The following is a 66,284-nucleotide window of genomic DNA, read 5'->3' on the forward strand; positions in this document are numbered from 1 at the left end:
ATGATTTGTAGTCAGATTTAATCAAGTTCAAAATTTTCCCCGATTCACTGAGCATTCCGTGGGCGCCCAGCCCTCAAAACTCTGACGGGAACGCTTCAGTCTCTTGCTTCTTAAGCCTCACATGTGTGCTCAAAGTGTATAAAAGAGAGGAGGAGTACAAACATGTTCAATGTGCCCTTCAGCCTCCAGTCAGAGGCAGAGATGGAGGCTTTTGCCACTCAGGCTCCGTCAGGAGGATGTGCTAAAGGAGAGGACTGAAAGGTCGACCCTGCACACTCTGGCTTCTCCCTCCTCACTCATGTCACACAAGTTATTTATTCACACAAAGCTAAGCTGTCACAACACACAAACACATTTATACCCTTCCATTAAAAATGATGGAGCCTGTTGGCCCCCCGCAGCGTGAGTAAAATCCGCAAGTGGACCAAAAAAAACCAAAACACACGCGTGGTGTTGAATACCGGCAACATTTGTGCGTCAGAGCTGCAAACTGTCTGCAGGAAGTGTATCAGTAACAGGGCAGAGAGAGGGAGGCCTGGGCTGACACTGATCCAGCAATCAGCATGTGTTGGTGTCATTTATCAGAATAATTGGCAGCACGCAGCGTCATGCCGTATATCCCAACAGCTCTGGAGGAAAGGAAGGAAACTGCTCACTTTATACGGTATAAGTAATTAGCCTTATTTCAATATCATCGATGTTCATTTTAAAAGCAGCTGAAATGATCAAGGACAGAGCCGCTCTGCTCTTTCTTTGCCAAAACACAAAGGCACGCAGACACAAGAGCCTGAGCTTTACTCTGACCCTGTTCATGTGGCAGCTTTTGCACAATATTAAGATTATTTGAGAAGGGGATTACGATCTCTTAGTTGTGTTAACTCCAACACAACTAACTAATGTTTATAGGTGAGATGCGCTTATTTGCGTCGCCATGCGCGCAAAAATGAAGCGTCTCCAAAGACCTGAACCGAGCGACTGATTGTCTGGCTGTGGAACCTCCTGCCCGTCCTTTCCCCCGATCCCCCTCTCTCTCCCTCTCTCCCTTTCGCCCTCCCTCTCTCTCTCTCTCGCTCTCCCTCTCTCTCTGCGCTCAATCGCAGCGCTGCGCTCCACGACTCGACACCGCCAACAGGGATGCAGCGAGGGCGCAGCGCAGCCTGAAAATGGCACCACGCGTTTTGTGGATCTATCCGTCCCCTTCCCTTCTTTCCTTCCTGCTCCTTTTTTACGCGCCGTGGCCGTGCCGAGCCTTACGGAATTACCCGGAGAATGAAGGTTGGTATCCCGGCTCTGGGGAGGGTGGGGGGGGGGGGGGGGGGGGGGGGGGGGGGGGTGCGGTTGATGCCTCTGTGGACGGGGAGTCTTCGCGGCGGGGACAGAGTGACGGAGACTCCCGCTAAGTGCTCCGCTCGGTTCTAAATTTTACATGAAGAGAAAGAAAACTGTTGGTCACGTTTTTCGTCTTTTCCTGTCACGGTGGCATTAAATTTGTATGGCATAAACGCACGGGCAGCCGCGTCACACTAAAGATAGACGCGGCTGCTGTGGATTTGCACTTTCTGACTTCAGAAAAGCTTCCAGATTAAAAGGCGCAACGATCTTTCTGGCTTTACTGGCAACTTGTATAAATCACACACCATTAAACACCATCGACATCTGCGACAAAGTGCCTTAATTATGTTTCTTTTTATGAGAAGAAGCCCGACCGACCGTTTTCTTGCGCCTTCTCTCTGCAAACGCGCAGCAGTGATTTCATTGAATTTGTCACACGCTGCTGCGGACTCCCTCCTAGTTATTGTATTAACATCGATGCTTGGTCCCAAATTAGCCTCTTCATTTACTTATCAACTACTCCTGGTGGCTGAAACGCTGGAGAGGGCTTGTTTAATGGAGAAACTGGCAGCAAAAGGGAGAAAATAGCCCAGGAAGAGAGATGCACAGCATTTAGGAGAGGTTGCATGTTACTAAATTGACGTCTGCTTGTTGCTGGAAGGTGCACAGCTTCAGTTGGACTGGTCACTCTTCTGCTCGCTCCCGAAAATATCCCCAAAAGGTCCAGCCAGGTCTTGGTCACTCAATCTGTGGCCTTGTTCTGCGGGAGCTTTTCCACTTGTTCCCGTCTTTTTTTTTTGGCACCTCAATCAAAATGAAGCATAGAAAAGATTGGGGGAGGGGGGGCTACCATTAATGCCCGACTTAACTGTATACGGTGTATGAATGTATGTCACAGCCCCCAGGAGTTCGCTTGGAACAAAGGCTCTGGAGACGAGGAGCGAGAGTGAGGAGCAGCAGAGACAATGAGACACTAACATCCTGTTTAAATATTCATCCAAATCACAGCCAATGATTCAGCTAATTGGGAGGAAAGGAACTGTTGGTTTTGATAATTGTGCACGTGTGTGTGTGTGTGTGCGTGTGTGTGTGTGTGTGTGTGTGTGTGTGTGTGTGTGTGAGCCAGGGGATGACAAAGACAACCTCTTTCCCCATCCTGATGTGTCAAACATACCTGTCTATGTGTGAGGAGGGTGTGTGCCCCCACTGGGACCCCCTCCACTCTTCTATTTTCAGCAGAGCCACATCTGCGCGCGTGTGTGTGTGTGCCGTGAGCTTGTGCGCTCGCACCCACACCGTCGGTGCTGTTCCAGGAAACCTTTCCCCTTGAGTGTGTCTGTAGATACACACTTCCCAAGGCTCAATTAAGGGCACGGTCCCTTCGCCGGAGCTGATTGCGAAAGGGTCAACGAGCCGGGTTCGCCGCCGGAGCCATCGATCCCCGCCGAAACTGCTGACCTTTGCAAGAACACAGCTTGTGTGGGCGAGATCAGCGGGATGGCCAGAAAGGCCCGAAACTGCAGATCTGGGAATATGAGACGGTGCTGAAATACACAAGTTTTTTTTTTTTCTTCTTTTGGAGGAGTGCTGGCTTCTGCCAGCAGAGGGCGCTCCACATCCTGCGAGCCTGGACCCAGAGGCTGCCCAGCAGGGGCGGCAGGGCTCGTTTTTGTCACGTCGTCCTGCCTTCGTGCACTCACGGTGTGAGGAAAGGGAGCAGACTCCCTCTTTTCTCTCTGGCCTCCTCCCTCTCTCCTGTGGGAGATCTGTGGGATCGTCAGCACCGTGCTGTGATTGCACACTTCATATGGGGAATTTTTCACTTCCCTCCCAGTCCCCCCCCCCATGAGCTGGACGTAACGCTCCAGATTTAGGAGAGAGCGGCCGTCACGGGAATATTATGACTCAGCTCTGACATATGTGATGAGGTTTACAGTAATCTGTAATTGGTCTCTGGGACTCCGCTACACTTTTCATTAAATTGGCCTCAGGGTGTTGCGGGTGGATCGGCGGCGTTGCCTGGTCGGGTTAATGTGAGGGCGAGCAGTTAGTGCATAGGCAAGCGAATGTAAAGCGCGCCCCCTCCTTGTGATTCACACGAGACCCCGGCTGCGGTATAATGTTAGGTCAAAGGTCCCCTCCGCTTTAATTGCTTTAATCCATAACGGTTGCTTGTAGTTATCGGCAGAGCCATACCTCATTACGCGTGCGTCTCCCTCGCGCGTGTGTGTCCGAGAGATTGCTGCGCTCCCATGTCGCAGCCGTGACCTTGGATTGAGGTGGATATAGATCTCTGTTCACATCAAAGACAGGAAGCGACGTTCTCCCCCACTTTTTAACCTCTTCCCCACCAATCTAACACACTTACATCTTTATACCATGAAGCAGGTAAAGCAGGGGGGCCCTATATGTTTCCGGCTGTGAGCCTCAGCACCTATACAGCAGCTGCTTAACATAGGTCCTTCGACACACACACATGCACACACACGACCCTGCCTGCAGTCATCTCCCTCTAATGTATGGCCGGGGGTGTAGTTTGGTGGTCTTGGTCCAGAGAATGGTGTCATGTAGTCCCGAGGCTGGCTGATAGATGGAGGTTATAAATACAGCTCAGTGACAGAGAATGATTCTGCTGTGAGGGCTTCACCTGCTGGATCTAGTGTGTGTGTGTGTGTGTGTGTGTGTATGTATGTGTGGAAGGGATTAAATGGGCAGTTTACAAGCACTCGTGAGAAGAAAAGCAGTAAGAAAAGTGACTTTTTCTTCATATGTTCACGGTGTTTGTATCAGGATACACAGGCTCTCATTTTTAAGTGTTCCTGTTTCCCACCACATCATGTAAAAATGATTCCACAGTTCTATGCACACACACACACACACACACACACACATTCTAGTACCGGTGTCTTTGTGAGGCCCAGACATCCCATTCCCGATGCCTAACCCAAGTCATCCCATCCATATGCTTAACCATAACCCTAATCCTTACACCAACCTTCACTTAAACACAATCCTAAGGTGAATCAAAAACTTTGAAGCAGTGGAAATTGACTTTTTTTCCAATATTGAATGCACGCATCCTCACCAGGAAGGTTTGTTTGTGGTTTTACCGGCGATTACTTTCAAATTTGCAGCCTTTCCCACCGCTTTCCTGCGGCTGAAAAGTAATAAATGGTCACTCAATGAAGCCATAAATAACCACAAACCAAACTAACCCCAAGTATCGACATGCACAGCGTGGTTCTTTGAAGGTTTCCTCTAAAACCAACAAGCTACTAGCGAAGCTTTAGACACAAATACGGACGCCGCGGTGAATCCATATGATCTCAGCCTCCCGTGCGTGCGTGTCGTGCACATATGGAGCTGCACTTGTCTCATCTTTTTGCATGAGTGCTTCACTTGACCCCCGAATTCATTAAAGCCAGAGACTTTTCTTTGGTGCGTGCTGTCTAATAGCTGGGGGGGGTTGCTGTAAGTGGTCGCCGCCACGTCTCCTGACACCTCTCCTCAAACAAGCCCGCTAACTGTTGGTCCAATGACCAGCCGGCCTTGACCGCCTTCTGCCCACTACTATCACAACTCTTCCTCTCCCCGTGTTAACTCTTACAGCCCCTCCTTTGGCGAGCACGTGACACGTGCGCCGCGCCCCTCTTCCTGACCTTTAATATGGCTAAATTGAATTTTGTTGTTTTTCTTCCGGCTTTCTCTCCTCGTTCCGTCTCGCTCTGGTTGTTTACTCTGTGGGCTCGGATCGTGCCGTTTCTGCGAAGGGCTGCCTCAAACAGTTTTGCAAACACACACACACACACACACAGAGGATTTGGGTCAGCCTGCAGATGTGTTTGCTGAGCTCGACCCTCTGACGAATGGCGCCGTTGATCTGCGGCATCACAACAGAGAAAATATCCCAGATCAATGGCGCAGAGTTTGATGCCATGTGTATTCTCGCATGTGTGTGTGCGTAAAGGTGGTTGAAAAAGTTTCCCATTATAGAGAAATGCAACTTTTTGCTCTGCACACCGCTGCAGACATTAAAGAGAGGACTTTAGCTTGTGTGTCTAGCGCTCATAGAAGCTCTCTAAGTGTAAATTGGTTTAAGTTTGACAGAGGCAGCGGACAGACTGGCTGCTGGAGAGACAATCAGCAGGGGTGTGTGTGGGGGTGTGTGTGATGAAGAGAGCAATAGAGAGCAAGAGCACATGTTCTTTTTTTGTACCAACCATAGCAACCTGTCAAAGCACACGTTTATGTGACATGTGACTATTTGCTGTGTCTCTGCTGCTCTAGTTGGGCCAATTTAATGTCCTTCAGCGAACCAGTGTGTGACAGCCCCGCGCATCTGTCAGATACTTGGTCACGTGATTTTGCGAGACCATTCAATTCAAGGGCTGTCTAGCGGTCATGTGACAGTCTGTGACACTTTTGTAGCTCGTGTTATACAGAAGGGAACTGAATTAACATGGTATGTAGCCGTTGTTGGGGGCTACATGGGTAAAATCAAGGAGAAGTGCACGTAGAGATGGAACTAAAGCAGAGACCAACATGTTAGCCTGTCGCTAAGGATGCTAATGTAGCAAACATTAAAACTTGTCCCGTTGTGTCAGATATGACAGTGGAGCTACTGACTTTTGAGATGATGTTTTTTTTAAAAGCGCTGGTGCAAATGCACTTGAAATGCGAGCGAGCCCGAGAGGTTTTATGGCTCCCTCTGAAACTAGGATTTGAAACTTCTGAAACCAGAGCGCAGCACATCAATCTTTTATTCCTGTAATGAAGTTGAGCGTGGATGAATATATGATGAGTGCGCCATTGTTCTGGATCGTCCTTCGGTAGCAGAGACGAGCAGCACAAGATGCAAATCATGGTGTAAATATATACATCTCCCAGCGTTTGCTGACAATTGATGGTGATTAAGTCACCGCCACGCTGCCATCAAAAGTAGTGTATACAACAGGTGGTTCAGTGTCTTCTGCAAGGTCTTCGTCGGTTCTGAAGGGATTGTACTGTACATGCATCAGCTCAGTGTGTGTGTGTGTGTGTGTGTGTGTGTGTGCATGTGCTGCTCTCTGCCCCTTGATGGGATCTTAGTGTACTAGGGAAGGAAGCTTATTAAATAAAAACAAGTGTCTGGAGCTGACTCTGTCACAGCTCAACACTGTGAGCACTCAGGTGGCACACACACACACACATGCACACATGCACACAGAACACACACTCCAGGGCCTCTTCTAGCAACAAAGTGGGGCAGCGCTCCTGTCGCATCCTGTCAGAGCGGCACCTTTTGTGTCCCGCCAGTGCCGATGAAATCACACGCTGGGCTAATGTGCCCCAGCAGAAAGGTCGGCCAGGTTTAAAATTTGCGAGCCTAAACAGCTACACAACATCCACTCCGAGGATTTCATTATGCGCTACTGTTTTGGTCCTCCCTCGAGGCTTGTGTGGGGAGACGCCCCCTTCATCGACCATATCGAGGGTTGCTCCGTTTGAGCCCTTTCACCTCCTGTGGTTTCCTCATGTCTGCCGTTCATTAGCGTGGCTACGGTGCAAAATCAATACAATCCAGCACATCTGCAAGCAAAATACCATTAAATATCTGTCCAAATGGATCTATGCGGAATTGGACTAAAAACTGGTGTCCGGCTGATGCAAAAGTCTGTCAGGCTGGTTCCCGAACACGTCTGCTGGGGAGAAAGTGACTAATGTGACTACAGCGACCAAGAGAGGCTTGATGTGACGCCAGCGTGCTCCTCAAGTTCAGAGCTAAACTCTTCCCAGCATGCTCTCTGTCAGCCTGTTTGTTGCCCTGACAACGCTGTCTGTCTTTGAAGTACACTCTCAATGATGAGGGGGAGGGTGATCTTTACGTGCACTCATACTTTGATATCGGCCGCATGAGTGCATGTGCACAGGTCCCACATGTTTTTTTTGCTGTTAAGATTTATCGCATTTTGTATTCCAGCGTCCATTTTCTAGCAAGTTGATGTTAATAGAGCTCAAAGTTGTGTATTTTCCCCATTTTGGTTGTTTGACATTGTTACTTTCAGAGAGAAAAAGTATTTAGTTAAAGTTTTTCATCACCTGAGGCTTTAATGTTGCTTTAAATGCATAAAAACAACCATGAATGCATTTCTGATACACAAAAGGCTTTATGAGAAACCCGTGTGTTATAATTGCTCCACAAGCTAACTTCAGATAATTAGCATTTAAGTTTTAGAGATTTTTTCTCTTTATTCGGAATGTTTTGCTCTACACGAGGTGCTGATTTCCTATAAATGCTAATGACTGCGGCATCAGCAGAAACGTTTGAATCTCTACGTGCGTGAAAAAAAGCTGATTAACACATGCAAAATAAAAAAAATCTGGGCGTTAGAAGCGAAAAATTAAAAGAGCGGTGGTTCTGTGGCCCATTATCGCCATCTCTGCAGGTTTACTGTGAATTGTGTTTACAGATCCCAGCGTAATGCCCTATATTCAGCCCATATTGTTGTCTGTGTGCTGGTGGTTTTATTGAGCAGTCTCCTAGTGGCAACACCACCATCCGTGTGTGTGTGTGTGTGTGTGTGTCTCTGTGTGTGTATAAGCATCCTGGCAGCTTTGTGTGCCAGTCAGCCTGTTGGCAGCCCTGTTTGAATCTTGGCAGGTGGATTACAGCTTGCTGAAGCCCAGTGGAAGTGGTGGATGCTCCGAAGAAGGAGACAGAGAGAGAGACAGAGAGGGAGAGAGGGAGGAAAGCGGGCATCCCAGACAGCGAAGGGCACCCTTGAGGAATCAAAGAGGAATGAGAAGAAGACAGACGTGATTAGAAGCAGAGACTGGAACCCTGTTCGCCTCTGATCTATAAGCGCCTATTTGAGCGTTTATCTGCCCACATAAAGAAATGTCTGATCATCATTGAGCCTCGTGAGAATCAATAGAGTGTCCCTGCGAAGAATGTTGTACAGTTTCCATTCTGGCCCTGTCAGCACGCAGGAAGCAGCGGCGGATACATAATGGATGAGCCATTGATTACCAGTGAGAAGCGGCGTTGACTGGAGGAGCTAAAGTGTCCGCGCGCAGGTGTCTGGAAACGTGTCGCTGTGTTTTTGGCAAAAGTGGCTCTGGACTCCTGACGCGTTTAGGAAGAAGCTGGTTTGGATGCGTGCCGTAAAAACGCCAAAGGCGTCGGTCAAATCACAGGAAGTCCCGCCTCCCGACAGGAAACAGAGCGCAGCAACGCCACGAAGGACAGATCAAAGCGTGATGTTTGACTGCGCGAGCCTCTTTGATCTCACGGGGGCGGTTAAAGAGAAGGACGGCGGTTTGATTCCCGGGTCTTCGGAGGGTACGCCTCGAATTAAAGCTGCCGTTTGATCAGCTTCTCTGACAGAGACGAAGGCGATACAAATGTAGTCCATTACTGCCCTGAAATCACACATCATTATGTTATTATGTCCAATTTCTCTGCGCCGCACAAACGCCCGTGAACCGAGGAGAAACCGCCTAAACGCTCTTTAGCCTCTGCCAACACACACAAGCGCTGGAGGCTGCCGCTGACCTTTTCCCGCGCGGCAGCTCTCCGCCGCCGTTCCTGTCTCAGCCCTCGTTTCTTCTCTCCCTCCGCCTCATTATGGGGCCGACACGTAGATCCTCCCGCCGCCCGCTCGGCCGGGAAAGTACGAAATGCCAGCGAAGTGTGCGAAGAGCTATAGCGTGGCAGGGAGAGGAAGACAACCCGGTCAATGTTTAACGCCGACGGGAGGTAACGGGCTCCTAAACGGGCCCTCGGATGGAGAAATTAGGCTGATCGTCCTCATCCGCAGAGGCTTTTATTCTAACGGGGTTTCAGGCGAGTTCTAATCCGTGTTGATGCGACTCTGATGGAAATCCAGAGACCTTGATGGACAGAAGAAAGAGAAAAGCAGCAGTCACCACAGATGGATGCCGATTAATTATTGATGATCAGAGCTGAAGGCTTGTGTTGAACCTGAAGGAGTCACACACACACACACACACACACACACACACACGGGTGGAGAGCAGCGCCCTGAGCTTGGGCAGGTTCTCATTATACCTCCTGCTGGTCAGCGCGCCACCTTCCTCCTCTATCCTCCTCAGCCTCACCTGTCTGCGTCCGCCCTTCATTTCCTGCCGCCGCAGAACGAGCGCACACAGGAAATGACACACTCAATTCAGTCAAGAGCACACTTCCCCGCAGTGATGAATGACATGTTTTTATTGAAGTTCTCCCCAAAGAATTGCTTTGATATGATTGAATCCTTATGATAATCCTCATGGTTCCTCAGTTGGGGGGGGGAAAAGTCGACTTTATGCTTATTTTGGCTGCTTAAACCTCCAAAAACAGATGTATAACATGCAAAGGCTATTAAAACATCAACCTCAGATGTCGACCAAACCTTTTTTATCTGGTTTGATGGTGTCATTGAAGCGACATTTCACTCTCGATGCTCTTAAAGTTGGAAATTGTTTTAGAAACGAAATCCCTCATTTTCAACCGAATGATTCCGTGTGTGTCGTTGCAGTGACGTTGCTGGACTCCATGTCTGCGTTAGCAGACCTGGGATGGGAGGCATACCCTAATGAGGGGGTGAGTATGTCACACGCACACACACACACACACACACACACACACACACACACACACACACGGACACAAATCATTAACACAGAAGGAAAATGTCTGATCACTGCTAGCATGTTATATTTGAGGAAGATGCGCACTGGCTCAGAAAATGCAGTCATTGTGTGTGTGTGTGTGTGTGTGTGTGTGTGTGTGTGTGTGTGTGTGTGTGTGTGTGTTTGAGCGCTTTTTGCTAAATCAGGCATCAGCAGGGGGGACATACAAATTATTTCTGCTCTGCTGCAGAAGCCGTGATACTGGAGGCTCCATTTATTACGTGTTTGGGAAGGAGATAAGGGCAGGGAGGCGGAGGAGTGACAAACCCTTCGGTAATTGAAGGGTGGATGGCGTGCTCTCGCAGCGCTTTGTGCCGCCAGGTGTAGGGACCGAGGAAGTCTGGAGCGCCGCCACCGTGCCCCAGAACACGACAGCAAGCCTTAAGAGCGGAGAAAGATGTGGAGAGCGTGAAGGACGGAGGGCATTCAGCGACGGAACAAGAGCGTGATCTGTACGTCACTTCGGTGCCGAAGGGCTCTGAATGAGGCCCGTTTCCTTCGGAGAGCCGCTTCCCCTCGTTCCCCTATTCAGCGTCGGCGTGTTAAATTGCGGGATGCCACACGCAGTTTCATGGTTGTGCACAGCTGAGAGGCGGCTGAAGTGAGCGGAGCTGAGCACGCTTGTTTTCTCGAGCAAACAGAGCAGGCGGGGGGGGGTCGGGTTCACTGTATAGGAGAGCGGGGCCGGATCACTGCGCGTCTCCTTCCACGTTAGGCTCAACATTTGCTGGAATTTTGGAGCGGGAGTTACAGTTCTTGACCGTCTTTACTGGTTAGCATTGTCCTGCAGTATGAACCCACATGGTGTTAGCCGCAGCTCTGTCCGCCGCCTCTGTCGGACCACGATTCAATTAGCTGGAGGCAGCTCAGCGGTGCATGTCTAACGTCTGGACTCTCGCTGGTCGCCGCAGCTTTCTCCCAGGGTCCAGAACATACAAAAATAGCTAGCATAATTACCCCTAATAGCTGTGAGCGTGTCTGGATGGTGATCTGGACAACATTCCCGAAGTCTCCCCGGCAAACCTGCCACCGATGACTGGATGTTCAAAGCCTAATCTCCAGAACAACTACTGATATAACGGGTAATGGGCAACAGAAGAACCCATTACTGTTTGTTACAGAGCCAGATAAAAGAGGACGGAGCAGGAATTTTAATTCAAAGCGAGAGTTGGACCTCAGCTCTTCTGCTCAGGCACTAGAATAGCTAACAAGGCTACTTTTGATGGAACGAAACGTTCTCAAAACGAAGTGAAAGGATCGGGTGGGGGCGGAAAGGTGCCGTGGCTGTTAGAAGATCTTGTGTTTCATATCAGAGGGATTATCTCTTTGACCTTTGGACATCAAAACCTTCAGACTGGCCTCAGTGAGCAGCAGTTCCCACCGACTGCAAACCGCCGTCTGCACGAATTAGTCCAAAATCACACTTGACCCCCCGCAGGTCAAACATAATCCAAGTCGTGCAGGGCCGGATGTACCCGAGACCGCGTGGAGTGACCCATTTCTGTCACCGGGCAGAGCGGGGAGACCCTGCAGTGGGGGGGGGGGGGGGGGTCCTTGTGAAGGATCCAAAACAGATGCGTCCTAATGATGTCGTTTGAGGCCCCACAGCATCACTCCTCCTCAGATCCTGGCTCACCAGCGACACCACCCCCACCCACTCACTCTGTGCCCCCCCCACACACACACACACACTATGTTTGGAAGCCAATTACGTGCTCGTAGGTGTGCCCGTCACATGATTGCGGTGATGTTATGTTAAGCCGGCGAACGGCTGGAACTCTGAAACGTCTCTGCTTCACTTCAAAGCAATCAGGCGGGCCCGCGTGCTGATTGGCTGCGCTGATTGAGGGTTGGGGGGGGGGGGGGGGGGCATGATAACTGGTCTTCAGCCTGCATCAACACAAGCAACTCCTTATGTGCGTGTTAGCAAAGCTGCATAAACATTTTCTCAGGCCTGTTTTTGGCAGCCTCTCGTCCTCCTGCAGGGGAAGTATCGCTCCCAAACACGGAGGCGAGCCGCGCCGCACCGGTACGGGCACCTGCGAGCGGCGCCTGGCGAACGTGACGGAGAACAGACTCACCAGCAGGGGAAATAAGTCACTCACCAGGAAGTGGCATTAATCCGCCCACTCTAAACTTTGTCCACAAAGAAATAAACAGAGACATGATAAAGCTCTCTTTATCCCTCAATGTCTATTCCCATAAATGCGTTAATCACCCCTCCCTGAGGACTCAGCTCTGTGTGTGCGTGCGTGTGTGTGTGTGTGTGTGTGGGTGGGTGTGTGTGACCGTCCTGTGATATCCGACTGCTCTCAGCTCTGCACAGATGGGACTGTTTAGCTGCCAGTCCGGCCTGTAATTTACCAACATTTTCTTTCCCTCTCTTGTCTCTTTTACTTTCTTTTTTTTCTTTTAATTGAGCCGCGAACTGTTGATCTCGGGGACTCTCGGCAGCGTCCGCCCGCGTCCGACCCCTCTGCTCCCGCCTCTCTCTCACGCTCTTCTGAGAGCGTGATCTCCGTGCGGTTACGCAACAGAGTTTTCTGTGAGCATCTGAGTGTGTGTTGAGAGCAAAAGTGTGTGTTTTCACTGTGACGTCGGTGCTCAGGACATGGAGATGATACCCAGCAGGCTTCATCAGGCTGTCACATCCGATCGACCTCTAGCGTCCGCGCTAAGCCCGGGCAGAATTTTCCTCTGCTCTCTCTCGTCACCTCTCACTTCTTCTACTCTCATTTGAACGATGTGACACATTAGCGATGACAAGCTAGCCACTTTTGTGCGCCAGGTGTGTTTCCAAGAACAAGAACCCAAGACAGGAGCTAATTCCCCCACCTAACCTACTTTTGTCGGCCATTAAAACTAGTTAGCGTGCGCTAAGTGAAAGGATTTTCCCCCTTCTTTGAAAAACAGTCCTTTCTCTGTGACTCAGATGCTTGCGTTGCTGTCTGTGAGCACGTGTGCAGATAGAAATGTTTTCCTACTCATGCGAGAAGTGGTCTCAATTACAGCCTCGCTCAGAAGTGGAAACAGATGGCGGCAGACAAAGTAACTCTGTCCTACCTCCTCGTCTCACTCTTTCACTCTCCGCGCTCCTCCGGAGCTAAATCGGGTGCTCGCTCCAGACAAAGGCTGCCCTTCAGTCATCCTGACGCAGATCATCCCTCACGCTCACCCAGACACGCTAGCAGAACACGCAGCCTCGACTATCGGGTTCGCTTGGAACCGCAGCTCATTGAACTCGGGCCCAGTTTTCCCAGAAAGCAAAAACGGTGGTGCTGAGACGGTTTTTTGAGTGGCGGTGGAATGAAACGAGTCCACCAGCAGAGTGGGGGCTGTTGTCAGCTCGGCCATCCGCTGCCAGGTCCAAATTTAGTCTTCCATTCGAATATTAATATCTTGTTTGAGAGCACTTTCCCCCGCACCAAGGAAAACTGTTGTCTCTTCCCTGGGTTGGCCAGGCTCCTTGCCACCCTTCCACAGGTCCCTCATCTCTGTTTATTTCCAAATTCCTTTGATTTCCCCCATAAATCTCCTCCTCAAATCTAAACTTTCTTCCTGTTTTTACTGCTTCCGCAGTGGGAGGAGATCAGTGTGATGGACGAGAGGAACACGCCCATGAGGACCTACCAGGTGTGCAACGTCATGGAGGCCAACCAGAACAACTGGCTGAGGACGCGCCATATCAGCCGGGAAGGAGCGCAACGCGTCTACATCGAGATCAAGTTCACGCTGAGGGACTGCAACAGCCTCCCCGGCGTCCCTGGCACCTGCAAAGAGGTCTGAGGTCTTCGGTCTCCTCCTGTTGTCCACTTCTGTTGATGGCGAGAAAAGTTGGGGGCGATTATTGTAAACGAGCCAGTGCATGAAGCGCGTTTACTCCGCGATTCGGCTTTTTTCACCCGACACAAAGATAGCATATTTTGTTTTTCGGTTGGCGCAGCTTATTTATTCCTGCAGAAGTGACATTTTTGAAACATCTGATGATTAGAATTAGCCAGACGCCATTTGGTGTTTTCATTTAAAAAGATTTGTTTGCAAAGCGCAGTGAAACAAATGAGATAATTACCCCCTGAATGGAAAGAATAAATGTCGGTGGCTGAATATCGGAGGATTTGCCACCGAAGGTCAAACTGCTGGCTTGATTAACAGCAACAACAGCGAGTAAAAGCCCACAAATGGTGTCCCGCCAGTCCGGTTCCACTGCTCTTTATTCGGGCTCTGAAACGAGGAGAGGACGCGAGGCTGTGAGACAGCGCAGAGCTGCACTTTCATGGAAATGCAGATGGTGCTGCTGACTGGCCGTCAAGACAGATGGAGCGAGATTTGAAGAGAAGCAGCAGAGGAGCTGCAGAGCTTCAGGGGCCTTGTTAAAATTTCACAGTGGATGGAGACTCGCTTTTGCTGCATGATAATCTGCTGCGGCCCCTGATTTCCTCTCCCTGCTCCTCACCAGGACGATCTTTTATTTTCCAGACCTTTAACATGTACTACTACGAGTCCAACAACGCTAACCTGTGGTTCATCAAGGAGAGCCAGTACGTCAAGATTGACACAATAGCCGCGGACGAGAGTTTCACACAGGTAAAAATACAAATGAGGGCTTAAAGGGTGGCGGCGGCGTCAAGTCTCACGTGTGTGAAACGCCCCCTGCAGGTGGATGTTGGAGACCGCGTGATGAAGCTCAACACGGAGGTGCGAGACATCAGCAACCTGAGCAAAAAGGGTTTCTACTTAGCCTTCCAGGACCTCGGCGCCTGCATCGCTCTGGTCTCGGTGCGCGTTTTCTACAAGAAGTGCTCCCTCACCGTGCGGAACCTGGCCCAGTTTCCCGACACCATCACCGGCGGGGAAACGGCGCTGGTGGAGGTCCACGGCCTGTGTGTCAACGCCTCCGAGGAGTTCGAGGTGCCCAAGATGTACTGCAGCGCGGACGGAGGCTGGCTGGTGCCGATCGGGAGGTGCGTGTGCAAGCCGGGCTTCGAGGAGAACAAGGACTTCTGCCAGCGTAAGTGTGTGTGTGTGTCTGTGTGTGTGTGTGTGGGGGGGGCAAAAAGCTAACGCTAACGGCGCTCGTGTTTGGCAGCCCGCACGAGTGAGTTCTGAGGCGTCACGTGTCCATCCCCCGGGCTTGTTTTCCAAAAAAGTAAAAATAAAAAAATCCATTTCTGCAAACGTGGAACTCGGCTAACGTGGTGCTAGCGTGGTGCAGTTCCACTTGTTTTGGAGTCGCGGCGGCCAAGACGAGCAGAAAACCTGGCAGCTCGGAGACAGAAGCCGCCCCGCGCAGACCGCGGGCCGGTGGCGTGCACAGATTGTGCGAGAACCCTGGCCGCGTGTCGAGCGCCGTGCGCCGACTGTCGAGCGTGTCTGTCCTGTCAGATTACATGCTGTCAGAGTTGTCTGACAGGTGATCTCGCCCGACGGGCTCTCTGAGTGATTTCATACTCCCTGATTTGAAACTTTATAAAAAAATCAATCCGGCGTGTTTGACCTCCCTGATTGCTGTGACCTCATCCCTCTGCCCCCCCCCCCCCAACTTTACCGCTCTAAAGAGATTAAATAGAGCGATATAAACGTGCTTAACGAGCCAGATTCAACTCGGTAACAGCGTTTCTCGTGCGCTGTGTGGGCGGAGTTAATGATGGACACGTATCGACTGTTTGAGGTCGGGGGTCATGGGCTTTATATCCCCCCCCCCCCGTTGTGTGTGCAGGTGTCTACAGCAGAAAGGTGCCACGCTTAATTTGTTTCTCTGTTCTGGAAACAACCTCCCCCATTTTTTAAAATAGATCCAAATAGCTTTTGGCAAAGCCACATTCCTGTGCCACCATCATGTGGGGGGGGGGGGTCCTGGTGGTTTCCTCCCTGATCCGCAGGACCCGGCCTGTGTAATAATGTCGGATTCCTCCCTGGAAACCGGTTTTCCTCCTCTCAAGCCTCCAGGATGATTCCTTTTCCTTCACCCATCCAGCTGATATCCAGTCAGAGGAAATGTAATCAGCCTGCTTTTAGGGAAGATGCGAGGGGACAGAGCGGAGCGCAGCAACCCGCTTTAATGCATGTTGGAGAGAGCGCCGGGTCGGGCTTTTAGGAGGCCTCTCAGAGCCCCAAACAAAAGCTCCCTGCACTGACGCAGCGCGCTAGTCTTCAGGGAAAACACTCGGCTAATGCGTTTAAATCAATCTGTGGTTTGTCGTGACACAAAGAGATGACGGGGCTGGAGGACTGGAAGGGCGTTTGCGATTATCACCATTGTGCAGGCGAGCCGGCCTTTCAGCCAACCTGGAATCGGCTCCGCAGACGTCTCCTTTGCTTCGCTTCACGCGCTAATGCAGGTGGTGCGAGCGGTCTTACACCGTCTCTGCCTTTCTGTCCTGTTTCGCTGGCAATATGTCACTCACCTTCCTTCCGTTGCTCTCTCTCCCTCCCTCTCTTCTCTCTCTCCCTCAGTGTGAGGTGCTAATGGAATCATTACTAGCCTCTCTGATAGACAAACACCAGACACCTCCAATTACGGCCCTTTTCCCCCCTCAAACTCCGACGCTCCCGTCCTCTGTGCTATTTTCTGCTCCTATAATGGGAGTGTTCTCCACCACCGCCACCACCAGCCCCCCCGATCCCGCTACTGACCCATCCTTTCTGCTCCTCGTACTCATTCACCTCGCCATTTTTCTTGCCGCCTGAACTCCTCCGGCTGCACTCGTTAAACATTTATAGAGCGCGAGTTCATCTTTCTCTTCTCCTGTTTTGCCCACGCTGGGCCGGCGTTCCCTGGAGTGAGACACGGAGTGTGTTTGTGTTCAGTGACACTCTTTCTTCTTTTCCGTGGGTGCCGTCCTTAGTTTGAGAGGTGTGAATAATATATAAGATGAAATGCAGTGATTTGCAGGGAAGTAGCTTCCAAACGCTGCATTCATGAATCAAGCCCGGGTCCCGCTGCTGTGTTTGGCTACGGCGTCTTAAACCTCCTCGGCTCAGGCTGTTGACACCGGAAAAACATGCAAGCGGCCCAAAATGTCGCCCTCTGGACTGGCCGGAACATTAACCGTGAGGTCACCGTTTCTGTTTGGAGCTCTGAGGCTGCAGAGAACTCCCGGTTAGCTCGACGGGCTCCTACATTTCTCATTATTGAACGCCGCCGCCGCCACGCGAAGATCCCGCTCGTCGCTGGTCCCGGCCGGGGTTACGTAATCCGTCTCTGTCAGAGTTCCACTTGTCTCCTCCATCTCTCTGGACCCCACACTGAGGCCTCTGTCCGCACGCCTTGTTTTGCCCGTTTTATTTGGTGCTTTTGTCTCCGTGGGTCTGCATCATTTCCACCTCACACTCGCCTCCGTCTGTCTCAGCTGGCAGGAAATGCTGTGAATCCGCCTCCTCAACCTCACCTGCCTTCAACTGTATCCTCAGAGTGCAAGGGCAGAGTGTGTGTGTGTGTGTGTGTGTGTGTGTGTGTGTTCTGTCCTTCACTGGATGTCTGACAGCACCAATTACTGCCTCAGATGACTGTGAGATGGAGGAGACGGATGGAGGAGGACAGACACTTGTCACCTCAACACAAGTTCTTGTGTGCACATCACCCCCCCCCCCCCCTCTGTCAGCCTCTCTCTCTCTCTCTCTCTCTCTCGCTCTCTCGCTCTCATTGAGCAAATGTAATATAGGTCAGCGCGACACGTCCGCCCGTCTGTCTGTGCTTTCTGTCCACCACGTCTTGTCTTTTTTGAGTGACTTTTCAAAGTCACAAAACAACGCGTGAGGGTTTGAATCCACCCGGCTCACCGGCTGCTCCCCGTACTCCTACAAACAGCACCAAGGTGAAAGTAACGAGGACGAGCAAGTCCAGCGTGCATCCGATTTGGTGTAAATTGTCTCATCAGCATTGTAGATGAAGCCCTGTGGAGGAGTTTCTTGGCTGCTTCCTGAATTTTGAATTTTAAAGGAGGCGAACTTGTATTTAGCTTTATTTTTAAATAATGAATTGATCCTGTGTTGGATTTTTGCATTTTTATCTATGTGGCTGATAATCTCTTCTTTCTGTGGACATGCTCCGAAAATAGCAAAATTACTGTGATCTTAGGTTTGGATTGCAACAATTTGCTGTGGTCATTTGTTTCAGGAAGGTTGCAAATGTGTTTTTATTAGCTCGGACACTATAGGAGCAATGAATTACCCAGAATGCCGTGTGCTCTTGATGACCCCCCCATCTCCCTGTGTATTAAATCGGCCTCTCGGTCTCTCCTGTTGTAGACAGTCTTTGTTTAAGTGTCCAGCTTGTTCCTCATCTCTTGTTAGCTTGCTTGTGTTTGGGTTTGAGTTTGTCTTACGATTTTGGCTTGTTTGCTGTTTTAGACTCACAGCAGCCATAAATCTTCAAATGTCTGTTGTTATTCCGCGTTAATCCTGTTTAACTTGGCCCTTGAGGCGTACACCTTTCAAGCTATGGTGTAAAGCTATTACTTAATTAATGCTAATGAGACACATCAGAACATAATCAATGGGCTCAACAATTAGCTGCTGTGTTAGCAATTTTTCAAGAGCTTTTACCAAGATAGAGATGAGAAAAAACAAGATAAAACCGCCATATTGCACCTGATAACTGATCCAGAACACGTGCCACGTGACTGAATCTGGAGTCTCTCAACAGCAATGTTGCAAAAACACGTTTCTTTAAAGCGGAGCGGCGTAACACCGAGAGAGCACAACTGTGCAGAGCGCAGCAGTGCTAGCTTTTTGTGGAAAAAGAAGAAGCCCAAAAAAATGTATTTTTCATTACAAAAACATTGTCCGCTCTGTTAGGTGGGAATTTAGCTCTTTGTCCTCAGCATAGTGCCGTTCGGGTCATCAGACAGCAGAGAAGACTATCAGCCAATGCTCAGCGGGAAGTTACCTGGCAGGTATTTTCTTCCCATCCATCCCCACGCAGAGGCATTCATATGTAAAACGCGCTCACAATACAGGCATAAATGTGATATCTCGTAGGAGGATTGAAGCCTCTGTGGGTAATGAAAGGCCGGAACTGGGAACAGATGTAGCAAAAGCTAATCTTGACACCTGTGAAAAAGATTTAGCTCATTTACTGAAGCCTTTGTGTCCACTCTTAGTGTGTGTTGAAAGCTTAACAGGAATCCTGCTATTCTTTATTGCCAGAGCTCGATCTCTGATCGTCCCCCTCTGTGTGTGTGTGTGTGTGTGTGTGTGTGTGTGTGTCTGAAGTTGAAGCAGTCAGTGCAAGCAGCATTCTTATGTTGAGCACATACAGAGTTTTGAAGGTCAAGGGTTCCCTGCTGCATTCACACGCACACACACACACACACACACACGGAGATGCACACACACACAGAGTTTTATTTCTTTGCCAGTGGCAGCTCAGGGAGCTTGAGAGCATGAAGGTGTGGGTAGGAAGCGAATGGGCGGCTAACAGGAGGATTTGGACAAGTCGAGTGTTTCTTGTGTGTGTGTGTGTGTGTGTGCGTGTGTGTGTGTGCACTGGGGGGGCGTAAGGCCGCTGAAGTGTCAAGCATCTTGTGTTATTACTCACCTGATGTTCTTGAAAGACGGACAGATGAATGTGCCAGATGAAGGCCAGTCATCCGTCTTGCTGCCTGTCTGTAAAAGAGTCCGTCTTGACCTCTGACCTCAATTTTCCTTCATTTGTATAATGAAGCTGACCTTTACCTGTTTGCTTTTATCTCCTCTCTCCATTCCCTGTCTTTCCTAATCTCTCTCGCCCCCCCCCTCTTTTGTGTTTGAATAAACCGCCCACGCCTTCCACAAAGGCTCTCTCCGTCTTTATCCTCTACCCAGCGCCGGTCCCGGTCTCCGCAACAGCCGGCGCTGACCCAGATAAACTATTCAAGCGGAGCCTCGGATCGCAGCTCTCCAGGCGTGAGCCGCGTTGCCAAAAGCTGCTCGGGTGTGTTTTTGCAAACGTGGAGACACGAGAGGTCGAACTGAGGATCAAACCTGAGGAGTCCAACAAAAGCTCCGGGAGTCCAGTGACAGAAACTGTCGGTGCACGTTTCCTCATCAATCCCTGTGGATGGGAAACAGTTGCCGTAAAGCGTTTTCCATCTGGCGTGGGTCTCCGGAGAGGAATAAACGCGCGCGCACTCTTGGGAAAAGCACTTATTCCCGTTTCTTTCATTCCTGTAGTGTTGAGTTTGCTTCAGTTAAGATCTGATGGCTTCACGATGGGGCCGTCCGGCAGAAAGGGAAACGCAGCAGGAAGTCGGCCATTGACCCTTTCCCCCTCCTCCCTTTTCCCTCCCTCCTTTTTGAGCTCCGAGATGGCTTCCAGATGTGCGATCATCCCCGTCCGACTGCACAGGCGCTCCTGCTCTGCTGCAAACATGGCGCGCAGATGTACTCGCGGTCAAAGACCAATTTGTTGCTGCTTTCTTTTCTTTTCTTTTCTTTTTTTTGAAGCTGCTCTGGCGTTTTGGCAGCCACAGGGAACCATTCAGGAACTACAAAGTATTTCAGCTCCACTGTCAGCCAGAAGAGAGAACGGCTCCGGAGAGCCTCGTGAGATATGCGACAAGTTATATTTCATTTAGACACGACGACTCAAATGTATATTTTGCAATCGTGGAGGAATATACCATATAACTCTCCCCGAAAGCCCTTGTTTAAGCACCTATATATAGCTGGGCATGAGGATTTGGCCTCTTGTCAACTGTGCGAGTGGCTCGAGCCGCCTGATGACTGATGCAATCTGCAGGTCGACGATGAAGTCACCCAGATACGACGCATCAGCAATGTATAGATACTGCGTGATCAGCGTCTGGGAGAAGCAGTAAAAGTCCCAGCTTGTTCCACGCGCTAAGGCCCTCCTCCCGTAAGGATTTGTCACACAAAGCCAGTCATTGTTTGCTAAAGTCGAGCGCAAATCCCGCCGTTGCTAGCTTTAATTGGTTAGCCGATAGCTGTTTGTCGGAGGGAGAGAAACCTGTATGGAGTAAACAAAAGACAGGGGGACAAAAGAGACGCACTTAACAACATGTGTGACGCCCTCTGACTTCCTGTTCAGGGAGCAGGTGTTAAATCTGAGCTAAGGTCAGCGTCTTTCCAACAGGGTAACAAGGTTTAGGTCGACTCGGACATACCTTAACGACGATAAAAGGCGAGTCCGAAGGTATCAAGTCAGCGTAACGGACCTCTGCCCAGTCGCCGCGACTCCCCGTGTGACATTACGTTTAAATGTGTGAGCAACGCGGAGCTCCGCTTTCCCGGTCGGCCCCGAGGGGAAGAATTATTGAGCGCGACAGACCGAAAATAAAGCGGCGCTGCGAATACTTTGATCGCGGGGGGCGTCATGACTGCCGAGGTTACAGAGGAAGTGACGAGTGCGCGCGTTTGGGTGTTAAAGCCCTCGTGAGCTGGGCTTTATTGCCGTATTGTTAGAGCTCCGTTCACCACCGGGAGAGCAAAAGTGTTGCGTTGAAGGTTGTGGCGGGCGAGCGTTCGTCCTCGGGAGGAGAGAGGGGAGGAGAATAACTTATTCAGAGGGTGAACCCAACTCCCGACAGACTGGTTCTATAGGCCCGTCATGCTCCCTTCCTCTCCTCCTTGTTCTCTGTCTCGCCCCTGACCCCTGTCACACACACGCTAACACCTGGAAGCTATTTCAGCCTGTTTTTAGCATGCAGGGTAATCATCCCAGCGCCAAATTGGTGAGCCACCAGCTTGAGTTACCACTGGAAAAGTGTGCTTTAATTGCCCCAAAATTGAGCTCCCCCCCTCTTGTTTCTGTGTGTGTGCATGTGCACGTGGATTCATCTGTCAGCCAGAGAGTAAATATTTGCACAGGAGCTCTGGGAAAGGTCAGGGTCAACGCATGACAGACAGCCTACTGGGAAATAAGACGCACACACACACAAACAAATCGACGGGATAAAATAGATGACAGAGAGGAAGGAAAAAAAGGAACAACCGGGACGAGAGAGGACGGACGGAGATATATGGGAGATGGGCGGAATGAGGAAGAGGGGAATCCTTCATCTCATGGTTCCTCTTGGGCGCCCCCAGTAATTGGCTGGTATCCAGAGGACAGAAGAGACGGCGGACTGGGCTTCACGTGGTGGACATGACAACCTTTGCTTCCATGCTGCCTAAACCTTTCCGCTCAGACGTTCTTTACTGTATGCAAACAGGTCAAATCACCCAGAACCGCATTCCTTGAGGCGTGCGCACGTCGACGTGCACACAAACAAACGCGCGCCTGCCCCCTCCCCCTCGGCTGTAAAAGCTGTCAGGTCCCATCTCGTCAGAACGCTCCGCTGACGCTTGATGTATCAATTTTTAAGCAGCGGGCCTCGGCTAATGCCCGCCCGGCTCCCGGGCCCACTCGGAGAGACGGAGCCGTGCGCTCCAGGAGCTGTGGCACTCACGGGGCACTGGAAGGGCTCCATCTTGAAAGCCCGTTGCCATAGTGACAATTATGGAGCACATCAGCCATAGGCCAGCAGCAAGCTTCTCTCTCAAAAGAATGCACATGCACGCACACACACACACACACACACACACACACACACACACACACACACACACACACGTCTATACTCATGCGTGTACCACACACTGAGTTCCTTTGCTTTCTGCCAGTGGGAAACCAGTGTTTGACTGGAAGCCAGTGTGACAGAAAGCAAAAGAAGAGAGCAATTAGCAGGTAAGCTAGTGAGGGAACCTCCCCTCACACGCACGGATAAATGCGACTCTTCTATAGGGATGAATCCAGTGGATCTGAGCGGAGGGAAAGCTCCCCTCAGCGTGGTGATGGAGGGTGGATCTGGAGCGGCAGTACTAGATCATATCTAAGAGCTATCGATTGGCAGAAATACACAAAGTCTCTCTGGTGACGACATGAATTTTTAATGAGACACTGGATCTGAAGTCACTCTGTTTTAGAAGAGACGCACACATGCACAAACGAATGTTCTCAGCCTGCGTTTTTCAACCGTTACCTTGAGAAAATCGAGGTCCCTCGTCCTAAAAATACTTTTCTGAGCTCTCCAGGCAGGGAAGGTTCCTCCAAGAACCACCTTACTGCATCAGCTTTCTTTTTTATATCTCTGTTAAATCATTAATCATGAGGGAACCAAGTCAAGTGACACGTTTCCCATGAGGAATGTGCACGGAGAAGAGGAAGCAGGAGAGCGAGAACAAACAAAGAGGAGCGAGAACAAGGTGGTAAAGAGGAGAAGATGAAATCAGGAGAACGCTCAAAGTGGCCAAGACGCTATTCTTGGAGGAAGTTTTCGATCGGGCTTTTGTTCGGACGCCAGGCCTGGCATGGGGGAGCCCCGTCTGTCCCCCAGGGCCGGGGTCCTTTGTACTTGTGTGTCTGGCCACTGCCCAGAGCCTGGACTCTCCGGATGAAAAGTCCCCAAAGAAAAGCTGCTTTTCTGGCCCGCTCCCACAACTTCGCCAAGGAAAACACAAGCGCACTATTACAGCCACGGTCGCCAGCTCAGAACACGGGCACCCGTTTCTGAAGGAGCTGACAGGAGGGGAGAAAGAAGGCAGAGTCCCTCTGGGAATCATCACTCCCTCCCCTTCATTCGCTCACTTCCACACCTATACGCAGACATCCCTCTTCCAGTTCTCCCAGCTCCGGTGGGAATTGTGCTACTGGACTTTGCTCCCATTTGATGAATGATTTGCCTAAAAATACTGTCTGGATGCGAGCGAGCGAGCGCAGCGACCAGGTGGAGGAACTTACCTCCGATCTGACGAATCACATTACTTTCAGGCCACTTTCCTAATCTGTGTGTGTGTGAGTGTTCATTTACAGCCTATTTGGGCCATGTGACGTGGCTGGATTGAGTTTTAAGCACGAGCAATCAACAAGCAAATACACACACACACACACAAACAAACACAAACACAAGGCATATTTCACTGTCCTGCATACATCAAACATGCGGTCAGCGCCTGGCGTGGGCGCGGCGCCATCGCCGTGCGCACGAGCACACGTGTAGCATCGCACTCTGTCCGCCTGTGAATGTATAAATAAATGCATGCGTAATCTTTATTCAGCTACCAGAGTAAAAGTCAGGATTTCCATTTTTCGCTCCGTTGCAGGAGGAGAAACCTCAGCTCTGGCATCGATCTCCTCGGGCTGTTCCTCTCGAGAGCCGCCGCACTTTTACGACGGCGCATAATGACTAATATGCAGCCATCGCGACAGTGGCGGCGGCAGTCGTATTATGTTATTGTGATTATTGCTGCCACTGTGCTCCTGCACCCCCCCCCCCCCCCCACCCCCCGCCTCCAGTTGCCTGTAGATGCAGCACTTGTGTAACAGCGATGACAGTTGATCCGGTGTTGAGTTGTGACTTCCACTGTAGGACCGTTTGGGTCCTCGGGCCTTCAGCCGGCCGCGAGAGGATCTCACGTAGACCCCCGTGTCACAACATATCGCGTCAGGCTTTGTTTACATGTTCTTTGCCATGGGTGCTGCACGGAACATCTCATGACCTGTCAGTAGCGATCCTGTACCACGAGTGGAACCAAACAAGTAAATCCTTCCGCACAAACTCGTTTTTTATCTTCAAGTCTTCCAAGTGGGAGGGAGGGAAATTAGCTGAAGCGGTCAGAGCCCAGCAGTGCTCAATGGTGGCCGAGTGAGAGCAGAGTGTGTGTAGCGTGCTCGCTAACCTGGTGTTTACGCCTCTTCTCCCTCCAGCGTGCAGACCCGGGACCTACAAAGCTTCAGCCACGGACGCCTACTGCAACAAATGCCCCGCCCACAGCTCGTCGCCGCAGGAACAGGCCGTCGAGTGCACTTGCGAGAAAGGCTTCTACCGCGCCGAGGCGGACCCGCGCGCCATGGCCTGCACGCGTGAGTCATGCAAACGCACGCTCCCGCTTCAGGCGAAATTTCAACATTCGCTTGTTTAAATCTGGGTGTTTGTGTATTTACGTCATGAGAATACAGCGTAAGTAGCCGCCATCTTTGAGAGTCAGGCCTGGAACACCGCTGACGCTTATGCTAACTCCTCTAATGGCCTCTGCTAGCAGACAACAGCGCACAAACTCGCTGGCTGTTGTTTATTTTTTCCCCTTTCTGTGCACATAAGCACAGAGGCTCTGGGAAAGAGCGCCTCCCTGGTGAGGAGGGATGGAGGGAATCAGAAGGGCTGAGGTGGATAGAGAGAGCCAGACAGAAAGAGGAACGCTAATATGCTATCATCACCAGGTTACGGTTGATTACACACATAAATCCCCTCAGCAGGTAGGATCTGTGACGGTCAGTGCCGATTCCCGTAAACACGGAACACACGTGTCAGGGAAGATCGGCGGGTGTGAAAATGAGAATAAAGGGGGCGAAAGGTGAGAGGTTTCGTGTCGGAGAGACCCTGACAATGGATTAAGGACAAAGAGACGACTAGAAAAACGTGGGGAAAAGTGAGACTGCCTGGCGCATATAATCTAAATGTCATAAAAGGCTAATCAGCGGGAGGATGATGGACAGTAAGTATGGCCTCGGGGAGGAGGGACGAGAGGAAAAAAAGAAATTCTGAATTAGCGAGATCAGCCAACACACCCTTTCAGGGGATCGTGACCGACAGCTGCAATTATCACCAACATGCTTTCATCCCCCCCCCCCCCCCCCGAACCCTGCTGTAATTCAGAGGGGCCCGCTACTGTGAAGTCTAATCAGCCTATCCGATGCTCCGCTGGTGGTCCCCCGGGACTCACTGCTCAGCCACAACCTGACGAGACGTCAAGCCCAATGGACATTTACTGCCAGACTCAGGCAGCGGAGATACCTCCACCATGTTGAGGCCTGCACGGACCTTTGGATCATCTTCACACGAGGCTAATTAGAGGCTAAATTAAGATATGCATGAAATATATAACTGATGATATAAGTGTGGAGAGAAAACAGGTTTTATTAGAAAGCGTTGCTCAAGGGCTTGGCGGCCGATAAGTCTTCAGACTAATGAATCTTATCTGAACACCTACGCCGTCTGCAAACGAACCCTCGCCGAGCAGGTCCGTCTGGAATGTTTAACGTACACTTTTTCTGCAAACAACAGCTCTAACGAGGACAAAAGCAGGGGAAATAGCAAAGAGGAGAAGAGAAAAAACACCACCATCGCTCCAGGAAGGGACTCGTAGAGAGGAAACAGAAATAAAAATGGGTGATAGGTGACAAAAGAGGGTAAAATAACACGAGGGAGGTTGGTTTTAGAGAGGAAAGTTATTAGAATATAAAGTGTTGTGAATCCTTTTATTTCTTTTGTGATTGCTCTTTTATTGTCCAAGCAAACAGGGAGTGTTTTGTTGGGGGGTCTTTGATATTTTCTCATCAGCGGTAAAAGCACAAGAGCCCGTGCGCGTATTCAGAGATTCAAAAGTGGAGCAAAATAATGAAGCGGCCTCTTTGTTTTTATGCACACCGATCCAGAGGCTTTGATCCGCGTTTTAAAAGCGGCGCGGCTCGTTTGAGTCTTCGTAAAGAGGAATGTCCGTGAATTCAGGCGGCGGTGCTGCGCTCGGCGTCGGAATTGATGATTTTAGCTAAAGCCCAAAGTAATATTAACCAACCTCCATCATAAAATGTTGAAACAAATGACCGCGGGCACTTACACATTATCATCCCCTCGCTAGCTAGTCCGAGCGCACATTAATTCCATATGGTAAATCAATGCCAAGCTATTTAATATTGTGTGGATTCTGTTTAAAATCTTGATTTAGAACTGATAAATGTTCTTCCGTTTCCAGGTTTAATCACTGTTAGCTGTTCTTCGGTGTCAGTGTATTAAAGGGCTTATCTCAGGATCAGAGCTCTTTAAATCCTGCACGTATAAATTTAAAGGCTTTCGGCACCTCGGAGAAAGGTGGTGTCACTTGAGTCAGAAGCGGAAGCCAACCGAGAGTTTTAAAGTGTATTAAATGAAGTCGGGGGTGACCTTTGCAGCCTATTGCTCATCTCTGATTCAGTAATGATTCAGAGAGTTCAGACGTGGTCCTGATATATATGTGGAGGACTGAGAAGATGCCTTTTCCACCAGTGTGTTATTTTACACTAACGTCCTGATTTTTCTCTTACGTCCGCCCCCATTTTCCATCAGGTCCCCCGTCTGCGCCAGAGAACCCCATTTCAACGGTGAACGAGACCTGCGTCACCCTGGAGTGGTCCCCGCCCAGGGACACGGGGGGCCGAGGAGACATCACCTACAGCATTCACTGCAGGAAGTGCTCCGGGGAAGGCCGCAAGTGCGCCCCCTGTGGCAGCAGCGTTCATTACATCCCCAGACAGTACGGCCTCTCGTCGACGACGGTGCAGGTCACGGATCTGCAGCCGGACTCCAACTACAGCTTCACCGTAGAGAGCCAGAACGGGGTCTCGGATTTGAGTCCCACCCCGAGAGGGACCGTCGCGGTCAACGTTACCACGTCGCAGACAGGTGAGGGAGGCGTCCTGGAACTCCCGAAGCCTTAAATAATGGCAGCCGACAGGCTTCAAGGGTCAGGTTTTGACACGGGGGGCCATAACACATTCGCCATAACTCGTAATTACATCACATATTGTGAGAGCATCAAAAAAAAACTATTAAAATTACGAAACAAGGTTGTAATCACACATGCATGTCTGGCGAGTAATGACTCACGGACCTGTGTGTGAGTGTGTGTATGAGGAATAAGTGTTAAGGGGGAACTGGGTGTAGATTTTCACACCACGTGTGCTATCTAGTGTCCTCAGCGTCACACACACCCATCACACACTGCGATCATGCACGGTTAATACACTTTCCATATTAGAAAAGCGCTAGAGGTTTATTTTCCTCATTTCCGCCTCCCCTCACCCCGATGACCCTTGTTTTTGCAACGCTGACCCCTGCACACCCCCTGACGCTGTTGTTTTGGTCTCCTCCGCCGCAGTGAGCGTGGTGCTGAAGGAGAGGCGCAGCAAGGACAGCGTGACTTTGGCCTGGCAGGGTCCGGAGAGACCCAACGGAGTGATAGTGGAGTATGAGGTCATCTATTATGAGAAGGTGAGCGGGACTGACGCACGAGCACACCCGCACTCATTTTTAAAGGAGAAGAATCAAGCCGGATGGAGAACAGGTCCACCTTCGTGCCTGTATGGGAAACAGGCAGGTGCGTCGGCGTGAAAGGAGGTTTAGGGCCAAAGGTCTTTTTTTTTTTGGAGATGGCTTTTATCAGTCGGAGTGGTTGTTAGCACGCTGATGGGATTTTGGAGTGTTGTGCTGCTGCATTGTTCATTTGATCAGATCCATGGCAATTAGCTATTTTAATTAGCCGAATACGAGCAGAATATAATTGGCAGAATATGAGCGGAATATCCGTAAACGGCGTTTCTGACGGTCACGGGGGCGTTAGAATAGACATCCAGAACCTCCGGGATGTCCCTTTGTGCCAGTCAAAGTTACTGTTATTGCACGAACCCCCCATCTGCATGGGTGGACAGAAGCTGTTTTGGTTTAATGACAGGCTACAGTCATGTAAAATGTCTTCTTCTATCCTTTTTACCTGTGGTCCAGGCGCCACATGAGCTGAGCCCGGCGGCACAGCCGTGATGACTTGATCATGGCTAATCTCCCTCTCTCTCTCTCCCTCTCTCTCTCTCCCTCGTCCTCATCCTCACATCTACCCTCCCTGAGCCAATTAAACACGCGCCTGTCGAACAAACCTCGTAAAAAGCGGACAAGGTGTTGAAATGAAGCCCCTGTGAGCGCCTGTGCAAGTGCAGGCATTAGCAGTAAAACAGCGCTAATCCGGCCCGCCGAGCGTCCTCCATTAGGGAGAGCAGCCGCCTTTAAGCAGGGCACCACGTGAGCCAGTATAAGGCGATATACGCATCGTATACACGGCTCTGGCCATTAGGTGTCTCCCATCTCATGTTGTGTTTTCAGCGTCCACCAGCGTTTATATAAATCAATACCGGCGAGCACGGGTGCATTAAGCGCAGTCATAATTTCCACTTCAGTTTATTTCTTAACAGCACTGATGGAGACCAAAGTGCTCACGACGTCGGGGGGGTGAGAACAAATGAATTGTGTGGGGAGTTTGGAGTGTTTACTTTTTGATGAATTAAGCTGCTGCTGCTGTAGCTGCTGCTGCTGCTGCTGCTGCTGCTGCTGTAGCTGCTGCTGCTGCTGTAGCTGCTGCTGTAGCTGTAGCTGCTGCTGTAGCTGCTGCTGCTGCTGCTGCTGCTGCTGCTGCTGCTGCTGCTGCTGTAGCTGCTGCTGCTGCTGTAGCTGCTGCTGTAGCTGTAGCTGCTGCTGTAGCTGCTGCTGCTGCTGCTGCTGCTGCTGTAGCTGCTGCTGCTGCTGTAGCTGCTGCTGTAGCTGCTGCTGTAGCTGCTGCTGCTGCTGCTGCTGTAGCTGCTGCTGCTGTAGCTGCTGCTGCTGCTGTAGCTGCTGCTGCTGCTGTAGCTGCTGCTGCTGTAGCTGCTGCTGCTGTAGCTGCTGCTGTAGCTGTAGCTGCTGCTGCTGCTGTAGCTGCTGCTGCTGTAGCTGCTGCTGCTGCTGTAGCTGCTGCTGCTGTAGCTGCTGCTGCTGTAGCTGCTGCTGCTGCTGTAGCTGCTGCTGTAGCTGCTGCTGTAGCTGCTGCTGCTGTAGCTGCTGCTGCTGTAGCTGCTGCTGCTGTAGCTGCTGTAGCTGCTGCTGCTGTAGCTGCTGCTGCTGCTGTAGCTGCTGCTGCTGTAGCTGCTGCTGCTGTAGCTGCTGCTGTAGCTGCTTCTGCAGGGTCGACAGCAGCTTTACAAGCTGCGGCTTTGCGCTAGTTGATGCTTTTATAAAACTGAAGCTATTTGAATTCTTAGTTTGATCGTCCTAGTCCTGATGTTTGAGAAGAAGTGAAGCTTCCTAGATAAACAGGGAAAACATGGGAAGCGTTCAGGGAACACAGTGCACGCCGACAGCAGGGGGGTGGAAACGGTCAAGTCTCGTACTTCACAGATCATATCGTTGGCATTAATCCTCTCGGCTGTCGTCTCCACTTCAGAATCAGCGGGAGCAGAACTACACGGTTTTAAAGACCCGCTCCAACATGATGACGGTGGAGGGGCTGAAGCCGGGGACCACCTACGTGTTCAGGGTCAGGGCGCGGACCGACGGGGGCTACGGGAGCTACGGCGGAGAGATTGAACTGGAAACCAGCCACGAAGGTAAAAGAAGCGTGAATTGCTCAGCAGAAATGACGCCTTCTTTCACTTCCATCCCTCCATCACTCCCATGTGCACGCACATAAAAAAAAGGCGGGCAAATCCAAATTGATTTTAGTACAACCAACTTGATCCCAGTTTTAGCCGGAATCTGCACGGTGAAGATGTAAGATGGTATCAAAAGCCAAGGAACTGCAGAGCTGCTTTGTTTCTAGAGCCTTCCAGTGAAGTGTTACAAAGCCGGCCTGACGTCTTATTATCTGGACAACTTTCCTCGGCCTGACTTGGTTCCTCCCACCATTGATCAGTGCAAACTGCCTTTGATTCAGGCGGAATGAGAACAAGGATTTAATCCCATAACGGGATTTTAGATGCAAAACCTGCGCTGCTTCTCTGCCCCCCGAGGTTTTCAGGTCATTTGTCCTTTTTCTCCTTTGTTTTGCCGCCGTTTGCTTTCATTATCTCTTCATTATGTCCTCCAGAAGCCTCGGCTCTCTGCGGCCTGCGATGGGCGCTCAGAAGTGAATATTGATTATCAGGGAGGCTCGCGCGGGTGATAAATTGGCTAACGCTCGGTACACAGATTGTTTTGTAGCATATGACAGGCGCGCATTAGCCCTACTAATCATTCCATCATCGACAAATATCATCGGGTGGGTTTTTTACGGCGGTTCCCTATAGTAAAACCTCGGATGGGATTTTATTTATATTGCGGCGTCCTGGTTATCAATCACCGCGGCGGCTAGCTTTCAAGTTCATCTTTGCCTAATACGGATGCTTCAGATTGAATGGACACGTGTGAAATGCGAAAAATGCTATTGATTTTTAAATGCAGCACTAAATGACCAGTGCGTTAATGTACAGCATGTATACGTTTTCACCCCCCCCCTCCATGTGCGCGTGCTTTCGCGTGGATAGGCAAGACAAATGGGGCGTCGGGTTTTGAGTAATGGCTCGATCTGCACACTGCAAAAATCGACAGATTTTAAAAAGGTTTGCACTAAAGCCTTGTTGCCTCATCTGCAGATGATACCGAGAGGACAGTTTTTCATCATGGGCCTTGTCTTTCTTTTGTTACTATCACTATTGATTCGGTCCTCCCACTCGCCTGACTGTCCTCGCTCCCCCAGGGAGCATCGGCAGCCCTCCTTCACCTTCACCATGCTGTGGGTTATTTATCTGCTTTGACGCTTTGTTCTTTCTTGTCGCCTCCATTAGACGTCTTTGCTATCGGGGACCCCAACCAGTCCACCCTCCTGGCCGTGTCCGTCGCCGGGGGCATCGTCCTCCTCGTCTTCCTGGTGATGTGCTTCATCGTCAGTGGAAGGTACGGACAGATTCTGCATGTTTTCACAAGGGTCGACGTTGTTGGGTACCTTACAGGAACACAGAGGTCAGAACAGGAAGCACAGGGAGCTCGGGCTACGTCTTTGATTAACAAAGACAGCTGGGTAGAACACGCACGTGCACAAACGTGCGGGATCAGTATCGCTTCCGATCTCTGTTCGCTGGGGGATCACGGGTAGGCGTGTCGGAGCAAGTACTCGATGATTGACATTTACGTAACTGAAGCTTGTGTTTCTCTGTGTGTGAGGAGCGCGGTCCCTTCCTTTTGAAGGCTAGCCTGCTATTACGGTCGCGTCTCGGAGAAGATCGGGAGCATGTAAGAGAAGAGGGAAGCTAAAAGAGGTCGCGATGATAAAAGGCTAGCAAAGACAAGGCTGCCGGGAGGAAGGGAGCGACAGAGCTGTAATTTACTGTGTCTGTGGCTAAATGACTGTCCTGTATGAGCGTGGACTAGATTAGCCACATGTTATATACGACACACACACACACACAGGAGCAGGCACACGCTAATGTACATGCACTAAAAACATTAGCATTGATTCAGGTGATTGCTTATCAGGGTGAGTGCTCTATTCACTATTGACTTGGAGGGGTCTAATCAGTAGAGACTGTCCTGTCACACACACACACACACACACAGACACACATAAAAAGAACACATAAACTTTTTTAATCAGAGGGAAATCACAAGGTTTCATCTGTATGCAGCCACACAGGCCCTTAAACATGCGCTGTGAACATACACACACACACACACACACACACACACACACACACTCAACTAATCATGTTTCACGAGCTGAGGAGGCGTTAACTAGGTTTTACACGGGGGTCGATGCTCTGCCATCAATTTCAGATCCTCTTCCTCTCCCCCTCTTACTCGTCTCTATCTGTCTCTCCTGTCTTCAGAGGTGGGGACACATGGGAGGATGTATGGTTGATTACTGCTTTCTCTTAAACAGCATCTGTCACTGCCTCCGTGTGTGTGCGGAGGCGTAACTGCATCAATGGAGACAAGAGCGAGTTGGAAAGATGAGGAATTAGAGGATGAGATGAGAACATATTACAGCAGAGGCGAAGGGGGGGGGGGGGGGGGGGGGGGTGACAGACTGCAGCGGGGAAAGTGCGACCGCACCACCAAAGAGGCACATTTGGAGATGGTGTAAATGATGGAGAGAGGAGGCCGCGGAGAGATGAAGAGAGAGAACAGGGGGATTGATGGGGAGACAGGAAGAGAGGCGAGGAGGCGGAGATCAAAAAGGTGCATTAAAGTGTGTTAAGAGAGATCGGAGTGGACGAGAGGTGGGGAACAGCAGCAGCGTCGCTGAGCTGCTGCTAGAGAACTGTAAAACATGACCATCCGGCTGCTGAACCCCCGGCTCATCTCCTCTCTGGGTTTTCAACCCCGTTCCTCCTTTATCAAGATGTGTTGTTTTCCATGAGAATTCAGGAAACTGAGGCGGCGTGGAAAGAAATCGCTCACATTTGTACCACCAATTGATTTTTTAAGATACTTTTGATGAGCGACCCCTCTGGATTCCACTATTATATCTATTGGATACATTTGTGACACATTTTAAACGATAGACTCGGAATTTTTAAACCCCGAACCCCCGAAATTGTCGTATTACAACATATTTTACCCCAGCTGGGAATTGTAGTCCATGAGAGGTTTGGTTAGGCAGCCCATCCTGCTCTACTGTTGTGCTATTGTTGGAAAACCACAAGTAAAATCAAGCCGGCGCTCCTCAGACCCGCCACACAACGCCGATCAATCACAGCGGCGAGTAAAGGCTCCGCAGCTGCTTGAGTGTTTGTGTAAAGTTGGCGCTTTCGGGGAATTTGGCGGGCTGGCGGGTGAGAGCGATGGCGGACGAGCGAGCGGCTGGCGCAGCTACGGCTTCAGCAGATGGTTAAAATGCATTCAAGATCCAGTCCTGCGTCTCGCTCCTGCTTTGTTAAACACACCGCAGCCTCTGCCTCCCAGCATCTGTGCACGTGTGCGCATGTGTGTGTGTGTGTGTGTGTGTGTGTGTCTTCCTCTATTTGCTTGCGAGCTAATGATTCTCCAGCTTTATGCTAACTTCTGAATAGCCGCAGGTCACGGTTACGTAGCAGGTTCCCATATGCTTTTCTATTTAGGAGGTTCGATCGAGCAGTCAATTTAAAATAGTTACAGTTGTTTTGTGTGTGTGTGTGTGTGTGTGTGTGGGGGGGGGGGGGGGGGTCAGCAGGGATTTGGGGCTGAAAGATAAGGCGTGAAAACTTGAAGGTGTCATCTCAAAGATGCTACAAGGCTGAATTTGCAAGAACAAAGTGTTGTTTTTTTTGGTTTTGTTTTCCAAAATAACAACATCGCGTCTGAGAAATCGACAAAGCAGGTCATGTGACCAACCCCCTGTTTTACGATCAGAGAGTGGCGTCGCTTCAGCGTTCCTCCTCGCCGGCTCAGCCGCAGCTGTCGCGCAGCCCGGGGTTATTCCTAAAACCTTAATGGAACAAAAGAGGAGAGGAAGGATGATGGAAACAGGCCGTTAGGAGGTGGAGGTGGGACAAAAGCTGCTAACCAAGCGCGGAGCAGCGGAATATTCATTCGCTTCCATTTGGATTTGAAGCGCGGTTGGAAAGCTAACAGCTACATCATCTTGTTCTCTGTTTGGTTCTTTTGCTCAGATAAATAATTGCTTTTTTTTTTTAAACTTTTAACTAAGACACAAATACCACAATCACCAACATGGCGAGTTAGCGCCGGTGCGTTCCTTCGCCTGTGGGTGGTGTCGCTCCGTTTTTCTTGATAATCACGCTAATAATAATTTGGCAGCCGGGATGGCGATTGTTTGCACGCGGCTGCGATGATGATGATAATGTGCGTAATATCATTAGGCGGATTCGCGAGTGCTGCTCCGACGCCGGCGCTTTCAATTAATGCCGCTGAGCTGGAGGGCGTCGCTGCGTAGCTGCGCGGCGCTGCGTCTGCAGAAAGGCTGGAAAGTGGCCTGCAAACGTGGCAGGAACAGTAGGCCGCCGCCGCAGGTGCGAGGCTGTTTCACACGGGCTTTATGGAAATGAGCAGATGTTGCAGCAGTCCCATAAATATCAGGCAATTTCAATTTTACTGCACATTTGAATACATTTGTCCTACAAACGGTGCGGTGCTTTATGGCCAAATAGACCCTGGTCGGTCCACAGATGTGAAAAACCAAGTCACATGACTGTGTCTGCGCTCCCTTCCTCTGTCCCTAATGAGCGAAGCTCTTCCCAAACACGCCTTTAATGAAACAGACATATTTATTGCCTGGAACTCCTCTTCTAATCATTTCCCTTCTAATAATTAGCCGAGGGTGAGCTAATCTTTTTACACTGTGGACACTGTTGAATCTGTGCCAAATACAATCACACACTCACACACACACACGCACGTGCACACACACATAAACAGTCTTTGTCACCCGGGCTTTTTTTTTTCTGTTTTACCACTTAATTAATTACACATGTTCATATTTATGACCAGAATTTTTTATTAGCACCCGCCCAGTAAAGGTGTATGTGTGTGTGTGTGTGTGTGTGTGTGGGGGGGGGGGTGTTCCTATAAAGGAGCTTTAATTTCACTCTGAGACGAGTAAATTCAATTCATTGATTTCACTCCATCTAATTATTTTCCTTTCAGCAGCTTGATATTGAATGGAATCGCCGACATCGTGAGCAGTGGTGGGAGAACACGGTGGTGTGTGTGTGTGTGTGTGTGTGTAAAGAATAGTTGTGTCATTACTTTGTGTCATGCTGGAGGGGTGACTAATGACTTAATGATTTTGCTTTTCGAGTTATTCTGATTAGCGGCGTGAAAATAATGCAGAGGGACAGGAAATGAAAGGAGGGAGGAAGGACGAGTGCGAAAGGAAGGAGAGGAAGACCGGACGGGTCCCTCCGACTCCGCCTTGTCACAGAGCGGATCATTTTCCGCTCCCGTCTCCCGGCTGGCAGCCAGGACTCTAATCCCATAAAAGGTGACCGGTCATATAAAGCAGACGGGAGCAGGTGCTAACGTACGCGGCTCTGTTCATTATCTGGCTCTACATGCGTGAGGTGATTCACTCGGGTCCTCCACAGCTCCTCCACCTCCACCTGTGACCGCTCTCCTCCCTAAAATGACCATCCTGGTTCCAGCTAAACCAGCACCGGGGTCCATACCGAAGCTGTCCATCAACGGCGTCCGATTAGCAAAAGCACCGGGGGTAGCGCTGGCGCCGCGGCGCGTTGTGTACACCATTAAGGGGATTGTACGGTCGGCCTGATCTACAGCGTGTTTACGCTCCCAACACAAATCACTCTATCGAGGGGAAACAAGGCAAATCTGTCAGCGCGCGACTCCGGCTGCATCTCAAAAAAAGTAGCTTGGCTGGCAGCTCCTTTCCTGGGTGGTTTACATTGTTTTTTTGTGTTACTGCGGGGACTTGAGAGGCTGAAATTAGCGATTAGCAAGTAGCATTTGTGGCGGTACGAGCCCCCCCCGACTCACATCCTTTTCCTCGGAGTGGATTGGACTCCCAATCGGTGACGTAGCGCTGAAAACGACGTGATTAAAGCAAGCGCCACGCAGAGAACCTCCGTCAGAACTCTCACATTTGCAGGTTTGCACGAACGACGCCTCCAATAAAAGCGCGTGGAAGTGCGATGATTCATGGAGAAGACGGAGGCCAATTAAACTGGTTCATTATCCTAATGGCCTCAGGTGGGACATTAATATTTGGAGCACATTTGCATTTGGAGGCGGGGCTTTGGAGCCCAGTGGACATGTGGCGTCTGGACGTTAAGTCCTCCTTCTGGCTCACATCAAACACACCCCACAGCCCGGCGCCCTGGACCTTCACGTCTCCATGGCTGCCTCCTCCACCCCCCGTGAGCTTCCCCTACATCTGATTGCTTGTTAGTTGGTATGCAGGCTCGGACCCCCTATTGTGCCTTCCTGCCTGTCAGCACTCTCTTTCCTTCCATCACTCTGCCTCGCTCTGCCTTTTCTTTACAGCTCAGGGTGTCAAAAAAGGACGGGGCCTGCTGGGGATGGGTAAATGCTGCGAGGGGGGGCGCATGTTATCGAACAAGGGGATGTTTTCACTTAAAGGAGGAGTTAAGAAAGAATTTTTCCACCCTTGAGAGATAAAAAAAGTGGCAAGTGAGAGGAATAAAGAGGGAAACGAGGGAGGGGCCATAGTGACGGTAATATATGGATGGAGTTCTAGGAAGGTGGGAGCCTGCTAGGAGAATGACAAATGGGTCTCGAGTGACAGAGTATTATATTAAAAAGTAAATTGATATGCAAATGTGGATTGTGTGGCTTTGGAGGGCAGGGATAGCCTGTTGTCCTCACTGAAGTGGAACAGAGAGAGCCAGCGAGAAAGGTGAGAACGCCACAGTGATAGCGATAGCGCAGTCCATTAAAGTGTGTGTTTTTGTGTAATTGCTGCAGGTGTGTGTGCGCGCGCGTGGGGTGGTGGTGGGAGGGGAGGTTTACCGTATGGAACGACGGGCTCGGCGTGTTGAGTGGAACAATGACGACTGGCACAGTGACAGATATAATAGTGGATTCACACAGAGGCGCGGCAGAATAAAGGAGCGGCGGCGCCTCCGGCGGCTCCGCCGTGTGTCATAATGAAATTTGTTGCAGCTCAAGAGTAAATGCCGCAAGCGAAGCATCCAAATCGATGCCAGACAACTAGACAACGTTGACTGTAACCATGGTGTCTGCGGCGGCACAAAAGCATACATTCATACCAAGTTTGGAGTAGATCGCTGCTATGCTAACTAGCTTGCGAGGTTTCTAACCATTCTAGACCGAGATTCAGGCTCCAGAAGAAGTTTCAAACTGAGGAACGGTGCTGAAATCAAAGTTTTTCATTCGTCACTGAGTCAAAGGGAATATTTATGCAAAGGAAAGTGGCAGATGTGTCCAATCTGTGTGAAAGCGAATGCTTGACAAACAAGCTAATGGTTCGAACAAAACTGCAAATGAGGACAGCGCGTATCAAAGTGTGATAACGCCGCGACGGCTGCTGGTTTTCTCATGTGGATTTTATGTTCGTGCCACTTGTTAACTCTGTTAAAAGGGAATGTTTAATGCTTAAAGGATATCTTTGGCATCTTCATTGTCCTCCCGAGTCCAATTTGACTTTAAAAAAAAATAAAGAATTACATGTTTAATGGAACAAAAGACACACACGTGCACACAGACTGGCACAGCTGTCGGGGGGGAAACGAAAACCAAAGCCTTGTCAGCTTTTGTGCCATGTTTAAGACTGCGGCGCTAATGATTCATGACACTTCTAAGTTAAGAGGAGAAATGAATCGCTTCCTAATTACCATGGAAATGTGTTCATTTCCCATCAGACACACACGCGTGGCCACGCGCGGAAACACTCCGTCACGGTCGGAGCAGGGCTGCGACCCACGTCCCCCGTTCCCCATATGTTCTAAACACCAGCAGCGCGTGTGTGTGTGTGTGTGTGTGTGTTGGGGGGGTCGTGGTCCCCTGGTGCTTGACGGGCTTGAGCCCAGCTGATAACCAGGTGGGGCCCAGCTCCCTTTTCATGAGATCATTAGGCGCCCTCCCCTTTACCCCTTTATCCCCGGCCAGCAGCACAAGCTCTCTACCTCCGTGTGTGTGTGTGTGTGTGTGTGTGTGTGTTCTGTATTCCCAGGGTATTTTATTGATGTCTGGGTTATTCCATGTGTTCAGCTGTGTAAAATCAACAGAAGGATTAAACACCAAATGACTGAGATTTATTGGGCCCAGGGAGACCACATATTTGTCTCATTCCTAGTCGTATAAGCTCCGCCTGAAAAATATGCTGATGCAATTGCACAACCCCCTGAAAGCATCCCAACACACACACACACACACACACACACCCCTGTGACATATAATAAGTTTAACTCCTCCTCACAGCTGGACACCAGAGGCGGAGTTGATCAATTTGTCAATATTTGTCTTGATCAGTAAACCAAACAGCACAGCGGGGTGTGTGTGTGTGTGTGTGTGTGTGTGTGTGTGCACTTTTGTGTGTGTGTGGGGCAGCAACGTGTAGATGTGTAAGCCAGCATGCTGCTGAAGGAAGTGCATTAAGAAAGCTCCATAAAGACGAGACGGATGCACGAATCTGCCTCCACAGGGTGTCTGTTACACACACCTTCCTACACACACACACACACACCGACGCATGCCCACCCCAGGCGCGACAGCATAAAGGAAAGGGTGGAATTGACAGGTAGAGGCAGAGAGAAGCTGGAATATAAACACGTTTCCCCTTCAGGCTGGTCTCGTGCAGCAGAGCGGATGTGCAGAGACAAAAGGAAAGATCTGCTCATCAACCCTGTTGCTACTGGCAGTGAACGCTGCACAATCAGATTAACCTGCAAATATATCACAGCTTTAATATATCACAGGGCCGCGCACGGCCGTGCACGCCGCTCCGCGACATCCACGACAGGCCGAGCGTGTCTGAAGCACACAAAAGGCTCTAACCGGGCTGGTTTCCCCCCATCAGGCACTGTGGATACATCAAGGCCAAGCAGGACCCTGACGAGGAGAAGATGCAGTTCCAGCACGGCCGAGGTAAACACACACACACACACACACACACACACGGCAGCGCACACACTCGGTCTCCGACAGGGGGCTTGATTGACGCGCGTCTTCAATGCAAAGCCGACTGTAACACGTTGTTTCGCACCCTCTTGTGCAAAATCGCTGGTTTCTCCTCGACGGTTCCTGTTAAAATGAGTCACCCCGAGACCGTTGGCGCCCGTCTGATGATGTAATCGTTTGGCCGCGCACCCGCGTCCGAGGCAAAGACGACACCCTGAACGCTTCTTCCCTTTTCCAGTCAAGCTCCCGGGCAGCAGGACCTACATTCACCCCCACACGTACGAGGACCCCAACCAGGCCGTCCGGGACTTCGCCAAAGAGATCGATGCGGCCAACATTCGGATAGAGAGAGTCATCGGCGCCGGTGAGACGGGCGCCGAGCCCCTTTGGGAAGCAAAATGAAGCAGTTTGGTCTGATACTGTTTGTCCGACTGTGTGTAGGAGAGTTCGGGGAGGTTTGCAGCGGTCGGCTGCGCGTTCAGGCCAAGAGGGAGATCTATGTGGCCATCAAGAGTCTGAAGGCGGGCTACTCTGACAAGCAGAGGCGGGACTTCCTGTCCGAGGCGTCCATCATGGGGCAATTCGACCATCCCAACATCATCAGGCTGGAGGGCGTGGTCACCAGATGTGAGTTTTTTTTGCTGTGTTCTTCTTCTTCTTCTTCTTCTTCTTCTTCACGTCCTGCTGTCGCACGCCTTCGCCCGCTGCCCCCCGGGATCAGATACGAGCCCCGCGTCCATGGCAACCCGCTGATGACACCGGCGCCTTGTGTGCAGCTTCCCATGATTCAGTTGCGTGGCCGTGTTGCGTAAAAAAATGCCCGTCTGGTTTAACAAGATGGCGTGTTTGCTATCGCCCAGGCGTTGTGGCGCTCCCACTCTGTTCCCTCTCTCTCCCTCTCTCTCTCTCTCTCTCTCTCTCTCTCTCATCCCTCTCTTCTGATAACACTGCCCCCCCATCTCTCTTCCCCCTACTGTACGTTCAGTCCGAGCACTTTTACTTTGTTTCCGACCGACAGATGATCAGTAGGAGAGGGAGACGGTCGCCGCCCCCTCGGCTTCGCTGCAGTTCCTCCGCCCTCGATCTTCAAACAATCTCCCGTCCTTCGCACGTTCAGAGGCGCGATAGAAGAAGAAATGCATATGCATACGCTTTTATGGCGAATATCAATAATTCATGGAGCTAATTGGCTGTATTTTTTAGCCCCATGAATATTTAGCAGCCCGCATATTAAGAAAGAGACGCGGTTACGTCATTTTCTTTTCCTCTCGTCTGCATCTGCTCGGACGCTGACGCGACCTTTGGCTCTCAAAACCTGCCGGAGTGGCAGGAGATCATCGGCGACTAAAATGATGTTTCTGGCTGGAAACGTGCGCGCGAGCAACGCGCTTCCTTTTATCAGCGGTGTGAAAAGGGGGGAAAAAAACCTGAATCGTCAAATCAGTGACAAGAGCACAACAGCGATTAGGAGCGGCTTGCTTAAACATAATTAGGAGGTTCTTTTCTTGGTGAGGCTCCACGCCGCGGCGTGCACGCGTGTAATGAGCGCCTGCTATCACGTGCGCCGCGGCGCCCTCCTCACCTGTCTCCACGCTACATTGAGAAGCTGATAGAGCTCCTCAGAAACAAATCTCACTAGCGATGCGCTAATTTCACAGGTCACAGCCGCTGGGGCGAGCAGAGGGGTGAGAGTTGAGGCGGGTCAATAACTCCTCAGGGCTTCTTCTTTTCTTTCCTCCTCCTGTCCTCGTGCACCAGCTGCTACACACGACCAGTGTGATCAGGCAGGCTGACCCTGACCGTTCTGGACTCAGGTGCACCGAGCAGGAGAAGCTAATGCTACTGGTGCTGGAGTAACTACTGTTGTCGTGCTGTTTCTGAAGTAGGTCTGTGCAGGAGAACAGGCAGGAGAACAGGCGGTAGAACTGGCAGCTGTGGTGGGAATGAGTCAATAATTACACCTTGAACATTTGTGGCTTTTATAGTTTTAGCAGTTAAAACTGAAGGCCTGAAGAGTTCCATACATACATTCAACAATATAATAAGGTGCTAGCTAGATCTTTGACAAATGCCAGAAGTAAATGAAATCCCTCTTATTTTTAGCTGTTTCAGACAGATGTGTGTGTGTGTGTGTGTGTGTGTGTGTGTGTCTGTGTGTGTGTGTGTGTGTGTGTGTGTGTGTGTGTGTGTGTGGTTTAAGCCTCCCCTGCTGTCTGCCACTCTAATAACCTACTCCGCTGTCTGTCACCTGATTGTTGCTATTGTCATGCTAATCAGGGCGCCACATGCGGAAAAAGGGGGAACAAAACAGGATGGATCGCTCTTTTCTCTATCTGGCTCTTCACTCTGCCCCTCCTACCTCCCCCTCCCACACTCCTGCCATCATCTTATCTCCCCTTCATCTCCCCCCGTCTCTCATTTTATCCATCCGTCCTTTTATGTGTTCTGTAATCGCAGCAACAATCGGCTCATTTGGAAAACCCTCAATTACCGCGCCCCCGTCTCCTCTGCCCACGTTGCCGCCGCAGACACACAAAACTGGCACAACTTTCCCAGCTTCTGTTCGCAGAAACTAGCGATTATTCCTCAATGTTCAGAGAAGCTTCTCCTCTTCTCCGCTACTTCCTGCCAGGGGATTTAAAATGACTCCTGTTTTCAATATGGGCGCCGGTCATCAGATCGGGCCAAGGAGACGAGCGATGAAAAGGTGAAGGGTGGGGCGGCGGGGGTCAACAACCGGGAAACGAGGTGTGAGGACAAATTAGGGCGATGGAAGGGGTTCAAATTGGCGAAAGAGGGGAGCGACGGCGAGGGGAGTGGCGCGAGGAAATGAGAGGAGATGCTAAAGCAGAGACGGGCGGAGATAAGGTTATTGAGTTCCTGTCCTCCTGCTCCAGCTGCGGCGAGCGGAGATCTGCTCCGCGTTAAAAGCAGCGCGTCAGCTAGTTTGGCCGCTTAGCATTAATCAGCGCAGAACGTTCGCTCGTAGCTTCGCACCGACTCATTTGATAAGGCGGTAAAGTGGCTCACAGAGCCCAAATATCTCCTCTTCATATCCACACTGACACACTGAGACTAAGCAACCCTGTCAGGGGCTAAATTACCCACTTTAATATATATATATGTACAGCATGTTGTCGCTGTCATATCCACACACACACACACACACACACACGTGCGCCTCAGCATTGAGGAGCAAAAGAGAGAAAACAGTTTTACACACACTGAAATAGTCCCAAACACTCTAAGATGGCAGTTTTACTCCTAAATGTGATGAAAGGCCCTAAGTTCAAATGAAAGGAAACTGCAGTTGATTAGATTAATTAGCTCCTTTCAGCAGGAAGCCGTGGGTGCTCGTCTCTGAAAGGAGGCGCACGTTTGTGTCTGAAGTGTGGAGGGAACGCGACAGCGGAGAGTGCGAGCGAAAGTCGAGAGGCTGCGAGTGTGTTCATGAGGGTAACTGTAAAAGAGACGGGGTGAGATGATGCATCGGTGTGTGTGTGTGTGTGTGGGGGGGGGGGGGTGTTGGGGGTGTTTATCCTGTCAGAGATGCAGGCATAATTCTGTATGGCAGGTGTCCACATGATGAAAATTGATAGCTATCTGTGTGTGTGTGTGTGTGTGTGTGTGTGTGTGTGTGTGTGTGTGTGTGTGTGATTTCTGCCAACAGGGACATTTTGCCTGGTCCCCCAATTGTTTTTGGGTTTGGGGTTTTTGGGTGTGTCCTTGCACTCAACATGTTATTGGGTTTATTGCAACGTTCGTGCACGTGAATGCACGTGAATGCAGAACACAGCATTAAAGCCGCCTTTTTTAAACAGCCGACTGGTTTTTAATGGGGAATTCTTAGCCTCTGGTGTAATAATTTGTCACATGTCCACGCAGACCCACCCCCCCCAAACACACACACACACACACACACACACACACACACACACACACACACACACACACCTACGGTCACACTCGTGGGTAGAAAAGTGTCTCCCATTAAAGATCAGTGGCCTCTGCTGTTTTATCAGTGGCACCGAGCGGACCACACACCTCTGATCATCGCTGGAATCAGGCGGTCATCACTGCGCCAGCCCTCCTCACCCTGCCCCGAAACAGCTCTCTCCCACACACACGCACACACACACACAGGCACACACATGCAGGCCTCGTGTGGAGATAAATGCGAGCAGCAGTCCTCACCCCCAGCAGAAGAAAATCCAATTCTCTTTCACTTTTATCCCTGAGACTAATGTTACTGTCAAAGCCGACACCACCGCCAGAGACCAGGAGACTCGGTCTGCCTGCATCCTGATGTGCCTGTGTGCCTGTGTGTGTGTGTGTGTTTGCTGCGGTGAGATAGTGAATTCATTTAAGGTGATGTATTGCTGTCTTTAGCTACAATCTCAGTGTTGGGCTTAGTGCCGTTGTTCCTGGCTCCCCCTGACAAGCTTTTGTCCTTTCTTGCTCTTGTTCTTCTCTTCTCTTTTCCTCTTCTGCCTCTACTCTTCATCCTTCCTCAGCCAGCTTCCTTAACCTCGCTGTCCAACATTCCTGGCGTCCGTCTTTAGCTAATATCGGCAATGTTTGCTCGTCCTGTTGTGCTGCTGATGCTAAAGAGGTCTGGATTTCACCTCATTCAGACATCAAATTGATACACTTGTAGATTAAAAACAGGCTTTTTTTTTTTTTTTAAATGTGAAGATTGACTTCCTGTTTGAACAGTTCGGCGTCTCCATTCCTGTCTGAGACTTTGGATTGCTGATAGTGATAAATGCTGAGCATCCAACATTCCTGATTTTTAAAGGGGATGGGGGCTGACAGTGTGTAACGCCCCAGACACACCCCTGCTTAATTAACTGATTAAGTCCAGCCATCATAAATCAGCCGTTTCTTTCAACATCAAGCTAGCAGAACCAAGCGCGGGGCCGCCGCCCCGACCCCGTCGATGCCCTCTAGTGAGTCTGTTCCTTAACTGATTATTGGCCTATATGTTTAATGCTTCATCTGTAGAGACTCGGTTGGGATTTTCTAATCCAAAGAATACACAAAGATAACAGAACGAGTACAAAGGAGTGCTGGAAGCGCCCGAGACATTGTGTCATCCGGTTTTGCCATTTGTCATCCTGACAATCCTCTCCTTCAGCTCCCCTGCCCTCTCGTGCTGTCTTTATCCCTCCCTGAGGTTCTCTTCCCAGCTTCTCTGAGGTCTGATTGGGGAAATGTGACCTATTCATCACCGCTGACATAGTCTCTGTGTTTACAAGCCACACAAACACACACGCGCGCGCGCGCGCTCAGTCGCACACACACGTGGACAGCTAGCCTGGAAGAGGTGGCACCTTGGGAGAAGCCTCTAAAAGTGCTGTGTGTGTGTGTGTGTGTGTGTGTGAGGGGGGTGTTTGGGGGCACTGGGGGTACTTTGTTAATCATTTGTAAGCCTCAGCAGATGCTGTGCAGGCGATCATAGTGCACGAGGCCTGTCAGTCAACCACCCCTTCATCAGAAAACACGCTCGCGCAGGTGCAGGTGCGCAGCCATCCCGCCGCAAACTCCTTTTCCCCCGAGGCTGATTAGTATTCATGAGATCTCCAGAGCCCCCCCCCCCCCCCCCGCACGCACGTGCACGCCTGCACAAACGGGCGTATTTCGGCGGATTGGTCCGTTCTAATTATCTCCTGGCGTTTATGGAGAGGGCTGATTAGAAGCTGTCACTGTGACTGATGACGACATGCCAAGTTATCCCCCGGAGAGACAGTGGAAGAGGAGGGCCGGCGGCAGCTGCGGACGCCGCCTCTCCTCCGCCTTCCTCGCTCTTTTTCTTCCTCTTTTCTCTGCCCTGCTAATGGCCGCCTTGTTTGTGTGCCCCTGCCAGGTAAACCTGTGATGATCATAACAGAGTTCATGGAGAACGGCTCTCTGGACACCTTCCTCAAGGTGAGTCACGGCGCGGCAGCAAGGACGAGGCTGCACGGCCAGTTAGCATCTCGCTAACCAGTGTTAGCGGCGAATGCCCAATAGCTCCATCTATTGTTGCACTGGCTGCTGTTTAAAAAGGCTTTTTACACCATCCAGTGGCACCAATTACAAGCAATGATATATGTGCATTTAAATTTAGCGCGTATTTCCCAAGCTTCCCTGATAAAATCAATTATAGCATCGATATATATTAAATTGCATCGGCTGCAGCTGACAGTTATACACTTTGATAAATGGATGGTGAACTATACAACTCCTTTTCCTGCAACACACATCCCGAGACATTGCATAGCTGGATTTTTGACAGGATAAAAAAGTGTGGGCTGAACAGAATGGCACCGTACTGATTTGAAATGAGGCATTCCACGTCCAGATTCTGACTCCCGAACGGGTCCGTGTTCAGCGGACCCGGGGTCGTCCTGTAACGGGGGTCGTAAAGAGAGAGGCTGTGGCGCGCTATAATCACCAAATGGCTTTTACAGCTCAGCCGTGCTGCTGGCATCCATATGTGTCTTTAATTAGGACGCTCCTTTATTAAGCTGCCGTCCCTCAGAAATCACCGCAAAAAAAAGGAGGGGGGGATTTTTTTTTCTATCCCTTGTTAGCATTTTTCGTCCCCTCCAGCAATTCTCAGTCTCTTCCTGTCTGACCTCTCTGCCCTGTGTTTGTCTCCACGGTCACCCCCCCCCCCCCCCCTTTGCCCCCCGCCCACCTTCCTGGCACTACAGTGTGGTGGGTAGATTGATAGAGGAAGTCCGCAGGTTTGTTAGACAGTCCGATCAATCAGCATCTCGCGCAACTAGCGGCTAATTAACGTACTCTACAACAGCAGAGAAAGGGAGAAAGGGAGGGACGGGGGAGGGGGTTAGGAAGAGGACAGAAGACGGATAGAGTCTGAAGCTGAGAATCCTTTCTATCTTTGGGACAGAGGCAGGGAGGGACAAAGATGGATGGAGAAGGATGAAGAGGGAGAGGGGAAGAGATGATGGAGAGTGGAGAGGGTGACTGATAACACGGGTGGCTCTTTAACGGAGGCCGTCGGCTCGGGGCTGAGATAATTGCCAGTGGAAGGTGAGCCAGACCGCCATCTATCAAAGGACGGCGCTCTCTGCCAGCTCAAACAAGAGCTCCGGTTCGGACCGGGTGCACGGACAGGCTTAAAGGGTGTCAGGGAGGGAAGTTTGTTATCACGGCCAGATCCAGACGTTGGAGATTTATGCTTTATCTTTTCTCCCGCCCTCCCAGAAACACGACGGCCAGTTCACGGTGATCCAGCTGGTGGGCATGCTGCGCGGCATCGCCTCGGGTATGAAGTACCTCTCAGACATGAGCTACGTGCACAGAGACCTGGCGGCGCGCAACATCCTGGTCAACAGCAACCTGGTGTGCAAGGTGTCCGACTTTGGCCTGAGCCGGGTCCTGGAGGACGACCCAGAGGCGGCCTACACCACAAGAGTAAGACCCTCCGTCTCTCTGCTCCTTTGAACCATTAACTCCTAATTATGGTCCACGTGGGCACGAAAAATCAAAATAACCCAACCATTTTCCAAAATCAAGGTCATTAACATGCTAATCTAGCTTCAAGCTAAAGTCTTGGACCCACTCCTCTTCCCCTTTTGTGGTATCAAACAGTTTCTCTAGTAACATCATCATCCTCTCATGGATCAGAGAGAGAATGAAGAAACTTAGACATCAGTGAGTTAAAGCCGCTGCGGACCGACTCATCTAAAATGCCCGCGAGGAGACGGCATTATTCATATTCATAGGAAACGTCTGGGATGTTATTTTTAATATAGCATTAGCATCGCCCTGGGAGGAGTGTATCGGCTGCTGACTGCTCTGTTGCAATCACACACACGCACTTCCAGTGATGTCAGGAGACCTAGACGGAGAGCTGCAGGCACGTCAGTGTGTGTGTGTGGGGAAGGGGGGGGGGGGGGGGGGGGGTCTGTAAGAGAGATGGGGGAGGCACAGCCTTGGGCGGATGAAGGTGGGGAGGAGAATAGAGGGAGAGGCTGAGGTGGACGAGGCGTGATGGAGCACTACAGTACAGCTCCGAATGGCTTGGAAACTTTGTCTTTTGTTTGACTTTGACATTGTTGGGGGGTGGGGGTGGGGGTGGGGGGGCTCAGTGGTGTGGAGGCAGCTGCAGAATGATAAAAAGCCGAACCAGCTCCTCTCCGTACAGCTCGTTTGTGCGTGCGCGTGTGTGTTTCGCTGTAGACTTATGGGAACCTTTGATCTGCGTGTGAACACCAAAGCATCAAAGACAGGAGCTGTAAAGACAAAACGAAATGGAGAGTTTGGGAACGCGCTGGGGTTAAAGGAACCACATGTTGTTCGGATGTTTCACAACTGTTTCCTGTTGCTCTGCAAATTTCCCGTTCTGCTCTCAAAGTCCTTTTTTGGCGAACGTTGCGAGTTTAACCGCTTCCATACGAGCCGGGAATCAAGATGACCTTCAAACATCTTCTCTCAGAGCGACGTCTTCCAGCCTGTGCTGACTGTTGTGTGTTGCGTCTCCAGGGGGGGAAGATTCCCATCAGGTGGACGGCTCCGGAGGCCATCGCCTACAGGAAGTTCACCTCAGCCAGCGACGTGTGGAGCTACGGCATCGTCATGTGGGAGGTGATCTCCTACGGGGAGCGGCCCTACTGGGAGATGTCCAACCAAGATGTGAGCCGCAGAGAATTTTCCCCCCAAATTCCAGCTGAGAGGCGCGATACTAAAACCCCCCCCCCCTCCCCCGCAGGTGATCAAAGCCATCGAAGAGGGCTACCGTCTCCCCGCTCCCATGGACTGTCCCGTGGTGCTGCACCAGCTCATGCTGGACTGCTGGGAGAAGGGACGCAGCGACAGGCCCAAGTTTGGACAGATTGTCACCATCCTGGACAAGCTCATCAGGAACCCGGCCAGCCTCCGAGAGCTGGCCAACAGCTCAGCCTGGTCAGTGGGCGGAGCTTTGAGATGCGGAACAGTTAGCATGCGTGTGTGTGTGTGTGTGTGTAGATTTAATCACTTAATCGCCCTTGAGATCTCCGTGGTTGCTCAGAAAAATTTCATTTATGGTTTCTTAGCAAAGCGACTGTCAGAGATAAGGTTGAAGGTTGGCGTTTCCATAGTTTTTAATCGACTCCACATCCTGTCTCTGTAGATTATTGTTATCCGATTAAACACTCGTGCCATTTGGGTGTCGATCAGAGCAATTTACAGCCCAACGGCTGTAACGGCCTCATGTTGGAGGGCAGGTTGGAGTATAAAATACAGCATTGGATGACACTTTTTTTTAACAATTTATAAAAGGAAACGCGGAAATAAATCACAGCTTCGGTGACGAGTGGGCAGCGAAGCGAGGCGCCGTTAATCACGCTAACGTAAACGTTTCACCCTAAACGACTGTTCTCCGCGTTCCAGCCGGGAGGACGCGGCTGCAGCAGACGTCAGCGTGAACTCGGTGGACGAGTGGCTGGAGGCCATCAAGATGGGTCAGTACATGGAGAACTTCTCCAGCTCCGGATACATCAGCCTGGAGTCCATCCGCTACATCAGCATCAGGTAGAGCAGAACCCCCCCAGTGTTGGAGAATAAAGGATTTATTCCACACCTTTACTTATGATTCTATCGTCTAGTGAACTGGCTAAGATGGGTGTGACCCTGGCCGGCCACCAGAAGAAGATTCTGTCCAGCGTGCAGAACCTTCAGTCCCAGGGGACCCATGTGCGAGTATAACCCATAAACACAGCTGCCAGAGCCAACATGGATGCCCCCGTCGCCGCTTTCCCGACTGAAACGGCGCTGTTGTTGATTCAAAGACGCACTGAGACGGAGACAACGCGGACGCTCGACTCCCTCCCCGTCACCTTTTCCCTCCCCCGTCCTGGACGGGCACCACCAGCTTCCACGCTCAGAGCCCGACGACACCGCCGCCGCCGCCATGGATTAAAGGGAAGACGGGGGGGCATCCCGAACAATTTCACACCCAGAAAATAGGAAAAAGAGGTTTTTAACAAAAGAAGGCAAAAGGATAAAAATAGAACATAAATATTATCACCGTGTGTCAGCTGTACAGTTCGTTTCTGAGTGAGAAGGTGTGTAAATGTGTAAATATATGTTCATACAAGCTGTGCGTCCCACAACAGTAGAGATGGACCTTATGTTTGTATCGGTGGTGAGGTTTTTATTGCTTTTATTGCTCTATAGTACATGTGCGGCCGCTCCCGTAGCTCTCTGTGTACAGGAAGCCAGACTCTGGATTACATGAATGTTTGGGATTAGGGGGACAAAGAACCTGGACCTTTAGAGGTAGAGAAGGAGGTAGAGATATAGAGCTCCAGTAGGGTTGGGAGTGCACGTAGGCATAGTGTATTTGCCCAGGAAAAGGGCTCCTCTTGTGACCGCTGTCAAGCATACTTCCATTGTAACGCGTTAGCTAGCATGCTAACGCTCGAGAGAGGATCTGCTGGGGATGCAGATGAGCACAGATGTTGACTCTTCCAGACCCGTGACCCGTGGCTACAGCTCGACGCTGTCATAAATATTTCAGCCCGGAAAGTTTTCGCCCTCCGGTGTTTTCCAGAAAGTTGCGGTGTTTTCGTGCAGAGCGAGGGCATCGCCAAGGACAGGCTAGCGTTAACGTGGCTTCTTCCCGTCCCCCTCTGGCCTGTGTGAATTGCGGTATTCAAACTCAAATCCAATAGCCGGATGGTCAAACGCAAGGCATAGGTATATAATAGAGTTTATCCAAGCTGTGGGCTTGGTGGAAATGTAAAAAAAAACCCTGCAAAATAGTTTCTGGCGCGCAGGAAGTGGAACAGAAGTCGATTTCGTGTCTTGTATCCTCACATTTCAGTCATGCCACAAACGTTTACAGCGTCAACCTTTGGTTTGATTCAAAATGCTGCTCTTCAGATTATCAGGAGGTGGAAAAAGGACAGGAGCCGCTACGTGTCAGAACCGCTGAGCCCGCTCCAGACAGGTCACAACCCCGGGTTCATTTATGACAGTATATATGATTGTATCATAGTGTAAAATATGTACAGTGTTGATTTCCAGTGTGAGAATGTTTGTTATGACGACGCTGACGATGACCTTGATGTACTTTTATTGTGAAAAAAAGAGATTTCTGACGGACTCGTTCAGGGGCAGGTCACACGGGAGGATTTGTTGATCCGAGCAAAGGAATGTAGCACAGCGCGAAGCTTCAGCTTTGACGGAGAGAGGACGGGGAGTTCGTAACGTAGCGTTAGAGGGAGTGGAATGGATGTGCTTTCCTGCTACGCTGGCCTACATAAAGCTGATACCAACAATTAAGTGCGCTCTTTGTTTTCATACAGCAAAATTGTTTCAGGTTTTGTTTTTTCTGCCCTTGTGAAACTCAAATACAACTCAAACGTGCCATTTGTAGCATGTTATTTTAGCCTGTCAAGCTAACTCGCCATGCGCCTATGGACAAACACAGTTTAGAATAATTGAATTTGAGGTATTAACTTAATGAGAGGAAGCTGCTCATCATCATTTAAGCTAACATTCAAGGCCTTATTTCGTTAAGCTAATTGTGAAACAGACTCAACTCAGATCCAGAGTGGATTTTATGGCTAAGACGGGTTCAAATGAGAGAAACTGACTGAGAAATGAGGCAAATACACAAAACATATTGTGGCGGCATATAAAAAATGACGCACCAGCAGCTTTTTGTGAACATAATTCAGACTTTATGTTGTAAAGAAGCAGTAAAGTTTTACTGTAACTGTTTTATCTTCTGTTTCTTACCCCTGGCTCCGGGCCCGGGGCTCGGAGCAGTCGCTGTGTCACGCAGGCCTCACACGCACATTTGCAATCGCGCCGCGTTTCTCAGTGTTTCCTAGCAGAATGCGGACAGGAACAAATGGCGGTGATTTAGACTAACTCGCTAATAAATCATCAGGAGCTGTTGATGGTGGTTAGAAATGAGGTCAGGGGAACAAACGCTGCCGGAATAGATTGCAGACATTTTTATTGGAGCTCTTTCTGCGACAAATACGATGCCAGATGAGCAGAACTGAGAACAACACTGTTGAAATTAGGAATCACTGTTTGTGTTGGGTCAGACACGCACGAACTTTTGAGTCCATTCTGCTCCTGCTAACGCTATGATTCCACCTAGCGGACGACCTTTGACCGCTGGCCTTTTAGATGCCTTATTTACTGAGCTAACTGTTGTTTTCCATTGTCCCAGAGAGGCGATATTTACAGTAAAATATATGTGCAATTAGTATTTATCAGTGTTATGACCCTCACATTCACACACACCCTAGTTTGGTAACATCCCAGCGACGTCCTTCAAGTTAAAAATGTAATGAAAGTACAGAAAATCACAATAAACTAACAAACGTTGTGATGTCATTCTGCAAACGCATTAAAGACGTGGCTGCCGTGTTGGAAAACGTGCTTGGATTATTTTCATGTGTAAATCGCATCCCTGAGTGTCACGGGAGGAGAGAAGCTGTGGTGCTTTTCTTTTCTTTATCAGCACATCAATGACAGGAAGAGGAAAAGATGACAAACCTGCCGCCTGAATTAAAAATATAGTATTTATCCTCCATGGCCCACCTGGTCTGTAATGTAAGTGTTAACAAGCAAGCCTCTCTCTCTCCCTCTGTTGCTCTCTCTCTGTCTCTCTTTGTCTCTCTCTCTCTCCCTCTGTTGCTCTCTCTCTCTCTCTGTCTCTCTCTCTGTTGCTCTCTGTCTCTCTGTGTCTCTCTCTCTGTTGCTCTCTCTCTCTGTCTCTCTGTCTCTCTCCCTCTGTTGCTCTCTGTCTCTCTGTGTCTCTCTCTCTGTTGCTCTCTCTCTCTGTCCTTCTGTCTCTCTCTCTCCTCTCTCCTCTCTCTCTCTCTCTCTCTCTCTGCCACAGTTGTCCCCATGCCAGTCGGTTCCTCTGCGTTGCTTATTGTAAAGGGTGTAGCCATTCTACTGTCTTTCATGTTGCTGTAATAAATATGCTAATATTTCTAATTTCTCACCTGGAGACTGCAGCGTGTCTTCTTCTTTTTCTTCTTCTTTTTCTTCTTCTTTTTTCTTGCCTTCCAGTCCTTCCACACGCAAACACACGAAATACTTATTCACTGACACAATTTCACAGTGCGATTACAGCGGGACTGCAGAATATGAATAAATTCAAAGTCCATCGGCACCGAAGTGTCTTGTAGCTTTTGTCTCGCGTGAGTGTGTGTGTGTGTGTGTGTGTACTCCCTATTGAGAGCTCATTTTGTCCCTGGGGAGGGGGCAGGTCGCTGACTCCCGGCCTTGGTTAACCCCATAATGCACTGGCCCAGTTGCTGTCACTCCATGTTACTGCCATTACACCTCATTTAGCCGGGCGTATTGGGCCGCCTGCTCCCCTATCACTGCTCACTCCCACACACACACACACACACACACACACACAGGCGTAACAATATATTCCTGTCCTCTGCCCCATTTCCTCAGCACTTATCTACTCCTGCTGCTCCTAATCTCTCTGCTGCCCATTTGAATCCCAGGTTTTTGCTGCTGCAAATACAAACTTTTCGGCATCGTCTCTGACCTCATCCCCCCCCCCCCCCCCATCCACCAACCTTCTAATTTCACCCTCTTTCTCTCTCATCTCTTCAGCCTCTAATTTAGTCCAAAGTTTTCGCTCCGTACCTTCGATTGCGGTGGCTGTGCTGCCGCCGCTGGGTTTCTTTCCGCCATTAAAGGCCAGGTTACAAGTGGGGGCTTTTGTCTTTTGGTCATTCAGCGGGGAGAACCTCATTTCAAATATTTATTTTGGGTAATACGGAGGCCGCTGGGAGTTGAAGGTTTAGGCCGATGGATTCATCATGCTATTGGCATAATGTGAAAAGGTCGGGGGTCCCGAAGGAGAGCGCTTCATAAGGCCATCGGTGACTGATGAGGCTGTCGTGTTGGCGTCATACACGAGCTCCACGTCACTCCGCCGTGCTCTTGGTTCACCACATATTTTCTTCATCTTTCCCTCCCCCACAGGAATGGTAAATGAGCCCCTCCGTCATGCTGTCAGGTGTGGGCTCCATGTGCAACAGCAGCCATTAAAATAACACAAGAGACCCCAAGAGCCATAGATCCACCTTGGGTGACCTCTGCTGGGTCACCAATGTGTGTGTGTGTGAGTATGCGTGTGTGTGTCACTGTGCCCACACTGTGAGATCAACCCACCCAGCAGCCCCCTCCCCTGAGCTAATCCACGGCCACACTTCCGCCGTCTGAGCGATTTCCTGTCTCAAATTTTCATCAGTTATCAAAGTTCCTGATTGGATTAGAAAAGTGAGGCCGGCTCCATAAATGACATCACGCTCCGGCCTCGCCATCGTTCCCACTCTGGTGTTTGTGTAGGCGCGTGCTCCGGAATGGTGGTGGTGGGGGAGGGGGGGGGTGTTGACAGAGCCGTGCAATTTTAAACCCCCGACAGATGAATAAGAATTAGGACGGCCTAATTCTTATTCATCTGTCGGGGGTTTAAAAGGCAGAACCTGAGAGATACCACACTGGGGCTGTTTCTTTATTTTGGGGGGGGGGTCCTTGGCTATCTCTTCCCTGTCAACCGGACGCCAGATCGGTGGACTTTTCTGCACCACTGATGAAATTAAGCAAAATTCATTTTCAGAAAAAGCTTCACAAACGTGGCTGCGGCCCGCAGGAGGCCGACCCAGCCTCTTCTACTGGCTCTCTATTCATTTCTCCTCCTTTGTCCACAATAATGAGGACAAAATGACTACATGGAAAACACAAAGACCTCCAAAATGGCTTTCAAAGGCTGCGGAAAGAGCGGACGGAAAGCAAATAAAAGAGCAAAAACAGACGCTGGATACAACAGATGCAATTTCACTGCAGAGGGACCGAACACGAAACCTCTGTTTTATTATTAGTCCACGCTCGTTGGCTTCCAATGAGGCGAACGCGGCTGCAGAGTCGCCCCGTTCCAGCCAAACGAAACAGGTAGCTACAAACGCCTCAGCTGTCGCCCTTCAAATCAGCGGCATTTATGAAAAGAGCGTCTGAGGTTGGAGAGAAGGGGAAAAACGCTAAGTGACGAGAAAATTGGAGATAATATTGACCACGTGATCCCTCACACATGTGGAAGTGGCTCTTTAATGGCCGGCAGATGTTGGATCGCTGTCAGGTGACTCGAGAGGGAGCGTTAGCAAAGACAAACTCTCGCTCGCGTTGGGAAAGTGAGACGAAGCCCCGAGTTCAGAGCAAATATAGCTTGAGCACACATACTCAGCTATAAATTACAAGGATATAGAGCTGGAAGGATGTACAGATATAAAATCTGTTTCATATTAAACTGTAAGAGCCAATGATGCAGCTGGGACTTGAGGCCGACTCTCAATGCGCCAGCGTCATCACCATCAGCTCTGTTATTAACTCTGCGAATGGTTGCGGGAAGACAATGATCACAACGTAACTCAGCTCACATGGAAATGGACGATTTCTCGCAGCGGTTTTAATAAACAATTTAATAATTTACAATATCAAACGTCGCGTCGCATTATAAAAGAAAGGGCGCATCCTGCGACCTATCATTTTAGCTAGTGACACGTTAGCATTAGCAGTAATTATTCTACTGAGCTGAGTGTTCGTGCACTAAAGACGCAGCTGAGCCAAGTTTTCCGTCTCTGATTCTGATGAGTGTTTCCCATTTTTGACCCTAAATAACACTCGGACCCTATTCACATATGGGAATAAGCGCTGCTGCATCAGTTCACGTTCACCAGGACGCACGTCTGCAGCTCTTAATGACTCACAGACAGCAAACATAACGCTAACAGATGCCAGAAACGCGCACGCTACACAACGACGCACAAAACGCAAACAGGCGCGGCGGCTGGCAGCCGTGATTCTGGACAGAGATGCAACCAGGAGGAGTAAGAGAGGAGCTGAGAGAGGCTGGGGGAGGTGGACCGAGGAGGACAGGAGGCCGGTCGTGCTCCGGCTGACTGTTAGCAGCTGTCGGAGGAGCTGACATTTCAGCCAACGGCAGGTTAAGGCCGATCTGTGCGAGGGGGTGCCCACGGCCCGTCCTGGTCGCTGAGGTGGGTCATGTGACTTCCAGAGTCAGCTCTGGAACAAGCTGGCGTCGCAGATCAGAGTGGCGGGACACTGCTGGAGGGAGGAAAGGGCAAAGACGGGCGGATGCGATAGGAGGAGACTCCTTTCTCTCTCCCGTCTGCCTCCGACTCCGCGCACACTTCACACAAACGCAGAAGGGCGGAGATCGATATCGAGCGTCGGACACTTTAATAAAAGCGATTCTTGCAGGAGGCTCGGGGGCTTAAATTGCTATTTTGCCGCTCGCCGCTCATGGGAACGATGAAGTCAATGCTTTGGTTCTTTTAGATGCAGGGTCAGGTTTTCCAGATTCTTCCGGCCCGAGCGGCAAAGACAAAGACAGGGATTGTGGGAACGCTCTGACAGACAACCAGGGTTTTCTTCCCACCCTCTGAGATAAAGCTCATGACAATCAGGCTCACGAGGAGCACGCTGGTAATGACACTGACCCCGGGGTCAGGTGATTTACTGAATTCCGCCAGAAGGAGGAGAAAGGATGAGAAGGAGCAGGCAGATGAAGGGGAGCGAGGGCCAATTGGTGCAGCTGTGCGTTTTTCCCAGACTTATGATCACACAAATTAGGCCCTGCTTTCTGCTGATAAGGTCAGCTGTCAGCCAGGACCTATTTAAAGCAGCGGATGTGCACATGCAGACATGTGAAGCTTTACCTGAAGGTTTTGTGTCTTACATTTTTCCATCGTCACACACGTCTCTGTCGTACTTCCTCAGATTTAATTTCCCCCTATAAGTGTCCTGTAACCTCGGGAATCATTAACCGTAGCGGCAGTTCCTCCATCTGCTGAGTGTTCTGTCAGTCCGACATATTCATCCGGGCCGTGCGGGGCGCGTAAAACATATTGCCAAAACCTGAGTGTTTGTAAAATGAGGATGGATGAGACAGCTGAGATTGAAGGTGATATTTTATTTAGGATCAGACGGTCCCTGTTTGGTGATGCAACAGTCGCTCCGGCAACAGCACGGCGCCCCCGCCCCCCCCCCTTCCCCCCAGGACCACCTCCAACAATGTGAATGACTTCTGACCAGCTTACAAAGGTATTAGAAGTACTCTTTCATGGTTTTCTTCAAGTGACTCACACCTATTTTACAAAAGGGGTGCGCAGACCCCTCTTTTGACTTTAAATTCCAAACACACACACTCAAGCAAACACACACACACCTATATTTCCACTTCTATCTTTATGAAGAATTTTAAAAGACATGACGCGTTCCCCAGCCCCCGACCCCAACGCAGTACCAACAACATGCTTCACAGCCTTGTCACAGCCTTGTCTTTTCCCTGAAACAATCCCTAATAGGACTTAATAATTAATCACTTTTGTGCACGCTTTCTGCCTCTCTCTCTCATTTTGAGCCCACCGTTCAGCAGCGAACCCGAACGATAACCTCTCCTCGCAGACACAGCCTCACCGCAACCAGGATTCTGTCCCTCGATAAGGCCAATTAATACACACCTAACGAGGGCCTAACGAGGGCAGTCGAAAGGTAAACAGGAGCAAGGAAATTCAGAAATTGCAGGAGGTGAAAGGTTAATGCCCAATGAAAGACGGCTGAAATTCACACTTTTGTGCTTCCTTCTATTGTTATTGGATTTACTCAGTGTTCACTGAGTAAATCCCCCCCTCACACACACACACACACACACACCGATATCCCACCTGCAATTACAGCATTCTTCCTTTTTCAGCCCTGAAAGCTGGGGCGACACAGCAGACAGTCCACAATGATTGAATGACCAATTATCAACATGATCATTTATTTAACCAGGCCCGTGTTCAGCATCATCATTATTTTTATTATGTAAAAATAAATAAATAAATAAGCGAAAATTGGAGGCTTAAATACTTAAATCCCTGCCTCAAACATCGTCTCTCTATTCTCTTACATCAATGCTTCTCCCCGGCTAATCTTTTTTCTCATCTTCGGCTGTTTTATCTGCTTCTTTGGGATTATGGACTCATTGTTATTATCAAATAATAGCAGTACAATGGAACTTTTTTCCCTCCTTATTTCCAGAACTGTATGAATTTTGTGAATAAAAAAGTAACAATCACATAAAAGTCACCTTTAAACAGCGAAGGTGAAACCATGCGCATTTTAAACCAGGTCTGCATCTGTGGAGACGTGCACGTCTATATTTGATTTGTTTGGAGGTTTCAGTCAAAAAGTTATCTGATGGTGAGCCAACAATTATTCCACTTTTTATTCCACATTAATCCACATCATTTTGTAGAACCCAATAGAGAGTTTATAGGAATCTGTCTCTTCTTGCTCTTTGGGGATATCCCAGTGTTTATGGTGCCACCGTACCACTAAAAACTGCTTAAATCCATCTGGTATTTCACCTAAAACACACAAAACACTCCATACTGAGCGATGATGTTAGCGTAGCTTTAGCAGCTTCCTTTTCCCCCCCGATCTTTTCACTTTCATCACATCACGTCAGTCAACCAGCAGCTGTAACAGTCAAATGAATGTCTGTAATTGTGAATTCCCACAGTCATCCGTCACTCGGTTCCGATCTGGTGCCACTTCAACATCCATGAATGTGAACTCCCTCCTGGCGCTTGTATTTAAAGGTAGAAGCTCATTCTTCTCAGAGTTCTGGCCTCCTGTCAGCGGGCTCTTCAGCGGATGACGTCTCAATCTTCGCTCCTGGTGAAAAGCACTCCGCTGTGGCTTCCAACGCTTGGAGGCGGGATTTCCCGTGCAGCTCGCCTGTCTTATGTTCTCCGCTGCCAAGCAGAACATGGCAGGATCCAGACTACAGGCTGGCCCTGATCCGTTTCAGACTCAAAAGTCCATTTAGCCACAGGTTAGGCGCATCGCCTGCATCACTCTGGGTTGCTTCCTGCTGGCGTTTGTGCCGTCGAGGCCGCGCACCGCAGCATAGGGGAGTCGCGCAAGGACAAGGGTGAGATCACAGAGGCGGACCGCCATCCACATGCTAACCGCCAGCGATGCATCTGAAATCAAATCTACACAAAGGCTAAAAGTCGATGCAGCCTTAATGTCGCATTCTGGGAGTATTGACGCACGTTTGAACAAAGGCCGGAGCAGCAGAACACCACTCGAGTTCGGACCAACCACTGACAGGCCGCATCTGGCTGACAGCACGACTCCAAAGTTTCTAAAGGTCATACTACGGGTTAGCTAGCAACTTGCATTCATATAGAAGGTTAGATGGATGATAAAAAAGAATCGGTAGTCAGTATGAGTATTTTCCGACAGATAACATTATTTATATGAAACAGAATCTGAGTTTGTTCCTTTTTAATAGTTGGGGTCGTTTGCATAAATAAACTATATTAGCTTGGGTGCTAATTCCAGACTACAAGAACAGCAGGTATGGGATTTAGGAGTTTAGCAGTTTGTAATAAATAGATTTGGCTTCTTTTCTTTTTTTCTTTTCACTAAATCAGCCAGGCCAATGTCTCTTAGGTCCCACTTTCATTTGCTGAATAACGTAGTCCACCTCCTCAAAGCAGATGATTCTGATTTGCTCCTCCTCCGTGACTTGGTCGCGACCTTTGCCACCATTTGTCACATCCCTCCTCTCAATAGATTAAACTCAATCGGCGGCACCCACTCGTCATTAAACTGGTTTAAATCAATCAGGCTGCACCCAGTTCCTCCAGCTCAGACCTTTCACATCCCAGATTCCCGCCTGTCACTTTAGAGGCGCCCTAGAGCTCAGGGGCCCCTTCTTTCTATCGCTGATCCCCTTGTACACAACCTGAAGCTTTCATCGTTACGCAGATGACATCCACCTTTTTTCTCTCTGTCAGTGAATTCACTCAAATGTTTACCTGTTTATTTCTCCATCTTTTTACTGCGCCTTTTGCTCCATTTGTTTGTCGTTTGTGTCCTTGAGTGTCCAGAGTTGGCTGTGGACCTTTTTGAGCGGCAAACATGACCACCGTTCGATAGCGTTTAAAATCAAACAGGAGATGGAGGACGAGTATCAATTATCTTTGTTCTAGTCCTGCTGTAAACTGCTTCATATCTTGCGCCGTAGCCTCCGCAGCGCCGCACACACCTGGCGGTGAATGGGAGCCGAACGGTGGTTATCTCTGAGGGGTTGAGGACGTTGAGGGACGCAGGGACTGCAAGCATGAAAAGACCAAACAGCTGTTTGAGTGTGTTTCAAGTGCTGCGAGAAGACACAAAAAGACATGCCGATAGTGGCGTATAAGAGGAGGCCGCTGCCTGGAGGGCGGCAGAGGAGCGGCCGCAGAGACCAGTCGAGTATCGATCGGCAGAGTTTACATTTCTTTGTGAAACAAGACCTGAGGACCACATTTAAAAGTCTCCTGGTTCGCATCCATATGTATTGATCTGCGCACTTTTATCCAGCCTTAAGTAACTCTCTTGTTGCCGACTTTCCTTTTTACGCCTCCTTCTTTTTCGCTTTTTTTGCGACTTGATGATCAGATTTCTCCATCACCGTCTCCTCTCCGGGGCCTTTTAGGCAAACTTTTAAGGGTCTGCGATGCTTCGCCGTGCTATATCCGCCAGCCCGTGATTGACGCATATTACCAGTGTTTATTTTTCTCACGTGGCTCTCATATCTCAACAGGATCCCTTATCTCTGTCGCTGACAAATTGAGCAGATCGGCTCAACAGAGCGCAGTCATTTAGCGACGACGAGACGCTTTCTACACCCGGCAACAGGCAGATAACAGCCGCGTCCTGCCGCAGACAGGATTGGCTCCGGACGGCGAGTAAAATATGGCTGTTGTTAGTGCGCGCTGTCATAACTGGGCCTGTAAATCTCCTCTGGAGTGAGAGGGGAGAGGAAGGAGAATCGATCCCCCGGTTCATTTTTATCTGCGTCTGGGCTGGAGCCAAAAAGCCCTTGGACGCTTCCTCCATCAAGCGTCCATCTACTGGGCGAGACGGTGTTAGCGGCCCGGCCATCTGATGTACTTTTAATTATCCTGCACTCGAGTCTGCCATTTTCTATCACCGTCCTCGCCGTCCCCGGTTTTAACCTTCACAGACATCCTCTTCTATCCGGCTCATACCCAGCAGCAGGTCTGGGCAGACCTCCCCCGTTTCGGTGGGGCTACAACTGATAACGTCAGTGGGGGCCGCCTATGACTGACAGCTGAGTAAAACGGCTGTGGCATCACACACGAGCATGGAGAATCCGTTTTCAGCCCGCGCCGGAGTCTGTCCCTGCACCCATCTGTCGGCTGAAAAACCAGAGACGGCGGCCATCAGTCACAGCTGACCCGCAGCCAGCCGTACCGTGGTTGGTGGGGGAGTTGGGGGGGCTCGGAGCACCACAGACATGCATGAAGATCAACAGATGGCGCTGGTTTTTTTGTGTTTTTTTTTTTTCTTAATCTCACCGCAGCTCGCTCCGCCCTGATGGATCCATCTCAGCCTGACGAGCCAGAACGTGGCTTCATTTCCTGCCTCACGTTTGTCCCCAGGTTGCCCGTGCGGCTCGTTCAACTGTCCTCCTCCCCCCGAACGCCTCCCGCGGCGCTCACTCTTGCGCTCCCGCTGCAATCAGGTTGAAATCCTTTACTATTAATCTTTTTTTTTCATTTTGTGTGAATGAAAAAGGCACCGTCGAATATTTAGGTGGTACAGATGCTTGAATAATTGGCTCTGCAGGTTTGTTTAAGGGATCTTCAACGACAGAAGGTTCTTTCCACAGAGGAGAATAGAATATCTTACACCTTATTAAGCATCGACAAAGGTGTCAGAAAACGCGGGAACATCTCTGCTTTTACAGTAAACTCATGTAGAGACGTAATTACGCTGCAAAGGAACAATGGGGGGGTTGAAAAACGTCAATTTGAGCAGAATAAGAACATGCAGGCTGCAAATGAGATTTCTCCCCTCAAATCATCAGCTGTCTAAAAGCCTGAACATCGCTGGGTGTTAATTACGCTGCTTCGATCCTTAAATAAATCCTGGTCCGTGAATTCCTCGCGCTTCACTCTCACCCCTGTGGATCATCATCAGAAATATACTTCTGGTATCGCTACGACCTGCAGTACCGCTTATCCAAGCAGAACCACACCTGGGAGAAACATGCTAACAACTAGCACGCTAAGGGATTAAACTGCCTTACTGAGCAAATTTAAAAGCTTAAAATGTAACTGAAGTAGCTAAATTCACCCCAAATTGGATCAAATCTTGGCTCCTATATCTACTTTAGGTCAATCAGCTGATCGACTGAAGCCAATAAACAGAAAAGATCCACGTCCTGAAAGCATAAATCCATATAAAATCTGCTGTTTGGAGGGAGCTGCCCACCGTAAACAGGCTTAACAGAATCCCCGGAACACGTTACCCCCACCAAAATTCAGCATGCTCGATGTTTGTCAAGAGAAGGTCAACGTGTGTGAAGCGCAGCTCCGACCTGCCCAGAGGAATTCAGCACGGATCACCTTCAGCAACGAGCGCAGCTCAATTTCCAGCTGTTGTCAGGCTGGAGGATGCGGGAATGCATCACCGGCTTGGATAATATGCTTTATTATATAGCGTATATGCCGGCTCACGCTGCTGCGGGGCAATGAGAGGAGCAATTACAAGGAGGGGGATCTCTTCTGTGTGTGTGTGTGTGTGTGTGTGTGTGTGTGTGTGTCTGTGTGTGTGTGTGTGTATGCGCAGGCAAACATACCTGTCACCATTTACCTCTCAAAGCCAATAAACTCTTAATGCGATATTTTCAAAGTCGCGTCAATGTTTAAAATCTTATCAGCCCGCGGACATGCACGGCTGCTTACTGATGATCTTTAGCACAAGGACATCGTCCTTTATCCAGCCAATGTAATCCCAAAATTACAACACACACACATACACACACCAGGCGCAGAATAGTTATTCCATTTCTACACTCACGCATTTCTGAGTAATTTTCACATTAACCGAGGAAAGTGAAAGGGCTCAGCTTTATGTGACCTGCAGGCTTGTCTTTCAGTCAGTAAGGAACAAAAGCAGCCGCTAATATCCCTTAAAGACCAATTCCACGTGATGCCACCTCCGGCCCCTCTCCCACTGCGCAGCAACACCCACAACTGCCAGGTTTTGTGTTTCACCTGACAACGTGGCTCTGAGCAGCGCGGGGCTCCATTCTTGCTTTAACACACCAGTATAACAGCTTTGTGTGTTTCCCCGATAAGAAAGCGACACAAAGGGCGGAATCAAATATTCTTCCCGCGCTCCCCGTTGATCAGTAATCTCCTGTTTTCATTTACTCGCCGCTTCTGTCTCTATATACCGCGGCCCTCCGCCCGCCGATGTAATCTGTGTGTGGATATGGAAAAGGCAAAAGAGGAATGATGATACCTTAAAAATGACACAAAGCTATTTGCTGTGCCGCTGGAATTCCTGATGATGTTCATCTTTCCATGTTTGCGGGCAGCTACGTAGGGGTAACTGTGTGATCGGAATGAGCGCCTACAATTCGCCGGAATGTTGCATCAATTCTTTCTATTATCTCCGAGATTTGAATCCCCAGATACAGAAACAACAATAGCTGCTGAGGATTTTTCTAGAGAGCTTGTTAGCAGTGACGAAAGCAGGAGCGCTTTTGGGAACGAGGCCGTGGGGCTCTCAGGTTGGTCTCACACACGCAGGCACGCACACACACTCTACCCGGGTCTCATCCAGATTCCAGATCTTTAAAATGACTAATAGCAAATGCAAATTTAATGTCCCGGCAGGCTGCTGAGCGAGGCTAGGTGCTGAGATGAAATCTGGCATTAACCTCTGAGGAAATCAGGGAAAGCAGATATGTAGCAATGTTGTTATTGTTTCCCCAAAAAACTGTAGAAATAACTAAGGTGATGCGAGTCGCATCATGATTATTCACATGGACACATCTGAAAATCTTCCAGGAAATGTCGATTAGCTCCGTTTCATTAAATTAGCTTTAGCCAAAGCGTCTCAGTGGCCCTCTAGTGGTTGAGTGCGGTAAATCAGCAAGCCCCTCCCATTATAGACAAGTAACACCACCTAACAGCTAATCTGAGAGATGGATGTTCTTTTGGGATTAATTAGCTATAAAACTATAAAACTCAGCCATCACAGCTATCCAACATCACTCGCTACAATAATGGACCAACAGAATCACCTAGTGTTCACAGAAATAATCGATGAGGGGGAACCAACTGTTCGGCGCACAGTCCTGCACGGAGACGCAACAAGATGTGAGCGGAGCCAGCGGAGCAATCTGCCTGGAGGAAGGCGGCAGAAGAGGATCTTTTTTGATAAGCGCTCGACAACAGAGGAGTCCTGCGAGGGTCCCACGGAGCACAGAGACCAAACAAACCTTTTGCTCCGCGCACAACAAAGATCCCTCCTATTTCCTCTTCAAAGCATCGCGCACTGACACACTACACTGCTTTATCAAAGCTCAGAGTTGTTTGTGTATCCTGCTCACAACACACACACACACACTCACACACCCTCACAGCCCCCGCACAGATTGTCGAGTGTGACATACCGGGGGTGGAGTGTGTGTGTGGATGGGGGGGATGCTAATTGGCTTGAACATAGAGGAAAAAAAACTGTGTTTCAAAAGCTCCAGAAAGAATCAGTTGCGCTGCAAAGCAAAGTCAACTGAAGGACGTGCGAAGAGCCGCGTTTAACAGCAGCTTCGGTGGAGGGAAAGCCCTGAGCTCAGTTGTTTGAGGCGGACAAAAGATGGCGTGATAACTGCTGTTCGGAGGTCTGACGCGCGCATAGTGGCAGAGTCAGCATGGCCCGAACAGGTGAGAGACTAATCTATCGCTGAGGGACCTACGGAGCTAAATATAGATCATCCTCTGTGTCACTGACATGAACACAAACTTTGTTTGACACACCCCCAAACGTGCATCTGTTTGTGTGTGTGTGTGTGTGTGTGTGTGTGTGTGTGTGTGTGTGTGTGTGTCCCACGAGGGAAGTAGGACGGGCTGGAGGAAAGTGGGGCGACGGGGAGGCGGGATGTGAGTCGAGTCAGAATATCAATAATAGATAAACATGTTGCCATCAGGACGGTGTGTGGGAGAGACAGAGAGAGAGACACAGAGACGCAGAGAGAGAGAGAGAGAGAGGACCTGAGAGGTGGACAAAGGACGTGAGGAGAGAGTGAAGCTGCAGGAAACAGGCGGAGGGGGAAGATAGCGTCGGTCAGGCAGAAGATTGAGAGGAGGGACACGCTTAGTCAAGGGCGTTGGCTTTTAAAGAATCAGTTTACAGAAATTTGGGAGACATATTTATTTACGTTACGGTTAAAGGAGACACATGATCCAGTCTGACGGAGGGCTGCGGTTTCCCCGCTCCTCTTTCTCTCTGAGATCTCCCTCTTACTGGGGAACTCTAGAACCGACTGGTTCAAGCTATAGGCCTGTGCAAATATCTAAACTGTACATTGACTGTGTCTGGAGCATGGATCCCCCACATGCTGAGTCATATTCCCACATTATCACTCCACTAAAGTGCCCAAACAAAGAGCCCCCATAGCATTAGCATCTGTGCATCATTAGCATCGGTTGACTGGCCCTTTTAGGACTGAAATTACTGGAACGTTTGGACTCGCTCCTGAATAAGTGCAGGCTCAACTACAGAAATCACTGTTTTGATTTTGGAAAGTGTCTCGACACGTGCGCGAGGCACACGCTAACATGTAGCCTGAACGAATACGCAGGCAGTCTATAAAAGAGGTCGAGAGCTGTGCGGCTGGTTCGGCAAAGATCTGCAGACCACAGCAGCAGGATCTCAGCATCCTTTCCCTCCCATAACTGAGAGCAGCCACGTGGGTGACGACACCCTTGCTGATCTGCCTAATTAAGGAATTTCAGCGCTAAGATTTTCTCCGGGAACGGAGAGCGGACTTGATTGGGCACGTGCTCAATTTCTCTGACATCTGGTATTATTGATCTTCCCGAAAATGAAGAAACTCTCGGCCCGCTGGAGGTGAGCGGCAGACGCCACGAGGGGCTGCGTGTGGGCCCTCGTCGTGGCTCAGAAAGGAAGAGAGGAGCCGAATTGATCCGACGCTGATGAAGGCACAATTTTCCGATAAAGGAGATGAAAAACATCTCAGCGATCAGCTCGGCTACAACAAACTCTTAAACAGGCCCGTGTCTCAGCTGCGACTGCAATACTGCTTTTTCCTCCCGGGTTCTGTCACTAGAATTCCAATTTCAGAGAAATGAGGGAATGAAATGGAATCACACCGACCGCCTCTGTTACTGTGACTGTGATGATAATACCTCGGCAATTCTCAGAGAGGTGAGAGATTGATTTCATTTATTTTTTTCTAAAAATCAAACATGTTAGTTTGGGGTTTAAAATGTGGTAGTTTTTCATTGGACGGGGGGGGGGGGGGGGGCAGCCGTGTGGGAGGGCAGCCGGTCGCCAGTGTTCCCAGTCCATTTAGCCGGATGTAACTGATGACACTGGGAAGCACGGGGTTTCACTCTGCACACCATTGTCAGCACTGATTCATATTTATACACCCTCGAGCCTTAAATGGGTGTGTGTGTGTGTGTGTGTGTGTGTGTCTGTGTGTCTGTGTGTGTAAGTTTTACATTTCTCTTTGTTGAAAGAGAAAAATCTCTGTAACACTAAAAGAACAACATCGCAGGAGGTGCTCAAAGGTTGATTTCTGCAAGGCAACAGAGCACTTTAGCTTCTCTTAATTACTGGCTTTTAACCCAAAACACTGTGTGTGTGTGTGTGTGTGTGTGTGTGTGTGTGTGTCTTTGCATTTTCTCCCTGTTTAGCCCATCGGGCGGTCATCTCCATCGCCTCACAACGGTCCTAAAGAGAGCGAGAGCGTCTGATTGGCTGCCACCGCTGCACACGGACGTGCTGCTGCGGTCGCCATAGTGCTGGAAACAATGGCGACACCTGCTAACGGCCTGATTACTGACTGAATCGGGGTGGGGGCTCTTTTCAAAGCTGACTAACTAGGTTACCTCGGGGTCTGGTTGCTAGTGGCAACTTAGCTGTGTCCACCACTCTGCTCGAAGAGGCACCGCAACCGCAAAGCGGGCACGGAGGGAAATATTGATTGGACACTATTTAATGCTCCCAAACAAACTGATGCACTTTTCTTCCGTA

At 50.0% G+C, this 66,284-nt stretch overlaps 1 protein-coding gene across 1 annotated transcript; it reads left to right on the forward strand.

The window, feature by feature from the left end:
- Positions 1–1,091: 1,091 nt before the first annotated feature.
- epha4b (eph receptor A4b) lies at positions 1,092–51,523 on the forward strand. The gene is made up of 19 exons (XM_029831146.1): positions 1,092–1,275; positions 9,852–9,916; positions 13,585–13,785; positions 14,482–14,589; positions 14,662–15,013; positions 24,692–24,847; positions 27,087–27,422; positions 27,898–28,010; positions 29,986–30,148; positions 31,364–31,472; positions 39,031–39,098; positions 39,370–39,495; positions 39,573–39,758; positions 44,998–45,059; positions 46,347–46,556; positions 47,628–47,777; positions 47,854–48,047; positions 48,516–48,656; positions 48,731–51,523. Exons 1-19 carry the CDS (start codon positions 1,164–1,166, stop codon positions 48,828–48,830), a joined length of 2,952 nt encoding a protein of 983 aa, XP_029687006.1. The 5' UTR covers positions 1,092–1,163; the 3' UTR covers positions 48,831–51,523.
- Positions 51,524–66,284: the final 14,761 nt, after the last annotated feature.

Source organism: Takifugu rubripes, chromosome 22, assembly GCF_901000725.2.
Source record: "Takifugu rubripes chromosome 22, fTakRub1.2, whole genome shotgun sequence".
NCBI classification, from domain to species: domain Eukaryota; kingdom Metazoa; phylum Chordata; class Actinopteri; order Tetraodontiformes; family Tetraodontidae; genus Takifugu; species Takifugu rubripes.

Coding starts and splice junctions, on each gene's coding strand:
- epha4b (XM_029831146.1), top strand. CDS start 1,164: ATGGCACCACGCGTTTTGTGGATCTATCCGTCCCCTTCCCTTCTTTCC. Junction 9,917..13,584: donor AGGCATACCCTAATGAGGGG/GTGAGTATGTCA, acceptor CTGCTTCCGCAG/TGGGAGGAGATCAGTGTGAT. Junction 39,099..39,369: donor GCAGTTCCAGCACGGCCGAG/GTAAACACACAC, acceptor TCCCTTTTCCAG/TCAAGCTCCCGGGCAGCAGG.